The 72,089-nt window shown below is 42.9% G+C and overlaps 3 protein-coding genes and 1 non-coding gene across 4 annotated transcripts; 2 read left to right on the forward strand and 2 right to left on the reverse strand.

The window, feature by feature from the left end:
• Positions 1–6,607: 6,607 nt before the first annotated feature.
• On the reverse strand, positions 6,608–39,604 carry banp (BTG3 associated nuclear protein). Its single transcript, XM_071528482.1, has 13 exons — positions 39,518–39,604; positions 37,558–37,636; positions 36,969–37,081; positions 36,643–36,842; positions 36,274–36,363; positions 35,266–35,438; positions 33,571–33,810; positions 31,810–31,968; positions 29,022–29,143; positions 27,111–27,182; positions 24,245–24,289; positions 11,424–11,564; positions 6,608–7,656 (listed from the first exon to the last, which is right to left on the reverse strand). Exons 2-13 carry the CDS (start codon positions 37,628–37,630, stop codon positions 7,567–7,569), a joined length of 1,518 nt encoding a protein of 505 aa, XP_071384583.1. The 5' UTR covers positions 37,631–37,636; positions 39,518–39,604; the 3' UTR covers positions 6,608–7,566.
• A 974-nt stretch (positions 39,605–40,578) lies between these two features.
• trnar-acg (transfer RNA arginine (anticodon ACG)) lies at positions 40,579–40,651 on the reverse strand. The gene has a single exon. It is a non-coding gene; the product is annotated as a tRNA-Arg (tRNA).
• A 6,461-nt stretch (positions 40,652–47,112) lies between these two features.
• Positions 47,113–53,908, forward strand: LOC139651601 (cocaine esterase-like). The gene is made up of 13 exons (XM_071528587.1): positions 47,113–47,234; positions 47,902–48,091; positions 48,182–48,323; positions 48,849–48,982; positions 49,740–49,893; positions 50,033–50,137; positions 50,273–50,371; positions 50,563–50,706; positions 50,900–50,977; positions 51,080–51,227; positions 51,335–51,484; positions 51,615–51,687; positions 51,766–53,908. Exons 1-13 carry the CDS (start codon positions 47,156–47,158, stop codon positions 51,947–51,949), a joined length of 1,680 nt encoding a protein of 559 aa, XP_071384688.1. The 5' UTR covers positions 47,113–47,155; the 3' UTR covers positions 51,950–53,908.
• Positions 53,909–67,339: 13,431 nt separating this feature from the next.
• On the forward strand, positions 67,340–71,839 carry LOC139651432 (fatty acyl-CoA hydrolase precursor, medium chain-like). The gene is made up of 7 exons (XM_071528341.1): positions 67,340–67,418; positions 68,093–68,282; positions 68,398–68,536; positions 69,128–69,261; positions 69,346–69,499; positions 71,513–71,617; positions 71,711–71,839. The coding sequence occupies exons 1-7, from the start codon at positions 67,340–67,342 to the stop codon at positions 71,837–71,839; spliced, it is 930 nt and encodes a 309-aa protein (XP_071384442.1).
• The last annotated feature ends 250 nt before the right edge of the window (positions 71,840–72,089 follow it).

Below are 72,089 nucleotides of genomic sequence, written 5' to 3' on the forward strand. Positions count from 1 at the left end.
TCTCTCTCTTCCCCATCTGTCCTTTCTCTCTCCACTCTATATGGTAAAAAAACTTTTGAAAAAAACAGAAGAAATATAAGCTATTCCAAAGGTACGACCAAAGATGCAGAAATTGACTACATCTTATCTGCAAAAGTTGACTATAATGCCAATTAATCAAATACTGTCATAAAAATACACACTTGTTTATCACAAACCAAGTATAATGAAATCTTTTTAATGTATTTAGTTAAGACTTTCCAGCTATTATTTCATCAATTTAATAAAGAGAACTTTAATAGTCGATTGGCTATTACAAAGGCCTAAGAGCCAAATCATGTTAAACATCTGTCAATTGTTAAACAAACAGCTGCCATTGCTAAAGTATACTTCCAGGTTTTAAATGGTTCTTTGGCCTTAGAGTACTCTTTAACCCAGGTGAAACTGGAGACCATGCTTTGGTGCCTTAACTGTCCTCCTTCTCCTCTCTGTCTGCTTGTGTCTGCTCCTATCACCCCATTAAAATCTGTCTCAATCCCCCTCTTTTCTTTTTCCATCCCACAACCTCTCGCCGTTCCTCCACCACTCCACTGCTGTGTCAGACGGAGGTCTTGAACGTCTCCTGCAAACCCTTTGTTTGAGGCATGCCTGCTGACTCAATCCAACCCTGCTGATCTCTCCACATCTTGCCCTTTCTCTGAACGAGCAAACTCGCTATCTCTCTGCGTTGCTATCATTCATCCAGTCTGCCAAGCCAGGGACTCGACTGAAGACTCATTACAAGGCTGACTAGCTCTTGCTCTCTAGTCATTCTGGCTGCAGGCTTGCTCGTGCAAACTGGGGTTAAGTGAGTCACTAAATGGTTTGGCCTGTGATTGTGTGCTTATTGTAAAGGGCACAACCCCCAAGTCAGTCTGGGAGTCTCTCTGGTGCACCGCCAACAGCCCATAGGAGGCAAGTCGCTCTCAGTCATTTTAAGCTCTATAAACGCTCACACATACTAAAAAACACAAACCCTTTCTGCAGTCGTTCCCAGTCTCTTCATATCTGACCCATATAAAAACTTTGTAAGCACTCCTCCTTCTGAGAATTTGAGAGTCTTGATAGGTTAATGTCTGAATATAACCAGAGATGGTGTGATGCCGTGTCAGACACTGGTCTTTAACAGCTCCAGAAATCTCTGAGTCCCTGTTTTCCTGGGCTGACCTCTTGGTACGGTCGGACCGGAGGAAAACATGCTCCGAGATATCGACAATTTTTGGCTCCGGGCAAGGCCTTGTACTGCATGCCACATCTGGCATAATCATATTTGTAACCATAACAAAGATAGGAGGAGGTAAATCGAACACAGCCCCTCTCAGAGCACTTAGACTTTTGCTCAATGAAAAGCAAATTTGAGTTTCCTTTCATCACGTGAGAGCTTTCTGGCGTTAACAAACAAGCTCTCGTTCTCCCATGGAATCAGAGCCGGGCTCGTTCCAAGCTGGATGACCTCTCCGAGTCCCGCACTGCTCAGAAAACAAAGGACCATTCTATATTAGGCATCTTAAAACTCACAGTGTGAACAAAAATACACAGCAAGATGCAGTCATTCCGGTCTCTGACCTATATGGTAGGAACAATACATGTAAATCTAGATCTGTCAGAGAGTCGTCATCTGCCAGCTGCCAAAGAGCATCCCATGATGAGCAGAGATAAACAGCAGAGGCAAAAGATGCACAGTAACCAAGCAGGGTTGCAGGTATTTACAGCCAGGTCGATGTACAGACTGTGAAATGTACATAGCCTACAACTATTGATCATCAACCAGCAGAAATCCTGTATGAGTGCATGGATCAGAATGTACAGACAGGCTGAGAACCAGTGTTGATCTTATTGAGTTTCCTGCAGTTTACAGTAAACAGTAGGGTCTCAATAAAACTAGTAATTAATTTGCTCATAAGATGCTAATAAAACGTATTACAGTTAGTTGCTCAAAAAGACCACAGAGTTCATTCAATGCATGCCTCTGGTTCAGACACTTCATATCTGGGAATACAATAACATTGTTTACCAGTTGTTGACTACAACACTGTGACTCATAAAATAGGCATGGCCTCATAGTCTTCCAAGACATAATTTCTTTCGCCCTCCATCCCTAAACACTGATAACATTCCGTTCAAATGATGTTCACATGTATCTAGTTTGTAAGCAATTATAACAAGCAAAGGCAGTGGTTCCCAAAGTTGGGTTCAGGAGCCCCCAGGGGTCCTGGAGGGGTGTTGCACGGGGCAGCAAACCAAAATTAAATTTTCCACGATTATTTCATCCACAAGTTAACACTAGGAGACAATGTATAGGAATTTTTAATCAAATAGGGGTCCATGGTGCAATGCACATCTACTCATTCTTGCCATTAAAAAGTTTGGGAACATGTGCGGTAAGGCAGAAGTATGTGCCTTAAAATAGACTTGGGTTGAGAGACGACAGCAGCCAAATGCTAGCAAGGACTGTAAAACCAAAGCGTCGGGCTGCAGAGAAACAGATTTGAATGCATCGCACGAGCCTGTCAAAAGTAGTTACAGCCTCACGTCATCACGTCTGAAGTTCACCTTCAGGACATCGGCGTCATCGGCGTTTCAATGACACCGTGAACACGGTGCCGTCAAAAAAGATTCAACTTACCTTCGACGCTGTAATAAGAAAACATTCAAGCGAAGATCCGCGCTGTCATCTCACAGAACTTTTTTTTTTTTTTTTTTTGCAAAAGCGGTGACCAGGAAGCATTTTGCAGCCGCTGTCTAGATGAGATGTATCCCTCCTCTCTCCCATCTGCATGGTCCCTTCACGGAAGGAGTACCTCCCATCAACGCATCAGCTGTCGCCTTTACGCACCGAGTGACCACAGTTTTTTGTGAATTTCTTTATTTCTAAATTATTCCTTGCGGCTTCTGATTGATTTCTCATTTATCATATTTAATGCTATAACGAGTTACACTATAAATGGCAATATTCATCCTTCGAAACCGCTGTTTCTACAAAAAAGAAAGCACAGATGCTGGTCCGAGTAATCACCAAATTCATTTATCAATTATACAGCACTTAATAAAGCGTTTTGTCTCGTCCTTAGTAGCGCAAGGCTAATAACTTGGCAGTGCTAAGGCTGCTATTAAAATGACAGGCGTAGCAATATGCTCACTGATCAAATTAAGACTAGAGACCTGCTGCATTTCCAAAAAACAAATCTTTTTTTTTTTTTTTTTTTTTTTTTTTTTAAGATTAGATTAGAGTTTAGTGGTTGCCGTGGAGGAACTGTCATTGCAGCAGCAGAGATCAGAATATAGATAAGAATAAGACAAATTGAGAGTAGCCTATGGAAGATAATACAATAAGAAATTACAACAGTTGAAAAGATTGATAATAATACAGCAGTTAAAGTTATTGATATTGAAGTTTGAAGCAAGCGTGCATCAGTGGCTACTCAGTGGCTACTCAGTGGCAGGTGTATGATGGGAAAACGTGCCCTGCATAGAAATGTGTCCAGGCATAATTACCATATATGGAGGTAACATGCTTTAGCCTAAATGGTAAAGTTTAAGTGGATTTAGTATTGAAGCAGAGATTAAGGTATAAATAACATTTTATTAACATTTTGACCCTAATTATGCTCTGTGCATGAATAACTAGTAGAACCTAAAAAAGAGCAAATCAACATGTTTCAAGTTCCATGTTAACACATGCTGTGTAAATGGATAACTAATACATTTTAAATACTTAAGAACAAATCAGCAGTTAACACATTAAAGCAAAAACAAATTCAAATCTATTATTCTTGTTGTCCTGTTAACTGTGACAAGGTATATAGTATACATTTTCCGGTTCAGAAATCTAAGCACTACTAGGAGGAGAGTCAAACAAACATGAATTCACAAAATCAACGTCCTATCCATTGTCAATGGATCTCCAAAAAGTGTGTCTTAATGGCACATCACTAATAAGATTAAAGACTTGGTTGCCTGGTTTCTAGCTTTGGGATAAAGGTATAGGTGCTATCTGTGCTTGAGTTGTCTTGAAATAATATACAAATCCTGTTTTGGACGGATTTTCCTATGAAGTAGCATTGAAAGATTTAAAGATGTCTGCAGCTTTCAGATTAATAGAATTCTTCTTCCTCCATGCATTAAAAAATACTTGAATATTTCCATTCTGGAAGGAGTTTATTGCTGGACCCTCCTTGATCCTCCTCCCTCCTTGTCCATCATCAACAGATGTTCATTTGTCATGCTGCACTAACTATCTTAAACCCCAAAACGGTTTCTTTATGACTGTTCTGTGCAGGGGGACATCAAGAGTAATATTGTGAAACAAAAGCAAAGCAAAGCAAAACAAAAAAACAACTTATGATGGGGGATGATCTGATAGGCCTCAGGAAAGTAATTTTAACAGCTTGTCATTTTATTGAGCAGCCTTAGGGCCGTTAAATGAACGTCTACAGCTAGGATCTTTGGCGCTATAACATCCCAAAAACCAAGATCCAGCAGCCCTCACCATTTAATGATGCGTGTAACAACCAGCCATGCTGCTCAGCTTCCCTGACTCTGGTTCAAGACTCGCTGCTGTCCCTAGCCAATTTAAGACTACAGCAACATATACACCCAGGGTCCCATGACACAATGATTATGATACAAAACCTGTTGTTTACATGCAGCAGGAAACACAATCAAAGGCTGGAGATGTCTCTAAAGGCAAACATGGCATGTCTTGCTCGTGACCTCTGGAATATTCAGCATGTGAGAGATATGAAACAAGTGTTGAGGAAATGTGTATACACTGTAAACTGTGACCCCTCTGCTCTGGTGTAATCTGTCCGCTGGCCGGAGAAAGACACACGGCTCTGCGGAGCTTTGTTTCCCCAAGATTAACAATTGCTGATTTATGATCCTGGAGGCACATTGCGTTTGGACATTTTTGATCCAAAAAATATGTTCGCTCATCTTTACACACCCCGAGATAACTCTTCCAGCCTTGTAAAAATTCAAGCAGGGGGAAGCTCAGCAACAAACCATCCATAGCATGTGAACCCCAGCCAATGTGAAAGACAGCCGAGCAGAGTGGAGCGGTGCGGAGCGGAGGTTGGTACTCGCGTCCTGCGGTGGGTGCCAGCAGACCTGCCGTCACTGTAGGAGGAACACAAGGCTGTTGAAAGAAGGAAGGGAAAGATTCACTCTCTGGTCTCTGTCCATCACTCTACTCCTTCTCCCCACACATACATTCTCCTTCCAAACAATCTCATCGCTCCATCTATCATTCGTTGCTGTTTTCAGCGGGCTATCTCAGAGGCAGTCTGAGAGAGGGCCCGTCGCTATGGTAACCACTCCAGGCTCTGGACAGCACCCAGGGTTGTAAAAGTGAAGGGCCCGGGCCGTTACGACAGGGTCTGTTTCCTTCAGTTAAAGAGAGCAGGAGAAGATGTGTAAGCCCAGGATTTAGTGGAGGGGTCAGTGGGGGGAGACAGACGTCATCCAAGCCAACATTTGCATTCAGCTACAATGTCAAAAGAGTGTGGGACAGGGATGCAAACACTAACCCACTAGTCCATGGCCACTACATTTTAGACCAGGCTAGTGTCAAATTTGAAAGGGGGGTAAATGGAATTTAACATGGCTTCCAATTGAACCAACACAGCAGTCTGGTGTCTAAAATCCTTCCATCTCTAGTAGGGGATGAGGGGATGAGGAAGGGGGGGGGGGGGGAGTGGGAGACAAAGGAAAGGGTCAGTAGAGAGAGGCAAATGAGGAGAAGAGGCAATGTAAAGTCAGAGAGAGCAACAGACTGAAAGGAAACAAAAGGAAGCAGCCAAGATCATGGATGTTGTTTTATCAAGTTCAATTTGTCGACCGGTTCTTTCCTCCAAAATACACTATTACATCACACTGTGCGTGGGAAACGTCCCCAAACTAACACAGAGCTCCAAAGAGTCTCACTTATCTCTAACTGCCGCCTCCGAAGAAATTCATCATTACTGCAGCATCACTCCTACATCACTTGAATAGAGACGCTCTCTGTCTCATTACTGGAAGAAAAACAGAAACATACAATGGGCATTGCACTGCTTTTGATGGAAGATAAGTGCAAGGGGACAAGTGGTTTTGAACAAAAACTATGGAAACAGACCTCAGGTGCTGCCTTCCATCACACATTCATTACTTAGAAGAACTGCACCTTCTTAATGAACAAAATCTTCTCAAGCAGTTACGCTTCATAAATTGTTTTGATTGGATCAACATATTGATTACTGTCTTTTGACAGATTCTCATGAAGTCCAAATAAATCTAATCTATTTTGTTCTCAGATTCTCAGGGTTGAATAGTAATAGATGTCTATACAGTAGCAAGGTCCTATGGTTATGGAAGGACAGGCAAAATATGTTCATGTCTACAATTGGAAATCATCAGCTCAACATGAAGCAAGACCTCAAAAGCAAACTGTCTCATTTCAAGCTATTTCTAAAATATCTCCTCAAGAGCCTACTTCTAGTGAATGAAAGCAATACTTGTCTTGAAGCCTTTGAAGCCGTTTTGCTGACCACTGTTTATGGCAAAAAAGAGAATACAGTAACAAACCAAAAAACCCCACACTTTTATGGCAACCACAAAATATTTTATTCACATGAATGTATCTTTCACAGAGACACAGCAGGGGGGAATAGAACAACTTAAAGGTTTTCTTGGTATTCTACAAGTAACTTGTACTGTCTACCACTGGCACCATTTCATCTATTTCATGGTCTTCTACCTCCAAAATTAAAGCGCCCCAAAGATTTCAGCATGTTACAATGAGATAAATCAAACAAACAAACAAACAAACAAACAAAGCAATGTGGCTAAACCAATATGAAAACAGGCTGAATAAAGTGAAGGAAGGTGGGGTTCGTAGTTCGTACCCTGGAGACACTGTACGGAGTGAATCAAGGAGAGTGACAGGAAACCAAATTAATCACAACCAAGAGTAGCTGTCCTCAGCTAAATCTACTTTCCACTGCAGTCCGACATGACAAGAAATGACGAGAAAGGGAGCACAGTACTGGCTGTTTGAGGTGGGATTCAGGGGTTTTACAAAACCCGCAGGGGGGTTTCAGGGTTAGCCAAGCAGCTTAACTCCAAATAGCTCTACTATTTTCCAACGTTGATGTAAACAAGCGTGTGTGCTGATGAAGTGGCGGGGTGATGGTCTGCCTAAGCAGCATCCTCTATTGATGGAGTATAATCCCACTGTGTATTCTGTGGTGGGCCAGGTCCTTCTGGCGATGAAAACACCAGAAGAACCACAGTTGATTTTGGAGCATCATGGTCTTTTCAAGTTCTCTGTGAACATTTCCACATTGCGACATTTGGTTGGCAATGAGTGGAGTAGTTGCAGGAAAAAAACCAATAGAAAGAATTGCCTCTCCACTCTATTGATGAAAGACCTTCTGTATTTGTTTAAAAAGGCTTTTTGATTTGATTGTAAGAACTGTATTCATTTGTTGACCTCTGGCGTTCCATTCTCACTTGTTTAGCCATGCTGTAGGGCAGAGTTCGGGGCTGAGCTGAACACAGACGGGGCTCTCAGGTAGCGACAGAGGTGACGATCTGCACCACCTCCCCGTTCTCTCCCTGGATGGTACCCTGGATGGCCTCTTTTACCTCCATGTCCGCCTGCAGGTCCGGGGACACAGAAGACAGAGGAGGGGAGGGAGGAGGAGAGAGGAGAAAGACACAGGGAGATAAGAGGGAAGAGAGTTAAGTAAAACAAGGCAAAAGTAAACATGCTGTTGCCCACAAATAACGCAGTCCCCATCTGGGCTGATGGGTAACTAATACCGTTTGTCACCTTGTTTTGACCTGTACAGTCAAAGTACAGTCTCCTTACTGCTAGGGCAACCAGTGTCATTTTTGAAAAGTTGCACCATTCACCCAAAGTTTAAAAAAACCCGATCAGTGGTGTCTGAGATATTACACGTGAGGAAGGGATGCATGAATGAACAAACAGATGGAGGCTAATTCATAGTCTCCGCCCCAATTTCATCATGGGGGACAACAACAGTGAATGGAACAAATATGGAAGGAGCAGTGAAAGAAGGGGGAGAACAGGGAAGAAATAATAGGGAATAGATCGGAGAGCAGAGGATGAGAAGAGTGACAGGCGTAGAGAGACATGACAACCGATAAGCTATTTGTGTTTTAGGGCACTCAGACTGTCTCTGTGCTGTTTGTTAGACAGAGGGAGGTACTGTGCGGGTAAACCCCCTAAAAAGATGAGAGGTTCATGACTCAGTCCTGGAGGATGACCATGAAGAGTGACTCACTCCTTCCTCAAATGCACGCCAAAGGTTCCCTCAAACACACCTGCAGCTTTTAATCCTCCCTCCAGCCCAGTGTGCTGTCACTAGACAACAGCATTGACTGGAGCACAGCTGCACCACAGCAGCACACACAATGCAACAACACAAAGTTGGGCTGACATACTGTAACCATTGGTGGTAAAGGAGCCCAAGTAAATCTCATATGGATTAATGTTTTTAAGTGAGCATTTGAAACATCAGCTGTGTTGAACCACACCATCATAGCGCAGGCCTCATTCTCCATTTGGGAATGCTGATGGATAATGGATCCCTTGCCTTGGCTTTTCAAAGATTGCTATGGCATCTTGGAAGTGCTGTGCCCAGACCAGGGTATCAGTGCAACCTCGTCCCAGATTTAGACCTGACTTGGGGGTGAACACTCTTAAGTCAAAACTCTTTCGTAAGTTACAGCCAACCGAGGAAAAGCAGCCCTTGCTGTACAGAAATATCATTGTGTCTGTTGTGCACTATTTGATCTAGTTTGTGTAATGGAAACTATTAAATAAAGAGAAAGGAAAAATGCAGAGATAAATAAATACAAAAGCCTAAGTAATTTTTCAAGAACTTGTATAAATGCTACCATATGTTTGGAAACAGATGAGAGTGATTATCTCAATTCAACACTTTTCAGAAAGGGGGGAAAAATCAGAACTAAACTTCCTCTGACCTTTGAACTAAAAGTCATAGAAACATTTGCACACTATGAGAGCATAAACCCGATAGTGATAATAGCACACTGTGCCAGGCAGGCCAAGTCAGGTTTCTAAGCTCCCACATAGGACACTTCAATGTCCAATGTTTCTTTGCTACAGTACCGATGGGTCAATACTACATATGTATCTTAGTACCTTCCCAACCTATTTCATTGGTGTATCAAAGCCTTACACCATTTTGGACTGAAGCCTAATGCAATTCTGCTGTTTAAAGTTCAAGTAAGGTTTGATCAGTAGAAATCAAGTTGTTCACAAGCAGTTTCACTCTGTCCTTGTGCATGTCCATATGTCCTTACTGAACCCGAGCTCCGATGAACAGCAAACTGATGAATGATCAGACCTGGTAAACTTTGTTGATTTCTGTCAAGATCTGTGTACAATCAAACATTAGGAAAAAAATGAGTTCTTTATAGATCTAAAACCCATTCAAACGAAATCAGTCGAGTAAACACAGTTTGATTGCTTGCTGCGCCAAGCAAGATGGAGCACAGACTTCAGAATACAGTGCATGGGGTGGAAATCATTGTGAATGCTCATGAATTCACAAATAAATAGCGTATCAGGGTTCTGGGTGTATGACCTGCACCAAAGGAATTAATCTATATAGGATGCCTTAACTACATCCATGCTGTCAGGGGCAAGGAGCCCGTTACCTAGACAACAAACAACAACAAAGGGACAACAAGTGTTATCGACAGGGCAACATTTTAAATAGAAAATCCCAAAACCTGATGCGTGGCTGGTCTGGACATTTGCTCTCCGCATGTCTTGCAGGGAAGCGAATATGATCAATCACACTACAAACTGCAAGGAGATCCAAATCAGGATGGAACTGGTGTTTTACACAGCCACAAATCATTTGAAGGGCCAAGCTGTTTAAGGTCCTCTCTGTTTACACTGCCACAGCACGAGAATGCCTTTACTCACATCAGAAATAGAAGGTACCCATAACAGAATGTGACTTGGGGGAAAGTGAGCAGTAAGAAGAAAATGTGACATTTAACATGGTTGGGGAAAACAAAAGAAGAGAGAACAATGGAAAAGTGCTGTTCTTTTATATTCCTGGCAGAGCTCAGCTGACCACTTCAAAGGCCCCCGCAGTGGGTGCCTGTGCACCATTCTTTATTCAACACATGGCTTTTGCTCAACGAGCTCAACCATCAAGGGATTTAAAGCTAATCTACTAATTATTACTTTGCTTTTTGTAACACTCCATCCATGCATTTTATCACATTAAATTACTGTTTACACAAAACACCATAGGGACTGGGAGTTAGGTGCATTTGATTTAAGTGAAATCATGACAACAGGGCAAAAAGCAGACAGCATTGTACCTGCAAGTAGTTATGCTAAATTAGAGAAATTACATTCATATTTCAGTTTCAACATGACACTAATTATCAGCGAAATATTACAGAACACAGCCTCATTATGAAGTTGATTAAACCATTATAGTACAAAAGTAGGTAGGTGTCGGCTCCAGCAACCAGAATGCTTTGGCTGCTTGTCGGGGAAAAATAGAGAGATTCTGATCTCCCAAAGAGCTGTTATTAATACAGCTGGACCAGGACTAAGGAATTATACTCTCAGGTTCTTTCTTACGTCTCTTTGTCAATCTGTCACAGGCATCTCCTCTCTCAAAAAAATAAAATAATATAATAAAACAAATGCACATACCCACCTACCTGTATAACATAAAGAACACTACATCCAAGTTAAAATTTAAAATGATAATCAAATCAGAAGCCTGTTACATAGTTTAGTTAGTTTAGAACTACTAAATGTAATGAGTTAACAGATTTTACATAATTTGGCACCCAAAAACACAAATGTACAATGCAGGCACTATTATACAATATACAAAGAATTTGCTACTTGGGTTGGTAGAGTATGTATTTTTCACTACAGCGGAATCACATTGACTAAACCCCCCCCCCCCCTTTTGTTACCATATCCATTTAGCTGAGCAGTGAGAATGCCTCCCCAGCTCACTCCATCGTTAACCAGGACTTGTATCTGCTTGTTCAGCCCTTCTGCATGAGCACTCAGTATATATATGTAGTATATATATATATATATTAATGGCATCTCAGAGGGAACGATTACTGATCTCCTTCAGATAGAGGAGAAGAGGAGAGCAGGTGGGGAGCTCAGTTATTTATTATGGTTAGTTTCAAAAACAAACGCATGTGAAGTGTGATTGGTGTAGATTAGTACTAGGGTCTGTTTCACCTCAAACAGAGGGGATAGTTACAGGCCCTTGGAACGCTCCCCGGTTACAAACTATTTACATGTGTCTGTGTACACACACGTGTATGGCAGCTTGTTAAGAGTGTGGTTGTGTGTTTGTGTGCGTGTGTGTCTTTACCTGTACGGCAGCAGTGTGATCTGCGACGGGGGCTAGTTGGACGTACTGCACTTGGATGTCGGGGGGAAGCGGGGAGCCTTCTACTGCTGTGGCCCCCCCATCAGCTGATGCCACCGCTATCAGCTGAGCTCCACGTAAAACCTGGGACAGAGAGGGAGGGAGGAAAGGAGAGAGAGAGAGGGGGAAAGAGAGAGCAGGAAAAAGAACACCAACCATCAGCAACATATTCAGTGCATTATCAACACTAACATCCTCATTTCCCCTTCCTATAGCTTCGTTTCCCCTGTGTAAATGACAATAGATCTGAATGAAAACGTCCGCCTCGACCTCAACTAGCCTGCTAGTAGTTTAAAGAGCAACGATCTGGCCAGCGCTGAAATGAACTACACTCCACTGGAAATAAGAACCAATTTAAAAACAAACAGCAGAAAGCCTCATTTATGTTCTATCTGATGTGTTTATGTTCTTTTATTGATTACAGCCATCAGTGTGTACAAGCGCAGTGCCACACACACACACAAACCGAGTAACTTTGTGGCAAGGAAAGAGTCACGCGGTTGTATCCGAGTGACGTAAATAAACAGTTCACTCCCGCTTCTCTCACTCCCTTCTCCATCCCTCTCTCTGTTTATACATCAAGTTGGACAGGAACTTTATGGTCCATTCAATTCAATTATATTTTTACGAGTTTTGTTTTCCTGAGCTGCATAACATGATATGCTAGTTAGGCTTGGTTTTATTTGGTTTCAATTCATTCAAGTCACATTGAGAAAAAAAAATAATTTGGCACAGGATGGAGAGAGGGATCGAAGGGGGATCCTAATCTCCCACAATGTTGAACGTCAGCCAGGCGACATGAGAACGCGATGGTTTCAATGCAATAATTACAGAGCAGCGCAGTGCAGCTGGAGTGCTGTTGCGTATTCCTATAGCTTGTTGAGGTTATTCCTGTAGATAGGCCACAGCCACAAACGCACAGAGGACTGCATGTATGTAGCATACATACACTTGTACGAGGACACACACACACACACACGCATACGCAGATGCTCTGGGATTTGCAGAGCATTGCTGTCTAATTGGATAGCATAACTCGCATGTGACAACAGAGTAGGATTGTCACGATACTAGAATATATTATATTCTAGTATCGAATATATTGATATTCGATACCATTTTCGATGCCACAGGGGGAAAAAATGACAACACATTAAGAGGCATGCTAATTTATTTTTAATATATTAAAAATCAATTTTCAATCTTTTTTTAATATTGTTTTCATGTTAAAATATATTTTAACATGAAAACAATATTAAAAAAAGACAATATTTTAAAGTTGTCTGAGATCAAACAACTAATTTTTGATTGACAGGTGTCGATCGCCGTCAAGATTTGCTTTTTTTTTTATTGAGGGGAGTGAGCTCATACTGTACAAGCATGTTAAACATCATATTGCCTCCTGGCCTCTGCAGCATAGACTGTTAGCAACTACGCAAAAAACACAGAGACACAAACTAGTCCCTTAATATCTGACAACGCAGGGGGAAGTCGCAAATGGCGCAAATGAGAGAGACAGACGGACAGACACACGCACGCTTCTCCATAACGTAGGTCCAATATAACTCATTCAAAACTTTGACGGCAGATTACCCTGCTCTAGTCATCAGCCTATCAGAACACTTTTAGCTTGTTGAAGCAACAGATACCCACCAATGATAGGGACAAATCAGCAGGGCTAGAGTTAGTGGATTATTATTGACAGAATTATTTTAATCGGACATTTCAGTGTCCGGTCGAGCCTTCTGACCAGACCCGAACAATGCATCTGAAAACCGGACAGTCCGGTCGAAAACCGGGCATCTGGCAAACCTACGTGATAACGTTCGCTAGCTCTATGTAGCTTGGTTAGCTAGCTAAACTAAAACGGCTTATGTGCAGGGTACGTTAACGTTTATGATAAATGTTTAATGCTTCAGTGATGTTGAAACGGGATCTTTGGCTAACCTCTCAAAAATTTTTATAAAGACTGGGGTGTCGGTCCTTAAGGTGCTTCGCCAAGTGTGACGTGTTACCCCCCTTCGTCGGCACCACTCTGTAGCATTGTTTGCTGACTGAGGCAACAACCCAGCTGACTGCTAGTGAGAAGAGGGGCTGTGTGTGTGTGTCCGTGTGTGTGTGTGTGTGTGTGTGTGTGTGTGTGTGTGTGTGTGGCTAGTAGAGGCGGAGAAATGTTTGATTTTTCATTAAGAGAAAGCAATGCTGGTATCAATACTGTTGCAAATGAGTATTGTATCCGTTTCAAATTTTTAGTATCGAGTAAGTATCGAAGTATCGATATTTTTTGTCAACCCTACAACATAGATACAAATCTAACATACAATCATGCTGTCGACACAGACACACAGAAAGACAAATGGAGGGAAATGTTCACTCAGCTGTGTGCCTGTGCCGGCTCATTTTATTCACACAGAGGTCAGAGACCACTCTGGTAAGTGTGGCTCAAGGCTTTCCAGAAATAAGTTTAAGTTTCTCACAGGAGTTAGGCATTGCTGGTTTGAAATGAAGCCATGCCAACATTTAATGACAGCATGTTCCCATTTATGATTCTCTCTCAGTTTCGTGGCTCTGTCTCTGAACACAGGCCTCTCCTCTTCCTCTTCCAATGTCTCCTGTCTAGCGGGTTTCATGTGTGTCCTGTCTCTGTGTGCGTCAATGTATTTTGCGCGCTTCTTCTGCCTTGTGATGTGAGGTCTCCGTCTACAGCTCCGGTACAGGCTGAGACCGGCTGGGGACATGCCCAACAGACACTCAGAATTTGAGGGAGAATATGCAAGCCTGCAGAAAAACCCAAACCTCACAAACCTCAATTACAGATGATGTTTGTTGCCCCCTAACCCTTCCAATTCCTGAGTCCCAAACTCCCTCCCAACCCCCAGTCCGGCCTTGGCTTTGAAGTTCTGAGTCAGTGACGAGCCCCAAGAGTTCAGTTAACCCCCCAGTACCCACCGGCTTGCCTTGTCATCTACGAGACTTTGCCAATTTCACCACAGAATGTGCCACCTCAGCACCATAATGCACCAGGCCGAGCCGGCCCGATGGAAGACATTAGTACAGGCTGTCTCCCTGACTCACCCGATCAGACAACAAGCAGATGTCAAGCTCAGACATGGATAATAGTTGGGTGAGCTACAGTCTCAATGTGCAGGAGGACTGCAGGACCTGGGACAAATGAATCATAGCGTTGATGACCCATGAACACATTCACTGATCAATGGGAACATTAGCCTGGATGATTACAACGGTCATCAGACAGCGAAGGCGCACACACATACTTGAAATACACGCTCCTTGCCTCAAAAACAAACAACCCATGCCAACAGCGCCCAGTCGGAGGTCAGCTCATTGAGAACAGTGAGAACCCAGATGGATGCACAACCAGCTGTGTAAGTGTTTCTTCATAGGAAGCATCCATAGAGATACATCCTCTTCTCCTCTCTCGATCACACTATTCTCTTAATAGGGATGATAAATAGCTTGTGCCAAGTGTGTGTGTATGTGTGTGTGTGTGTGTGTGTGTGTAAACTTGCAGGCATAACAGTTTGTCTGTACGGTCCAACTGCCAACTGGTGTATCTAAATGAGTGATTAGTGAGGTTCGAAGGATGCTATGGTTGATACTCGAGACAGTAAACTTGTCTCATTCAATTAGATTCTGAACCTCCATTTGAGAGCAGTTTGCATTCTCAGCTGTGTGGAGCAGCACACAGAGGCACACGGAGGCATTTACAGAGTTGGAACGGTGTGTGAGATCTCTGCAGCGATTACACAGGAACTTCCCTGGTCTACATCCTGTCCCACGCCTCGCTTTTTCAGAGCAACTCATCTTCACTATCTGGGCCTGATACTGTTACACTTGGCCTGAAAGTGAGTCCATCAAAAACATTCAGAACCCAAATCTACACTCAAGAGAAACGTCCACTAAACACAAACTAAATAGTTTGCTTGGAGGATACAAGTTGCCATTTTATTTTTTTGTATATTTTATTATTTCCTTCTAAAATAAATCATTGATCAACACTGTATGATCACGTTAAGAATGCATTGATATGTTTGGCCACCAAATTATAGCAGGGAAAAATGAGTTACAGATTCTAATTAGTAATGATAATTAATTCAAACAATGGGACTTGACAACTTTGTATCATTATGAAACTGGATGGCAACAATGCAACAAAGGGAATCACAAAAATGGAACTAGGAAAGGTTATATGAGATAATTTATGTATCTTGTAGATTAGGTGGTATCAATACATGTTGTCTATTTTGGTTAAAATATAAACAAATCAAGGCATACCTATGGAGAATTTGGGACTTCTCAGTATATGTTTAATAGGAAATAATGCATTATACAACAAGAGAAGCCACTAAGAGGGCCTTCTTTGAGCAGATGAATCCTCCCACACTGGGCAAACTTTACAATTTCGCCTTGATTGCTTAACTGCATCAGCTTTCAACTAAGAGCTGAGATGACCGACTTTAAAATGCAGCCTAATATATTAGATTTGACATAGTGAGCTCAATTTGTCAGAACAGGGCCAGTGAGTGGATCTTTACTGCATTAGTTACTGTTGACCTCCAGGTTTTAGGGATCGGAGCCCTTAAATAATCAGCGTTGGCTGGCTGGCCACCCCCATGCTGGAGGGCCACAGAGCAGAGAAGACAAGCAGGATTAAAGGTCTATGTTACAAAAGAGCAGTACTCGCCCCTGACAGACAGAGCTGGAGCGAAGAACGCTGAACAATCAAGAGCATCTTAAATTCTCTGCAGGCTTTGCTAGTTGCTATGGCCTTCTGAAAAAAGAAAGAAAAAAAATAAATCTTTTGCTGATGCCGTAATGCTTTCAGCAGTAATGGATCCAGGATACTAAAGAAATACAGCAACGAGAGAGGGAAGACACAAACCCGAAAAACAACAGCAGCCTAATGCAGAAAACATTCATGATTCCCAGATTGAAAGACAATAACCAACTGCATACACAAGGATTTTTACCCAGCCCTCAACTCTGTCTGAGCACTTTAAAATGAACTTGTTCTCCTTTCACTTCATATGTAACTAGTTAAAATTGAATGATGAGGGATAGAACAAAATAAGGGTTGTTCAGAAACAAGAGTGGCTTTGGATTCCTATCTCATGCAATCCCTATTAGCTATAATCTGTCAGTAATGTGTACAACTGCATCAGAATCTCCTTCAATCAAAAGCAACTTTTTCCCCCCACCATGCACACACTTGGTACAGCCTGGCATCGTTTCTCAGCTTCAGAGGAGGTCTCAAACTCAGCTGTGCATCGGCTGATGCTATGAGTCACCCGCTCAATGTGCGTGTGTGTGTTAAAGAATTTGCTTCACCCTTGTCTTCACTGAAGTCCATTGGGATCCCCCATAATACACCCCCCACTTCTAGACAAAAAAAATCCATATATACAAGCCGTTTTTCTGTGCTTTAATAAAAAGAAAAAAGAGGCACACAAATCTGGTTCCTATCATTCCCAATGGAATACCTCCTCTCCTTTCAGATCTTAAAAAAAAAAAAAAAAAAAGCAGGGAAATGAAAAAAGAAACATTTGGACTTTGGAGTAGCTGGAACTTCCTCCCTGCTTCACAGCCGTCAACAACATCTGCAACTGCAGCCCTCCTGAGCCTGGACAGATGTCCAGGCTGAACCACTAGCACAGAGGGTGGGGACTAAGAGCTGGCTGCAACTTGGCTGTAAAGATGCCCATTGACATACTGGTGTTTTGAGTCCTTGATTTGCCTTCAGTAGACTGGGAAATGATGAACACACTGGCCTAATATCAATGTCTCACTACAGCCATCAACCAGTTATGTCTTACATTTTACCTCTAAGGTCTATTCTCTTTTCAGCTGGGCCTCAGTTCACAACATGATTTAATGTACAATAGTGACTTTGTGATACGGATTACAGAATGTCATAAATTAAGCTGGACTAGAAGCCAAACAGTCTTTGGCTGAACAAGTTTAAGGTAGGATACTTGATTCCTCCTTAATATGAGGAATAGTGTTTTGTTACTCTGGCATATGACTGTGATATTGATTTGTGAATTCTGTCACTCATTTGCAGTTGTATGTCTACGATAATGATAACTGATATTACCATACATTAGTCATATAACCATCTGCTCTCTACCTGATACTGCTTCAACTGCAAACACCACATTGTTATAAATCTGCATCAGTCCTGCAGGAACCCTGACCTTCCTAATCCAGCCCGCTGCTTCCCATCTCCACCCACACCATGACACTGTTTCTACACCAGAGCTCAACACCTGCATTCAATCAAACCCTCCCTTGCATCTTTGCACTGCAACTCCCACCAGCAGACTGGGAGTCAGATTCAGACAGAGCTGAGAGAGGTTTTATGACAAAACCAGCATGACTTCAATTCTGATCCAGAACCAGCAAATCAAAAGAGGACTGATGACAAAAATAACAGCCGTAATTAAGAGTTAGGCCCCGAAAACGAAAAGGAAGAAAACTCCAGCAAACACTTTTCTGTTCTCTAGCACAAATCCAAACTTGGCCTGCCCGATCAACAGAGGCATTTTTACAATGTCGGTAAATTTCACTATTTCAGACGATGACTTGATCATGTTTCTAATTATCTTTTTCAATTTGATGGAGCCAGATGATATGATATACACAGGTTGTAAAACTAACTAGCAAAATATCACACCGCAAAAAATATCCATCTTAACGGGTCATTTAATCTAGTGTTGAGCCAGTCAAAAAAATAAAAAATAAAACAGTGAAAAAAATCTGACAATGGGGTGAGAGAAGTTCACTTTTCTTGAATCAAGCATAATTTTCCTAAAACTAGTGGAGTGATCCATCTTATTTTTTGTTTTGTTTCCAGCTAGTGAAACGACTCAAACTGCAAGAAAATGCTGCAGTACACCCAAACCTCCAAATGACCCCTCATGAAGAGAAGTCAAGGGGTCCCAGCCACACATGCACCCGGCGCGTTTGATGCACAGCAGTCAAGAACGCAACAGTCCAAGCTCAATTCTCATATCTGCCATGAAAGACATGTGTCATCTGACATCACCATATAACCCGCTAGTCTGTAAGTCATTGAGGCATCACATCTGTCAGATCCAATCATCTTTACTGTTGCTTATACGACTGCTAGCATCAGTAAAAGAGGACACAAATGAGAATATTCAGAGGACTCTCCTCGTCACGCTTGTTTGCGTCAACATCCATATCTGTCTCGTCTCGTCTCCTCTCTGGCCCTGTTCCTGTAAAATTATGTCAATGGATGTCTAGATGGTTACTTCTGTAGCTGACCCTGGACTGGGAGGGGAGGGGAGGGAGGAGGGTGAATTTCTCTGCGGGGGATGAATAAACTATCACAGTATAGACGGCCCATGTCTGAATCCTGCTGGAGGTGAAACTGATGGAGCGATAGAGTGCTGTGGGTCTGGAACTGATGAGGTAGAGCTGCGCTGATGGTGAGTCACAGTGAAATACATCTGAGACATCTGGTCCTTCTTACTCACACAGCCAATGACCCTGAGCTCTGCCCACAAAGACAAAAGAACACACCACTGGGGGTGCCCTCCTCTGTACTGCTCTGAAACGACACACACACACACACACACACACACACACACACACACACACACATTCAGACCTAAGGATTCCCCGATCTATGACCCTTTATCTCCAGGCCATGATGTCACAAGGACACAAAGCAGACCACTGCTCTCTTGAAACAGGATCCACCGCTGCTAGACCTCTAAATCCTACACTGCTTACGTACATTCCACATACACTAAACATTGGTCATAAAACATCTTGTTTGTATCTCTCTTTCATGCCCTCTCCCACTCCCTCATTTTTATCCTCCCTTTTTCGCTCTGGATCACAGGATTCTCAACAACCCCTCGCACACTAGAAACAACATTCTTGAGCAGAGAGAGAAATAGGACAATTGAATAACTCGGGCTACAGGCCAGCAGTTTGGTTCCAGAGCAAATCACACCCTAATTCTGTGAAGTTAACCCTACAGACTGTTCAAGCATCTGCTTTGTGTGTAGAACATGACAAATCAAGAGACACTGACCTAAGGCGCCAGACCTTACCGAAGCTAACTCACCACAGGCATAAAAGGAACTGATGTCTCTGGCAGCAGTCACACATACACACACACACAACATTGTGAGTTCACACAGACTGCCAGTACAGCATGAGTTCAGACAAGTTCAGATCAAAACACCTAAAAGATCCACACTGTGCATCAAAGCTGTCTTTTCCTTTGCCTCTAATTAATTTGTTCCCCCTTCATCTCTTCTTCTCCCTCAAGCACTTCTCTGCTTTAGTTTCATATTCATCCTTAATTTCTCCCTTTTTGGCTCCCTTTTTCTCATCCTCTCCCTCACCGACCCACCTCCCTCTCCCTCTCCCTCCCTCCACTCCTCCGCCAACTCCTGCATACCCCCTCTACTTCCCCTGGTTCTGGTCTGGTTCTGTGTTTACAGGTCTTGGCAGCGTGGCCGGAGGGACCAGTGCTGAGCTGGACCCTGTGTTCTGTGACCCAGTTCCCACACTGACCCTGAACAAAGCAGCTCAGGATGCTCCAACAGATGCGACGCAACATGTGCTGACAGGAAGGGAATGCAGAGGCTCAGCTGGGGGAGCCAAAAGAAAAGTGGATCAGAACTTTTTTGGATCAGAACCGTTTACTCTTGACAGTCACTTCTGAAGCCCCCAATGGGCGGCAGGCTGGTCCAGCATCAGTCAGTGACGCAGGCTTGGATGACAGGGTCAGTAAATTTGGTAGAGATGTTTATGACTGTCCCTTGAGAAGAGATGTGTTGGATTTCAGACTGAGACAGCAGGGTTTTAGAGTTGTCTGACAGGGAAGGAACAGTATGAACTCTGCAAGAACTAAATGACACTGTGAACAGTGCATGTGCTGCCCTTCTATCATTTTTTAAGATAATTAAATAATTGTATGCATTTTTTTGATTGTACAGATATATAGTAGCCCGTTGCAGTTACATTGTATTCGCCTTAGCCAGCTAAACTACCAGGATGCACCCACTTCTATGGTTTTATGTGGCACATGGTACCATGCGTTTGTTATTTATCAGTAACAGAGTGTGTATGTGTGCCCGCACGCAGGAGTGAGAAATTGCTGTCTGATTCACATTTGACTCGTCTCAGTTTTCAAGAACGGCATAAAAACTTCTCTTCCGGACAGACTCTCCTTTTGGCCCTCCTCTCTCCATCTTTTCCTCTTTCTCCCCTCCTCATCAGTCACTCCTTTCATCTCCCAATCCTCCATTTGGTCTGCATCAGTGCAGGGTTAGATCACAGCAGAGAGGCAGAGAGAAGGGCACTAGATAAGAGGCTATGACAGACGGGGAGTGCAGTAAAAGACTCGTTATTTTATAGTTTCACAGGCCTGCCTTCTCTTTCGTCAGCATGAAAGGGTTTTTATGGGATAGCAGAGATCTTTGGATCCAGCTTTGCCCAGACTTTCAGCTGGCACAGTGGCACAAACTTCTGGGCTAAGCTGGCATAGAATAACATAGAAGCGGATACACAAACATCTGCAGCTAAACTAAACACATCTGATCTGTACACAGGCGCACAGACACACAAAGTGAGTAGTGAGTAGAGCACTGTGCTGCTCATAGCAAGCAGTAAATCTCCAGTGGCAATACAGAGCAGGATGGGTGGAGAGAGGGCAGATAGAGGGGTCAGTCTGCAGCCTTCACAACATTTTAACACTGCCTGTCTCCCCAACTACAGAGAAACCTCCATTCCTGCTGCCAATAAACCTGGAGAAGGGTTCTGACCCCTTATCCTTTAACTAGCCCCCAAATCCTTTGACTGGAGGTCACTTCTTTCCCACTGAAGAACGTTCTCGTCCCTTGCGGAGCATTATGCAACAATAAGCAGTTAGCCTACCCACCGGACGCCAAGATACACTCAAAACACACACAACAGACGGACACGTGCACATGCAAACGCCTGCCCCACCATCCTAACCCCACACCGCCAGGGGGCCACCCAGCAGCTGTGAGCGGAGGAGGGAAGAGGAAGTGAGATGAGCTGAGGGAAGCACCCAGCTGCTGCCAGAGCGGAGCGTCTATCTATAGCACAGGGAGATGAAAAGAAGACAGAAGGGAGAGGGAGAGGGAGGAGAAAGGGAGATGACCCCAGAGAGAGAGAGAGAGAGCTGTGAAGGGAGGAGATATGGCAGTGTTCCACTATGATGTATAGTGTAGGCTAGGTTACACCAACATAGCCTCAGCACTATCCCGCCAGATTAGAACAACAATGACATCACACATAGTCATCTTGGATGTAGGCCTCTCTGTAAACAGACAAATTAGACATGTAGGAAAACACATATCGGGATTAAGGCTGATCTCTACTTTGCCTGATGGTTTTAACAAATGCTGGCCCATGATACAGTATATAACTATGTAACAGTATATGACTAATCAGCACACGATAAAAACACAATATGTGTCATTAATATGCAACCATATCTGGTCAAACTGATACTTCTCCTTCAATAACTGCTATTACTAATATCATACTTGGTTGGGTCCCATTTCCCTTGAGTGTCTCTGATCTTTCTGGGATTCATCAGTTTTAAGACTTGGCCTAATCCCTCTCATATGAACAATGCTGACAGTCCGCTAGAGCCACTCCTAACTCCCTCCATGGGAATATGCAAGCGAAGAGATGCTGCCATTGAGAGGTAAGAGTGTGTGTGTGTGAGAAAGTGGGTGTGAGAGAGTGTGTGCGTGTGTATGTGTGTGTGTGAAAAGCTAGACCTGGAACATGAGGTTAGAAGAATAAGTCATTGTGTGTTTGTTTTGGCACTGGACTTGTATCATTTTACAGACACAATCAAACTATGAGCTAAAAAGAAAGAGAAAATAAAGGGGCTTTTTATTGGACAAGGCTCCCAGACACTGCCAAGGGAATAGAGGCCTTTGAGCAGTTCCTGGTTCTTACATACTGGGACACTGTGGTGCTCTGAGAGGAACTAAAGCCTACACACATCCCACACTGCAGTAGGAAAAATTGACTTAGTGTACACTGTCATTTGTGAGTGCATGTGGTACGGTATGACATCAACACCGTACAGCATGGTTAACCCGGATAGAAATGATCTAAAACTACATAATATATACAAAAAAACGTTTATGCACTCTATGAACCAAGTTGTACAACTGCTGCATATCTTGTGTTGTGGCACAAAATCTGAACCAGAATTTGGCCAAAACCTGTGCCAAGATCCTAGAGAGAGACAGAAAGGAATGCTGCCGTCAGGCTCTGTGAGCAGGTCATCTGAGGACACAAGTATGCGTGCGTGTGTGTGTGTGTGTGTGTGTGTGTGTATGTGTGTGTATGTGTGTGTGTGTGTGTGTGTGTGTGTGTGTATGCGAGAAGAGGAGAACGAGGATGTGGGGTGACTACCTCATAATCAATTGAAAACACATATCCAACCAAACAGCAATAAAACAATACAAACAACAAAACAACTCATATAAAGCAGATGCATTCACACACCGCAAATACACACACGCACACAGCTTATGGCGCCTAGAACATATGAGCGAATTGGATTATTGAGATCTTAATCATGATTATAAAAAGAACAATAGAGCAGCCGACTGCACATGGGAGCCACTGTGGTTCCAGGGTTTGATTGGAGTAGACAGTGGGTTGGCTACTAACTCTTTCTTCATCCCACATTTTGAAGCATTAAGTAGAGAGGGTGCTGATTATCTGAGTTGTCAAGAATAGCCTCCATTGGCAGTTCAGGAGTAAAACAATCCCTCTATTGGCCCTTACATAAAAACACCTGTCCTAATAGCATAACGCAAAACAGTTTAACCACCAGACAGGGGAGCGTGAGAAAGAGCTTCCTCCCCTAAAGCTTTGCTTCTAGACGAACATGATGAAATCATGAATATGAAATAATGTGCCGGTCTTTGTGTGCCCATATGTGACCTACAATGGTCACACACAGGCCTGCTCTGCTTTGATCGAGACTCCCTTGGATCCCAGAGGCAAGAACAGAGAAACAGGAAGAGCCCTGGGTCCAAAACATCCAACAAAGACAGAGACAGAGGAGGGGAGAGGAATGAAGAAAGACATAGACACTGGGAAGACACAAAGAATTGGAAAAGTCTATGTGTGTCTGTGCATGTGGTTGTGTGGATGCGTGCACGCGAGTGTGTTTGACTGTGTGTGTGAGACCGTGTTTGTGAGTGTGCATGCATGTGTGCATGAGAATGAATGAAAGGGAGACGGCTTTGCATAGAGAGGGATTTTTTCCCTTGGAGGACGGAAACAGGAATGGATGAGGGGACAGGGCTGATGGAGCGCTGCCTGTCCATATCCCTGCATGTCTGTCGGATCAGCAGAACAAACAGCCAGCTCAGACAGTCCAGAGGCTATGGGGTGCTGATGGAGCTCCATCAGACAAGAGTCAGCTGTGGAAGATCTGACGAGGACGACTGTATAAAGCTGACAAAGGCCTGATGACCGGCTATTTTTATACCGCAAAACCACACATATTTACCACTAATGTTATCCAGTCTGTATTTGTTAAGTGAGTATTTGCAATTTATGCACAAAATCATGAAAAGTGCTGAAAAGACAGGACCACGGTTTATCATGTGGAACATGGTGCAATTAGTGTATTATTTGTAACTCATGTTTAGTGTGCGTGTGCGTGTGTGTGTGTGTGTGTGTGTGTGTGTTCTTACCTGTCCGTCCTGTCCAACATGAACCTGGTGGATCTGGAGGTTTCCCTGCAAGATAGAGGAGACCAAAGTCATGACAGCCTGATGACATATCATACACACAGAGACATTTCAATCATCTGTCTATTTAATGAAGGGGTTGGAAACACCTTACTTGTGCAACGTCAAGCATGTATTAAAGCTTCAAACGCGCCTACATAAACATCACAGCATAATGAGCAGGTAAACATATATAGACTGTAAACATGCAGAATATGCAAGGCGTTTTGAGTTCAGTGCAAAGCATTTTTACATTGCACAAGTAAGCTGCTTCCAATCCCTTTATTTTGATTATATTGTAAATTATATTATTATACTGTTTTTTGATGTGGATATTTTAACATCACAACAGAAAACAGGAGGCATATAAAAGACACTTTCTTGCCCACTGCCTTTCCTTCCTTCTGGGCATACCTGTGTAGGCTACTGAGTATGAAGAGCATTTTGCACATCTAACCTAGCAACAAGGTGAATTAAAAAACTTCAGCCCATCCTTAACCCTCCCAGACCTCATCAGCAATATGTGGCATGACAGTGGCAATATCCGAACAACATGCCAGTGTTGTAGTTGGAGAATTCTGAGTATGCATGGTTTGACAGAAGAGTGTTTACACATCATTACAAAGGAGTGGAAAGTAGATGCAATGTCCTTGGATATACGTCAACTATTCTGTCATTTCTGGCTATATTTAGACCCCTGTAAACAAAAACAGAAACACACTCGCACAGACACACGCACATCCCAGCAGTCCCATCAAGCACAATGACCACCGTAAATACTCTGCACACCCACATCGACAATTACAAGACCACATGAGAGAGGACATCATATAAGCCCTATTTAGCCTACCCCAACTTTCAGCTGTTTTCTCTTCCTAATTGTATTTCATGTATATATCCAGTGCTGTCTGAGCTGCCATATGGACAGGGAGCAGTGTAATCTCTCAAATAGCTCATTTCCTTTTCAGGCACGCTAAAACCAATGTCTTTGATGAGAGGGGCCCGTTCCTAATGAAAACACACTCTGTGAGTGGCAGTTGGGAGAAATGGGATTTTGTTGCTAAGCTTTGAACTCCAAAAAACAAACAATATCATGGAGTAGGAAGGAGAGAAGAGAAGAAAAAAAAACTTTTCTGGGCTCAGCCACAAAGAGCAGGAAAGGCTTTAGAGCTTTTCTGCCTCCAATTCACTCTGTCTCTCTCACTCAATCGTGCATTTCTCCCTCTCAGTGTGCTTTTACTACATCTGAATAGGAAATGAGAAAAACACTTGGTCAAGGTGTCAATTGCTTTTGCATAAATGTCATGCTCTTGTGCATGCGTGGCACACGTCATGTGCAGTGTGTACTACAGTATGTGATCGCATGTGTATGTGTGCACATACTGGCGCCTTGAAATAAATCTCTCTCTCCCCCACATCCTTTTAAAATCATTAACAATGATGCTGATGCAGAAATTCCTCTCAGGCACTTGGTGTGGTTTTCAGTTCGATTCTGATTTCAGCGAGCAGGCCGGCTGATGTGTGTGCATGCGATCTAGTGGGGGGACATGAGACATCTGGGCATTATGTGGAAACAAAAGTCATAACCCATGCATAAGCAGGCAGATATATAAACAGTGAGGCGCTTTAATATGCAACATCTGCTTGTGCTAAAATTCCCTAATGACTTAAATGCTGTCAGCTATTACTCGGGTGTATTTTGCTTCACTGGGATGGCCGTCCAGACAGGCTGATAGAAACATATAGGGCCAAAAAGACAGATGAAGGCAGATTAATGCTTCCCAACAAAATTATTGGTCAAACCAAAAATAACAGTTTGCTCGATTCAATTGTTCTTTTCTTTTTTTCTTTGTGGGGTAAGTTAGCTCGTAGTCTACGGGATGTGCAGCTGGTGCAATCAATCACTGGGAAATGGGTGTAGTTAAAGAAGAAAATGACCCTTCTTCCACACAGCTGAATGGGGGTCCACCCCAGTTTTCTGAGGAAACACTCAGCAGGATTTCAAGGCAATAGAGAACCCCGTCACGGAATAGTTTGGTAGAACTGTACTCTGGATGACGGTCATTCTTGTTGTGCACTGGGCTTTGCAATGAGAGTTTCTGTCTGCATGAAATTGTGTCCCTTTGCTGTTGTTTTATGTTGAAATGTTTAAGTCATATTCAAAGGTTTTTTTGAATCCACAGAGAAAGTAGCAGAAGGGTGAGAGACAATATCTTTATTGAATTCATTCATTTACAACTATCCATATATTTGTCAGATAAAAAAAATAATTACTTATCTTGGCAGGAAGGACAAGCCATGGTGTTCCAGGTCGTAACGTTGCGTATTTCATGAATTCTTTTGAATTCCTTAGTGGGATGTGTGAAGTCAAATAAAGCATTAAAAAATATCATTAAAGGTTTGAACTGAATGTGCTTTATTTCAGATGGCAACCAACTAGAGTGCACTGACTGAATGGACAGGCTCAAAGAGATGTGAATGAGACGTGCGAAGTGGCTGGCCAGTCACCAAGAATAATGGTCGTCATTCGCCAGGAGGAAGGTGAAAAAGTTACACAAAAATGTGTGTTGAGCAGACGTCCAAAACGACATACTGAACTCCCCAGACAAACTAGCTAATGTTCGTTTCCCCCCCCAACGACCCACTTCTCTCTGAAGTGAGTTCCCTGTAACAGTCTGACTTATTTTGGAGAAAAATACTTCTGAGTTGTTTGCTAAGAAAGGGAATTTAAAATACCAAGAAGCATGACTCAAGTAAAGGAGTGGTTGTTGGTTTTTTCCTCTTTTCTTTTCTCTCTCTCAACCTCTCTCTCACACACACACACACTTGCCTCACTGTCCTGTGTGATCTGCACCTCCTCTCCTTGTGGCACCTGGGCAATGTGCAGCTGACCCTGTGGAATCTGAGAGACAGACATGAAGAATGAGAGAGAGATGAAGAGAGAAAGATTAAACAAACATGATCAATAACTGAAGAAATTCAAAAATGCTGCGAAGGCATCTTTTCCCAATGCAGCTCAACGCAACATAATTCTGCCATACTGTGTGCATGCTTTTGCTTTCTAATTCTGTGTGTGTGTGTGTGTGTGTAGATTTTTGTGCTATAGTGCTCCATCACTAAAATTATAATTTTGCTAGATCATATCGTGATTATGATTATTTATCGTTATTATAAAATGAGATTATTTGAAGAACACCATTTTTTTTTCTACACTTTTGCAGTTATCTTATATAATCATCATGACTATTTTCAACTACAGTGGACATTCTAAATCAAATGTTTCAATACTATAAATATACAAATCCAATGAGAAAATGTGGGTAACGTAGCTGTGATACACGATTATAAATAATTAATTGAGCAGCCCTAGTGTGTTACATGCAATCTGGCAACAACACCACACAAATTGAGTTTAGTAGTCTCCGACTCAATCATTAGACGCTGGTCCCAGCCCTATGGAGCGCCGCCAGAGAGTGTGCTTGATTTCCACTGCTGTATTTGCAGAGCTCATAAATTTCAGGCTCAGCTGCACCCTTTAATACTCTGCAGAATATCAGGAGGGTAATAACTGCACAGTGAGCTCCTGACAATGATTCACTCCCACTCTTCCACCTTCTCCCTAACTTTTCTTCCTGTCTGCACGCCTTCCATCTTTTAAGCCTGTTCCTTCCTTTTTCAGACGAGTCACCCATCATCAGTCACCGGCCTTGACACCCATGCATCACGCAGCGAGCTAATGACAGCAGAAATAATTCAACACTGTTATGTACAAGATAGCTTAGTAGCATTGTCAGCACTCATCACATGTGGTGCGGGGCCTGAAGGCACCAATCAGCAGAGGGAAAACCTCACAGCAGTGAGTCATAAAGACTGTTCTGTTCTGCACACAGTACAATCAGATAAGTGTAATAATCACAATTACTTATTTCAGTTGATAACACTGATTATGCAAATCAAAACATGCAATTGTAGCACTATGACAAGATAATCAAAATGTATTTCCTTGTGAATCCCCCCTCATGACGTATTCTCTGCCTCACAGCCTGTGTGTATCTGTCGTTGGCTGTTTGAATATACAGCAAAACTGAGAAGGAATCAAGCTGCTTTCACTCAATTAGCAGCAGTAAGCTCCGTGGTGAACTTTGCACTGAGATCTGACATTTTAAAAACTGATTTGAACAATTCCTGCAAACACAGTGCAGCTTTATAATACTTTGATACAGAGGCCGTCAACGGGCTGCAAAGATGAGTCCAGCGATAGGCTCCTCTTATCAGTGTTGGGGCCAAAAGCAAGTCTTTTGTGTGACTTCTGGGTGCAGGAAAGACAAGCCCTGATAGACCCAGTCACTTCCTGTTGTACAGCCCACCCATAATGCTGTAGTGGGCCTGGTTGTGACCTCTGACCCTAGCAGCTGTACGATGTCGTCCAATCCCTGAGCATGGGCCACTCCTTCATTGACATAGGCTGCACTATCATTCTGCGGAATGCTGTATGTGTCTCTGTGGTGGGTGGCGTGATTGACCCCCATGCACTATAAACCCCGCTCTACGGGACCCTCACATGACAACAGCATAAAAACAAGAGGACAATTAACAGTGAAAGAACAAAAAAATCATAGAGAGAGCGTGGTGCCCTTACAACACCAGGATACTGTATTGCGCGTTTGCCTGGAAATTAAAAGTGTTTTCTTATGGATAGGTCATCAGAGAAACATCGAGGGATGAAGGGGTAGCCACTCACCACCTGGACCTGTCCATCCTCGCCAATACGGTGGATCTGGACCTGCTGATTGGCTAGGGCGTAGTGCAAGGTCTGTTGGGTAGCAGTCTCGATGTGAGCCGTTTCTCCTCCGATGCCTCCCTCTGGTTAGGAGGACAAACAATACAGTCAGAAGTGTGTTCATGTGTACGGTGCAACTAGGTCAGGAATACACTGCAACTAATTCCAGTGCACATACATAAGAAATATGATTTATGAGATACTGTACAGACAGACACACATGCCTACACACACACACACACACGCATCATCATGCAAGGAGCCATAGCAACCTCCTGTAAAAACTTGGCTAATTCCCAGGCCATCTGCTAGACGATGGCGTGTTTATACTTTATCAAATGCGCCTAAATACACAACAAGGACTCTCCAGCTAGCCATCCAAACACACTCATGGCAGCCAAACACAAACTCCTGGCCTCAGTCTAAACACCAAATATCACACCAGCGGCCTGAAACCTGGGCCAATCACCCACCGCAGTTCCACACCACCCCAGAGACGTCAAGACACCCTGTCAGCAGTCAAAGATGATACTGACAGGCACTTCACCGAGTCTACACCACACCCCGCAAAATAAACAATATCACACCTTCTCTTGTTAGATGTCAAAATGCATGGCAATAAAAAGACCATTTGGGAGAGATGTGGATTGAAAGGATTCAAGGTCACTTCTTGTAACAGAGCTTCCCACAGCTACGATACTGAGAAAGGCTGTCTGACTGCCATTTGAGAGCTTGAAAAAGACAAGCAATGTGGCCTACACTGACATAAAACACACAGCACACATGTATGCCTCAAACGTCTTGCTGTGTTATGTTGCTTTGAAAGTAAGGCCCTGTCTCCCATCTTTCACCATTGCTGCTATGTACTGTATTATGTAAATAATCCTCAATACTTTTTCCCAGAGAGGGAAGCAAGAGCCAGGTGGCTCATGGAGTTTTGATCTGAGCTCTCTTTGCTGGTTCACTGATAAATAATGGGTTTAAAAGCACAAGAGTTGCCTCTTTCCGGTCCATTATCATGTAATCTGATTAAGAGGGGAATGATTGTTTTGGTGCGTGTGTGTGCGTGTGTGTGTATTGCGTCTGTGTGTGTGTGTGCACACCATCTGAACTAGAGTTTGTGTTGTACACTCTGTGGTGTGTGTGGCCTGAGAGAGAAGGGCCTGACAGTCCACCCCTGGTGTGTGCTCACAGGATATTTGGGTTTCCCCTGCAGTCTTATTCTCCCTGGTCAGAGGTGAGGGGTGATGGCTCTCAGGGAGGGAAGGACAGCAGGCATTGTTGTGTGCAGATTACAACCATCTGCAGCAATAAGCACTGCATCTGCACTTGGGCTCAGGTCGTGACATAGCTTTTGAATAGCTGCAGAAGTGAGTGAAGACCTGTGTAATTGCATTGTGCGTGTTTGTCTGTTGACTCCTTCCATAAAGGCTTTTTCCTCCATAGTGCGACTTTTGGCGGCTGCCAAAGCCAAAGCCAAAGCCAAAACCAAAGCCAAAGCCAAAGCCAAAGCCTTTAACACCAAAGTTGAACAAATTTGAACTCTGCACCAACTGAACGAAGCAAAGAAGCTTCATAACCGGAAGCGAACTCTGGTCACACGCTGCTTCATCGAAATGGACAAAAGACAAACTAAATTTCACAGTGCTATAACCGGCCTTTGAGCAGAAGAAATAGTTGCTGGTATTTATGACTGTTCTGCTTGCTTGGCTAAAAAACACAACCGTTGCCAACTTGCCGACACTGTTAGTAGATTTAGACTTTTCAGACCACCTTAGCGACTTTATTTCCCAAAAGCTGCTTTTTTAGACCATGAGGATAAATGTTACTGTACTGACTGCCAAAGCATTTGGTAACAACTTCAAGGTGTCTGCAGGTCCCAAAAAGGTCTTAAAATGTTTTGAATTTGATTACCAAAATTCAAGAAGTCCTTGAATACTGTTAAATACAGCCATTATGGCTTGAACTCTGTTTTAGAGGTCTAAAAAAGTGTTGCAATATTTTCCTAGCGAGAAATCAGCCCAGTCATGCAGACCAGTACTCTGATAGGAAACCATCTTTTTTTATTTCTTGTTCATTTCAGTGACAAAATTGGTCTTATATCTCATTCTAACTTTAAACAAGAGGTCCTTGAGCTGCTTAATGTCCGCCATAATCACCATTATATATCAAACATAACCAGTTATGCTAATGAGAACATTAATTAAGCCAATTAACAGAATAATTAGCAAAATGTGAAGACTTCACATAATAAATGGGTGCTATTAATATGAAATCCATATTGTAAAAGCATTAAGGAGTTATAGTAGTTCAAAGAAAAACAGTCTTCTTCATTAATATGCAAATGTAAGCAGTAACGTGCACCAAAATCTAATTGGATAATCTCCTCTATAGCGGGAACCTGTGGTGTATGTATGAAGTTTCTATCATGTATTGTTCTTGAGCTACTGTGTTCATAAGAATGTGTCTATACACAGACAGCCACACAGACAGACAGACAGACAGACAGACAGACAGACAGACACACAGACGCCACCATGACAACATAATATCCTGCATATGCAACATAAAACGTTAAAAAGATCTGGAGATGCCTTATATTTAACTTGATGAAACTTGCAGACAACTTTAATTTGATACAGCTGATGCCACTAATATGCTAATTAGCATATGGCGTCATCTGGCCCTCACAACAGGGACACCGACAAAGACCCGTTTTAAGGCAGAAAAAGCCCTGATATATCTCTACCTGAGCCTGAAGAGCGAGGTGTGCGTTTGGAGAAGCTCTTGACAGCCAGACTCTGGCCACGCTGCTTGCGCCTCCAGGCGGTGCGACACTTCGAGTCAATGCTCTGCTTGATGCGGTACCAGTCTGACTCAGTGATGCCGAATTTGTAGAACAAGTGGCCTGTGTGGACACAGAAAGGTGAAAGGTCATCACATAGATCAAATCTTAGCGGCTTGGTCATGAATGAGTCTCCAAAATGACTTTCCTGCATTACAGCTACAGTAGGCCCCTGGGCTAATCTTCTTTTCAGTCTTTGACATGCAGCATTAATGGCATGCAAGACCCGATCACTCCCTCGGTGGAGCTGTGTGCACTTGAGACTGGACCCCACTGTAGTAGTGGCATCTACTTGAGTGTTATTAGCTGTTTAGAGGGTGTGACCAGTTTGACAGCTCATTTCTACATCAATTAATGAGGCAGCTAAAGCCTCAGGGTAGGAACTGAGACAGAGGGAGAGCTGTGGGGCGTGTGCGGACGGTCGGGCGGCAGTGTACAGCAGCCCATTCACACCTGATGGGTCCTGTACAGGCAGGCAGGGCAGGTGCTCCCTCACTCCTTCTCCCCCTCTCTTTAGACAGATAGAATGAGTCACCTGGCCCCGCTCCAGCCTCTACATACCTCCATGTCAGGCCAAATCTGCCTGTAACCACACACATCCACACTGCTGAGAGGAAACACAGGTAACCAAGTATACACACCCTTATGTACGCAACGGGGAACATACGCTAAAATTCAATATCCATGCATTTAACTGAGCTAAGTTACAACCACATACCGAAACACAACTTTGTAACTTTGTGCCTAACTCCTGCAGGAGGCCTAAGCTGAACTCCCCAGGATAGCAAAAGAAATAGGATAACAGAACTCTACACTGCAATGTGCACCTCACACATATATAGCCACGGGACTTTCATAAATATCCATCTGCCCGCCACCATATCCCCGTGTCTCCTTAATCTGGAATCAAAGAGTTCACTGAGTTATCGGTGGCTCTGTTAGGATCACTGTACCCTACATATGCTTGTCATTTAGAGTCTGGTATGTTATAAAATGTGTTCTACATTAATGCATGTGTGCAATGATGAATGTGTGTTGTTGTAACTCGCCTTGGGAATACAGATTGCAGTCCATTTGTGTTCATTTCTATAATGCTTCGTTATGGGGATGGAGATGAAATGTGCGAAGGGTCTCAGGAGGTTCAGTGCTGTAAGAGTTTCACGTGCTGTAAGGGGGAGGTTTTAAACCCTGGATCCATTAAATCCTAAAATATTAGGATAATTTATTAGGATAATAATAACCGCCTCAGCAATTATTAGCTGGTAATTTTGTCAATCAAGTTTTTTAAACAGCTCAGAGACACGTGACAACAAAATGCGTTGGAAAGGCACGACAATAAAATGTCAACTGTCATGCTTAGTATAAGGACACTTTTTCCTGGACTCAATGCTAGGGCATGAAGGTGTTTGTCAATACTGGCAATTGATACATAAAAACATGCTGTGTTTATGTAAGATGGCTTGTCATGGAATTATTTTTCTCCCCAGATCAGCCTCAAGATTATCCAAAGTCTATTACAAGGTGATCCAGGGACCAAACTTAAAATCGTATGGTGTTTTTCAGTCCAGATGAATACGGTTAGTTGTCAAGTGGCAACAGATAAAACTGATACACTTGTCAATGGTAGAGTCAACTCTTTTAAGTTGTCAGCTTAAGGAGACTCACAGCGAATGCCATAGATCATGAGTGGGTCCAGCTGCTTCTTGCCATGTTTGCCCTGTCCAGAGAGGTTTGACATGGCCTGGACCTCCCGATGGAACAGGTAGTCCAGCAGTGTCAGCGCCATCTTCTCTGCCGTGCGGCAGTTTGTGGCGATATGGAGCATGTCAGCCGCCGACACGGGGCACCGAACGCGCATTTCTGGGTTGCTTTCATCCCCCAGCCAGGTGCCTGATGGGTAGTCGTCTAGAGAAAGGAGGAGGAACAGCAATTTATGAACAGGTAGCTACACAAACACCTTTCATAAAAGCATCAGTCTGCGTCAGATGTTGAGCTTGTGGATAACACTATGAAAATTCTGCCTAGCACTCCTGCAATACAGAAAAAATGCAACATAATTCCAGTTTCTAAACTGCGCAACTATTGGTCCACAAGACAATATACTACACTGGTATAGGACTATTTAGTGTTAATTCATATACCACAGCACACCCATGTGGCAGCAAAAGAGAATTAAATTACTTACAGGTAAAACATTGTGTTATTATTCACAATATTATTGACCAAGACATGTGGCAGCCTCCCACAGGCTATACATTTTACATTTGCTCTCAGTGTATGTTAGTTTCAGGCCCCACATACACACACACACACACACACACACACACACACAGAAAGCGAGAGACACTCTTCTGAGTACCACATGGTACCTTCTGGCTAATGCTGACCAAGACACAATTTTGTCACGGTGACTCACAGCTGCAAATAAATGAATAATAGTTGCCTTTGAAGCTAACCAAGAACTGTCCGAGTCCACTCAAAACATCTCAACCAACAATTACAGCAACAATAGAAACAGTATGAGCTTAGTTGTGATTTGCTCAATTAGACATGAACTATGCCCCTCAGGCTTGTTTGCAACCACTGAGCAAAGCTACTGAATCAATGAGTGAACCATCAGAGCAAACATCAACACAGTCTGAGACACGACCACAAGGACATGAACACGCCATGCATGCCATCGCTGTTAGTCAGTGGAGTGTGCTTTCTATTCAATACGCACACCATCTGAAAAAGTCACGTTAGCTCTTAAGGGAGCAAGACTGTGTGTACATATACGGAAAATTCTCTTCTAAAACCGGATACTCAAGAAACCAGATTTTGGGTTGGCGCATGAAAATGTCATAACTAAACCGGTTAAGCACACGCGATTAAGAGAAACCCAGTTAAGATGCCTGGCTTACTCTGATATTAAGTATGTTACTGTGGTAGGTAAACCTAAAATCCTGCTCTTTTCACTTTTGGTTTTTGCCATCTGCACAAACTCAGACTCACACAGGGTTAAGGGTATCTTATGATGGCAACAAAAAAACATGTCTTACTATTACTATTCCTATTGGGATCATCATTTCCTTCCTCTGTATCAGAAGGAACCTTCTATTGCTCAGTCAAAAGGGATGGGCTAGCTGTCGGGCGCACATTTTCATACAGACAATTCTATCTGAGCGGGACCCTGGAGGTGGACATGAATACTAACATGGATACTCGATTTTAGGGTATCAGACCCAAAAAGACTTTGACCGGAATATAGCCAATAGCCGAGTTATTCTGCACATATAAACTCAGCCACCGAAGAGTAAGAGGGAATGAGAGAAGTAGTGTATGTGTGTGTGTGTCTATATCAGCAGAGTGAAGCCATACCCTCTGAGTTGAGGGTGATGAGCGTGACATTTTGGCCGTTTTGTGCGTTGCTGGCATGGCCACCATTGGAAACAGAGTCACTGGCCTCTGAGCCACTCTCCTGGTCGTCCTGACTCTCCTCAGGCCCCGGCACCTTCACCAGGATGGTGTTCTGCCGTCGGCCGGTCACTGTGCTGAAAAGAGACATACACTAGTCGGTAATGCAGCATGACTAACACACACATGAAGCCCAAAAACAAGTTCAGGTTATGTACAGTCCAACATTAGATGTATATGGAGGGGAAGGGTGCAACCGTTAAGAAGGACAGAGCTGACATTATGAGGAGAGGCCAATGTAAAAAAAAATCATGTTTTCTCTCTCTTGCTACTGTCATTAAATTTCCTGCATTCTTTAAATAAAGATATCAGACTGCCAGGGTATAATACGTGTGCATGTAATAACATATAGAGCAAGTGCATCTGCACTGCACTAACCCCTATTCTGAAACGTGGCATTGGAGAGCTGCATTAGTATGTTTCAATGACTCATCCCCAAACTGAAACTGAATCTCTACCCATCATGTCTTATCAAAGGTCTGATTCAACAAACTAAACCTTAATTCATCTAAACAATGACCTAATGCAACAAAAGGTGCAGTGGAGTGGCTACAATCAGTGGCTCGTCTTCTGAAACTCACTGAATAAGCTAAATCAAGCATATGCCTTAAAATACATACAGACATTTTATTAACTTGTTCACAGAAATTATGAAATTGAGAACAAGTGTACAGAGTAACAAAAACGGGAAAACTGTATGTATCTTGGGCACTAAAATGAATTTGTACGAACACAAACACAGTGTAATACGCTGATATGCTGACAGGGACCAGCATTGTCCTGTTCCAGGTTTTAAGGTTTTAATCTGAGCTATAAAGCACCAGACCTTTATGAGCCACTGTGTTAGGATGGATTTGCACATTTCTGACCTCAGTCCATACGAAACAGATACACTGAATGTGAGCCACTCACTTGCTGAGCAGGTTCTCCAGTGGAGTGTCCTCCGGACTCGACCCCTTTGGGCGGTCACTGCTCACTATCACATTTGTTTGTGGAACAACACTGAAGGAGAAATCCAAAATATAGTGGTAAACTGATAAATAAAACAACAAATTCCTGTGTATGTACAAATTGTATTGCAACGCATAAAACAGGCTTGGAAAGTAACACCTTCCTTCTGCTAGCATATGTTATTACAGTATTACAAAAGAACACAATAAAAAGACTACAATTACTTCAGCCCAAGAATTAGTTTCAACTAATCTTCATTTGACAGCATTCTCAGCTTGAAACAATTCATAGGTGCAAAATGTGCCGGTGTGCCAACGCCTTGCAGCTCACCAGCGCACTTTGTTCCAGGTCTGAGTGGCCCCCTGAGGTGATCCTGCAACCATAGGGACCTGGATGGGACTCTTGGCATTGGGAACCATGCTGTCTAATTTACGTCCAAGGGCCTTGCAGGTGGCCTCCACTGCCTGTAACTTTGACTCGATGCCCTCCAGTCTCTGGCAGATTGACGAGTTGAGTGAGAGCAACAGGTTCTGGAGAGATAGAGAATAAGACCTAGTATGTGTAATTTATCACCACCATCGTTTCCGTAAATTTTAAGTATAGAAACATGTGGGCTACGTTCTGTGGACAAACTCCATTACGCAGAGCCAAAGTACCTTAATAAAAGATATATCCTGATTGTTGTTGTTGTTATTCTCCTGGTTGTTGCTCAATTTCCTCCGTTTCTTCTGAGGCTTGTCTTCGCCATCTTCATGATTGTCCAGCATGTCTAATACAAATCAAACATGTAGACACCCTTGTTATAGAACAGGACAACCTTGTTTTTACACAGTACTATTACAATTACTATATTATTAATAAAAGATGAACCCTGTACAGTTCCCAGGAACCATGTCACCACATAATGAATCAGCCTGTTTAAGTGGTCAACAGTCACAATATTTTTTGTGTAATCTTCCCAATCTTTGCTTATATAATGATGCTGTGATAATTGTGCAAGTCTGTGGTCTGTTTATGTCAACCTCAGTTCTCTCCAAGACAAAGAATACAGGGACTTTGTAGATAGGTTGGTAAAGTATCTCCAGGAGTGAAATGATTAAAACGACTAAAATGTCAAAGTCCTATACTACTGCACTTGCCTACAATAAAACCTAAAGATAATTGGTCAATGAGAATGACTGGTTATGCCTGTTTAAAATTGATTGATACAATATTAGTATTCATATTATTTGAAAGAAATCTTACCTGTCTGCTCATCCTGGCCAAAGTCTTCCACTGTTATTTGCACAATTTCATCCAACTCTTGCTCAGACATCATTCACAGCTGAAATAATATAACAGGAACAGAACAATATATTATTACTTGAGGCTTTCCGTCCCCAGTATTGTTCAACTTAAGAAGTTAGCAAAACATTTGCTTGTTAACATACTGTTAGCCAGGTTTTTCCTCAAAAAACATATATAGCCAATAACAACATCTTCCTGTTTTTGTATTTCTGCTGTGTCTGTTACCGCCTCTCCATTTTTTTGAGATAATGCACTGAAAATCTGAATAATTTCATCAAACATACGGTGGAATTAATCTCAAACCAACTAGTTCCACCAGATTGAACTTGATGTATTGAATTTCACTTGTTTCGTAAGGTCCAATGAAGGTTTATAAAGTTTACTGATTGGTTGTTTCCATGAAAATGGTGGCTTCTGGACCACAATAGAAGTTGAAAATGCAGTGTTTTACACATTGTATAGAAGGATACATCTGGTTTAGAAAACTTTATTTGTCAAACTCATTAACAATTCTTTAGCTCAACAGTTAGTCTGAAATGTGGACAATTGTTTTGCAGATATATACGTATTATATTTTTTTTTTATGAGGTGAAAAAGATGAGAATATACAGGGTGGCATTGATAAAGAACTGTAATGTCATTCAAAATAACTTTTATGTGGTTGAAATCATATGTCTTGTCACTATTTTTGCTAACATAGCTGAACTGACAACATTACAAACAAACATTAAATATGAATTGGGATATGGCAAAATTCATGTGGCATGCTGAAAACGTGCACCTTTTTGAAATAGATTGTTTAATGTAATACCATTAATATTCACAAGCAGTCTGAGGGACACAAAGGCAGTCATTTCATGGAATAATCAATCACAAATACTTACAGGACAGTTTACAGGACAGCATGGTTTCTAGAACATTTAGTTGCTTCTATTAAATCTATTCAAATTGTGGTAGCATTCCTATAGTCTAAGGATGAATATGATCAACTCTGCACCAGGTAGAACCAGCAGTGAGGAATATTTCATGTTTCCTGAAGCTCGGGAAACTAGCTACCCTCGACCACAAGGGGACACCCCTCTCCTGGCTCAATCCCTCTTGTTTTAGGTTGATTGATTACCGTCAACAAGATACCATAAGCAATTTTATGAACCATAATCATGAAAAGCATTTTGTATCATCGCTAGCAATCAGTCATTAGCGCAAGGGGCTTTTAAGCCTGATGGAACATGGGCGTAGGTCCATTTGTAATTTTAATAATTGCATGAAATGACAATATAATTATCAACCGCCAGACGTAATATTATCTTTGGTATAGTCTGTATAAACGGGGTTTAGTTGTTGTGGTCAAACACTGCTTTTCTAGCCAAATTAGCTCCAAAGCTAGTAATACCAGCAAAAGCGTAACTACGCCGTGTTCTGGTAATTATCTTCGTAGCCTAGCTAGCTAATGTTACATATTGCTAATAGCAGAATAATTACGGCTAGCTAACTAGGCGGATATCTCAGAGTAATATGAAGTGACCAAAATAATACGAATGGATGTACTGTTACACTTGACGTGCTAAGTATGTATGTAAATTCAATGAAAACACCCCAACTGTGAAAATATATTTGGACAATATTGATACTCTGGCGTTAGCCATAGCCAACTAGCATGCAACTTGCTAGCTTGCACTTCAAGATCGGATTTGCAAGCTCGGTTGCTAACGTCAAAGCTGAAGCCAGGCAAAGACATCATGGTGTACGCTAGCTTGGTAGTTAGCTTGCTAGTTAGGCCGCGTGGCCGCGGAAATGTTGTAATACAAGTAATGTGAGTTGTTGGAAAAAATATCAATAAAAACATGATTTCGACACTGCTCCCTTTCTCCGCTGCTGGCACACGACACATGTACCGTGTAAGATTGGGTTATATTACCGTGTGAATGATGAATTCTCGTGTTGTTTGTAGAGATTCCGATAACGGCGTCGTTCCTCGCGAGAGATGAGCTTGTGTTTCTTGTGTTCCTCCGAGTCCCACAGGGAGGTCAAACCTGCTACTGCAAGTAACCGCAATGGGAGATGCTGCTCACACAAACACCATACAAAATGTACATCTCATCTTCCTGTAATATGTAATGCAACAAGGAAATGAGTGAGATTACAGTAGATAAAGCTATTTAATTGTTTCATGGAGGTTTGCACCTCAGAATCGTTACCGTTTCATTTTATAATAGAGTGTGTCGTGTTAATTGACTGTGGATGTGCCCTTTTCCTGCAGTTAAAGCCCTGTCGTGATTAATGGGATCGTTATCTGGCATCTAACAACATAAAAGCCATAAACGTGTATTTTATGACATCCAAAAGTCTGTGTGAAATGTTTTGGAAGTCAATCGATTGACGTAATTTTGGCTGTACAGGCGCAGGCTTATCTCCCCGATGGTCTTAAAATTCTACTGCAGAAGATGACCCCAAAACATTTCTGAACCTCTCGTCGTTTGAGTGGTCGGTGTTCCACACCTTGGAGGTAAGAAACAGCATGGGAAATTGTAGCTACAACGATTATGTGTGGAGAACAAGCACTTGATGTCTTTAAAAAACAAACAAAAAAATAACATCACATTCGCACGACGCAAGAAAGGGTAGGACAAAATATGTTTTTACGTCTTTCTACTCCTGTCGAACATTTAATATTGACTGCTTTCTGTTCGTCAAGAATTACCCTATGATTTCATGTTTGTTGCTGTTGTTTCTTTTTTTGCTCATTTGATGACGTTTCTTGTTTTGTCCCTATTTATTTTGTTGTTGTTACATGTTCAAAATTCATAAACATAAACATAATAAGCATAAACTATAAAACTTCCTTGGTTGGGTCACCAACCAGGCCAGCCAGGAGTCGGATCTTACACATATTGAAAGATGAGCAAGTCGTGACTCTTTTCATCGCCAGATTGTTTTGGTTTTGATGTTTCAGAAAACTTATGAAAAAAAAAAAAAAATCGAGCCAGCCAGGAGTCGAACCTAGAATCTTCTGATCCGTAGTCAGACGCGTTATCCATTGCGCCACTGGCCCACTGCGTGCGCAAGGCATGTCGGGAGTTTTTTATTTGAATCCCAACTGATTTTTTCCAGATACTTTATACATACATTTTTTTAGCCCGCGATCGGTCGGCCAGTCGTCAGTCGGTCGCTCTGTTCACAACTTTATGGGTCACGTGGCCCGCAGGGACTTGGACTGCAGGCTGCAAAACCGGGAGACCGGGGTTCGATTCCCGACAGAGACGCTGCGGGTTATTAGAGTGTAGTTTATTTAGGGCCACTGTAGTGTATCTCTACCGTTTCTGTTTCTACTTTATAATCGCAGCCTTGGATGCATTCCCCGAGAACAACCCAACCAAGTATAATAGCAAAATGCTACATTGCTAACCAAGGCTAACGGTAATTTCTGGGGCTGTTAGCATTTGCAATTTGTGCCACTCGACCACATCACTTTTTATAGGCGTGCAGTTGTCTGACAGCAGACACAGAAATATATGTCAATGACAACACCTATCGTGTTATAAGCTATATTGAAACACAAAATAAGTGAGTTGGAGGCGACGGAAAAGACGTTTTCTTTGAGCTCTTCATATTGAGCGAAATTGCAGTTATCCCAGCCAGTTCAACTTCTTGTGAATGTTTCTGTACTCTAAATTAAAACTGGTGAAGACTCATCTAAGGTCTACCATTGTAGATGAAAGGTTGAGCAACTTTGCTGTATTTGTAGTATTCTGTTGCATCACCACACAGGCTATTTTGGCAGTAATACATTAACTGGTGATTATAATCAAATGACAGCCACAGCCAATGAGTATATGTGTATATTGTGTATATTATAAATCACCATATTGGTTGACAATGCATGTGACATCATGGGAATACTATGAATAGAGTGTACAGAAGGGCAATGGCCCCTAATATAGATGAATTTGTGAATCACCTCGCAAGAAGAATTTTTTTTCATTCCTTCATGGTCAGTCAGAAATAAAATGTAGCCTATAGTGTGATATGTGTAATTTCTCTTAAAAATCAAAAACATTTTGGGCAAATGTGCGTAACATTTGGTACCCCCAAAGTACCAGCCTGGCCCCATTCTTTGAAAAAAAGTGTTGAACCGCCACTGGTTCGTCCATATTCCCAACACAACATCACGTGTGGGGGCTAAGGAGCCCCTGTTGTTTACTACAGGCTGGTTTACTGCAGGCACAGATTACTCCATTACCTTGGTTAAAGGTAGAAAGCAAAACACCAAGTTTGTCGCTTCCTAGTCTTCAGTCAGCACTTCGTCGTTGTCGCAGTCAGGTTGCTGCATTATGTTTAGCTTTGCAATCACCTTTAGTTAAGAACATTTAGGTAACTTCCAACATGTAAAATAAAACATTAAAATGCTCGAGAGAGAACTCAGTCTGCACTTTGTATTCATATGGCACCAACAAGTTTGCTTGTAATCATAAACCTTGTAAAAGCTTATTTAATTTATATTAAATAGACAAACCAGATCATTGCTGTCAAAAGGTCTGAATTTTCAGTTCAAGGTAAGGAGGTGGAGGAGAAAGGAAAGGAGGAGGTAGAGGAGGAAATAGACCAACCAGACCATTGCTGTCAAAAGGTCTGACTTTTCAGTTCAAGGAACAAACAGTTGGAGCATGGAAAATAACACATGCAAGGAATGAAAAAAGTATTTTAAAGTGCTGGCTACACACATAGGCGGATTATGAGGCACAGATAGTTACTAAAGCATCATCATGTATCAGGCTCTGGCCCAGGGGCCCCCTGAGCTCTTGGGCCCCTGGGCCTGTGCCCGGTTGGCCCGTTCAGTAATCCATCCATGGCTACACACTGTTAACTGCTTCAGTCTGCACAAATGCAGATCATCTACACGGACAGATTGTTTTTTAATGATTGCAACTTTGGTGTAAGGGTTTTGGGGCCCAGACTAAGCAGCACTCTGTATGAAATCAAAGGTGTTTTTCATTCCCTTTGGGTAGTTGAGGTGGAGCGCATAGATGAGGCCAAAGAGGGTATACATAGCCTCCGGTAGGCTTTGAAGATTGTCCATCACAATCATTCCCTCAACGATTATGGCAACCATAGAGGGCGTCAGGAGCAGGGAGTTTGGTTGTTGCTCAACAGGCCCGGCAAAGAGGACACCCACTGGAATGTGGCGGAAGGAGTCAGCAGCATCAGGGTCCTGCAAACAAAGGCATCTTCATCACCCTTACAGCATTACCATACCCCACACTGATTCTATACGCATGCATGCATGCATGCACATAGCCCATATTGGCCCAAATAAGGCAATTACCCTGATTATAAGAACCCCTTTCCCCCTTTTCAACATGTGAGTTTGGAAAGAAATTCAAAGGCATTAACTTCACTATATTTGTCTAAAACTAATTTAAGTAAGCCTTTCAATAAAAAATTGCTTTAAGATAATGAAAAACATTCAATCAGTCCCGAGAATGGAATTCTCCAATACAAAGCACCTTCCAGCTGTGCTACTCAAACATATTACAGAAACGTATCACACTAGGCTTGTACTGCACTACCTTTTTGGAGAGATGTCATGGCAATTTTTTCCCATTTGTAAAGTAATTGGACCATGTTCACTTCGAAGTTGTGGAAAATGCTTTTCAATGGAACTCTAGCCATGAAACAATAATACTCCTGAAAGTGAAAGTACATGTCTACTTTGTGATTTAGGAGAAAATGAGATTAATTTTATGTTCTATTGACCAGCAGATGTTGATCTAAGAAATGTGTTCTATTGCAAACCTGCACATGTGAATTAATTTTTGATAAATGAACTTTCCGTGAATTGATTAATTTGAATGTACACAAGCAGTCATGGTGCAGGCAAGGAATTGGAACAGTTCTTGTGTAGCTCCTGTGTTTTAACTGGTAGTGTTTGAAAAGTTGCGCTCTTTTTTCAGTACTAAAAGTGCAGTAACGTTACTTACATTTCCACAGCATTATTTCATTATTTTAACCAGAACCTGAGAGAGAGAGAGAGAGAGAGAGAGAGATTAGTTATCCTAGTTACTGCAAAACACGTTATTATTAGACTTAGCTAAAATCATAAGTTCACTTGACAATTCAGTTAAGTTTGCACAACAACATTAATTAAAACTGGCTAATGTCTACACGTGTTAATTAACGTTGCCTAATTTAGTCTTGCAAATGTAGGCTAACGACAGTGTTTTGGCTAGCATAAACATCAGCAATTAAGTTTGTAGCTAGCCATCAAGTCACATTAAAGGCAAAACTTTGAAAATTCCTCCAATAGATGAATATATGAACTATTGTGGATAAGGTTTAGTAGCCGTCTGACTTAGGTTAACGTTAACTTGATGTATCCACCGAATTGAAGCTGCTGACACCATAGAGATATAAAACAAATGATACTTTAAAATAATGTAATTCAGAGTGATGTTCAATCTATCAGAAGACATTGTGTTTAACATCTTTGGGTACCAACACTTTAATCCCTTCTCTCCCAGGATCATGCACGGAAGAAGACGAACAGCTCAGCAGAACCATGATGGCATATTGGGGCAACTTTGCTCGTACAAGGTAGGAGTCTACTCCTACCTTGAGCAGAAGATCTGGGTGAACAAACAAAAAAATAGAACCTTGAAATTGCTTTTAAGACTGTAAAATAAATGATAGCTGTGTTGTGTGCCCTCTGCGTATATTTCATTGTGTCACAGACTCTTACACCTTAATAAATCACTGGTAGTAAGGCTTGGCAAAGTAATCAAAGAACTCAACCAGCTCACATAATGAATACAAACAGTACTCAGTCTGTTATGCACACTCTGCCTGTAGCAGAGTGCCTTACAACTGCAGTATTGTTGCTTTTTTAATTGGAAATCAAGATATTTCATAATTACCCTCAAAATATTTATCAATACACAGGATATGATGTTAATATCCTTTGTGCCATAATCCAAGGTGAGCATTCATATAAATCCAATTCAGAGTTTAACAGAATGATATACTACCATACCAATGAGTACCATAGAAAACATCAGGCTACACTGTCCTAACTCTACAGCACCATAAGACAGGCAGCAACATTCACCAGCTACCTACTTTAGTTACAAGGTGAGTGAGTGTAGGCAAATCATTGGGGTTATGGGCACCCTCCTTCACCGATGTTTCATTGAATTAGGCCCACGACACCTCAAGAAGGCTCAACAGTGTATTCCAGCGTCCCAGAAACACCCCCCTCTTTGCCCAGACTCAGCAGACCCAAGTCCACTACACTACTGTCGCTGTCACGTGCACCTAGTTATCAACAACACTAGTTTACATCACATACTACCATCAATATCCCTTTCTATTCAGAACATTAAGTTACACGCTACATCGGAACCCTACCAAGTCACACATATATACAAAGCATTTAAACCTAATGTTGTTTCTGTAATAATGTGAGAATGAAGAGCTGTCTACAGCTTATTTTCAATAAATGTTACTAGCCTTTGAATGCAGTAAGCTACAAGTCTGAAACAGATGTTTTTTTGACACCCCCCTCTGGTATGCAGCAACTTCTTTGCACGGTTTTATTTGATCATAGGATTTTGTTAAAAAAAAAAGGTCCTAAACTATATTTAAAACTCAATAGCATTCCAGTGCAAAAACAGAGGTCCAAAAACAAATGAACAAATAGAAACTGGTGGGATCCCCTTTCCAATCTTCTATGGTGTGTGTGCATGTAGGTCTCCTAATGGGGACAGCCTGGTCCAGTGGCCACAGTATGGAGCAGAAGGAGACTACCTGGAGCAAGTACCTGGTCAGCACCTAAAGAAGAACCGCTTCACCTTCTTCACTCAAACCCTCCCTGAGAAGATCAGACAACATCAAGAAAAGATGGAGCATGGCGAGCTGTAGGATGGGCAGTGCTCTTCTCTCTGTTCCATGGGAATATTAACTACAATCATGTCAATCAGAAAAGATCATCTTACGCTGTACCTGTGTCATCAAGAAGACATCAAGACAGGAAAATGCTGCAATTCATGTCTGTGTTCACTTGTGTGTCAAGTGTTCAGATTACAAAGGGCTGTTAAATTTGTATGCATAACACTCCATGAGACTTGGAATACAAGAACATTCATTCATTCAAAACTGTATTCAATCCTCTGGGACACATTGAGAGAAAGACTCATTTGCAATGGTGCAGTCAAAACATTTACATTCAAAATTCATGACAACTACTAAACTCTTCTCAAGTTCAAGTTTGTTTATTTATACAGTATATAGCCCTTTATCACAAGCATGTCTCTAAGGACTTTACAGAGAATGAGCCTAGCTAAATCTGGGGCTGAACTTGAACTTTAAAAAAAATCTTCTCAGATGAAGTTCCTTGGGACAAAATCATATCAAACAACAATGAACTATTGCAATAGAGGGAATTCCAAAGTGACAGCCAAACCTTAGCTCTGAACTTGCTCAACATTGTGTTTTCACCACAGTACGTGAGCCAAGGTTTGAGTCACACAGACACAGGTTTTGAACAGCCATTTTCTAGATGTCTTAGATAAGAAGTTAAACTTGGCTTGGCAGACAGTTCTCTAGAGAAACTATAATGACCATCCAGGCCATAAATCCCACAAGTGACTCTCTCAAAGAGGATGCTCTGTTTTATTTGCTAAGATGTATGAATCAAACATTGATGTGTTTAAGTATGAGCATGAGGTACATCAATTCAAAATAATTAAAAAAAGATGTTTTCTTTGAGCTCTTCAAAATTGCAGTTGTTATCCCAGACACTAAATCTTCTTCTGAATGTTTTCTGCTCTAAAACTGTTGAAGACTCATCCAAGGTCTACCATTGTAGATGAAAGACTAAGCAACTCAGGTGTTATGAATACACCTGAGTTGCTCAATCTTTCATCTACAATTCTTTCATCTAGTATTCTGCTACATCAACACACAGCCATCTTGGTAGGAAAATAACAGGTGATAATAAATTAACAAGTGATTGTAATCAAATGACAGCCACAACCAAAGAACTGTGTATATGGTAAAGCACCATATTGGTAGGAAATGCATGTGACATCATGGGGATACTATGGATAGAGTGTAGAAGGGCAAAGGCCTCAAATATGGATGAATTTGTGAATTACTGTGTGAAAAGCTGTAAAAAACTGCAGAATATAAGGATTCTTTTTTTTTCATGCACGTCAGTCATAAATAAAATGTACAGTGTGAAAAAATAAATAAATATATATATATAATGGGTACCAACATATATATATATATATATATATATATATATATATATATATATATAAATAGATACATATAGAGAGAGAGATATAGATATAGATATAGATATAGATATAGATATACACACACACACTTGTTGACTGTAACTACTGGCTGTATCTAGCCCAACCTCCAGCAGGCACCGATTACCCCACTACCTCGGTCGAAGGTATAAAGCGAACACACCAGGTTTGCCACTTCCTATTCTTCAGTCGTAGTCAGGTTGCCCCAAAGCCAAAGGAGTGTCGCAACCAATCCGTCCGTCATGAAGCCCCCTGCACACCAAACTCCGGTCTTCCTGACGCTATCTATATTGTTTCTGTGTGTTGCTGCAGACCTACATGGTAAGTACGAAACATTTACCTCAGGACAGTGACACCGACAATTACATAGTTTTACGTGTACCGATTTTAGATCTAGCAAATCATGTCAGTATCCTGATATTAGCATACTTATGGGGTTGTGTCTGGTATAAATGCATCTGTTGTTAATCAGTCGTTGACTTTAAGTAGTTCACGCCTGCTAGCTCACCCACTCACGTTTTATTACGCTTTACCCCATATTACTTTTTACCTACATACTGGTAAAACAGGCTAGATGCCTTAACCACTGAATAGATGGGGTGTGTCACTCAGCCTTAAAAAGCTAACCCCTAAATACTTTTATGAGTATGGGTTTCATTGGAGAGTTTTAGTGTCCCATGGGTTAAATGCCGTTTCAGAACACTGGCATACCCATGTGAAAATAGGCTTGACTTTTAACACAATATACAGTTATGGTTTACAGCCCTAGTAGGCTACAACACTAAACCATGATGGAACTGATTAGTGTTTGAATAACTTCATGTAAATGAAAAGAAGCAAACATTTCAAAAAGGCAAATAATTTGTGTCACACTGACTCTATTGTGTTGATAAAATGTAAAAAATACAGCTGCAAAAGTCTTGTTCAGAGTCACTTCCTGTTCTTCCAGTTGCACCATGACTCTGACTCAATCCTAACGTCCCAACAGGGCCTGTAGTCCATACAAAGCTTGGAGGTGTGAGAGGTCAGTATGTGAGTGTCAAGGGGAAGGAGACGGGGGTCCATGCCTACGTGGGTGTGCCGTTTGCCAAGCCACCTGCCGGCTCCCTGAGACTGGCCCCACCCCAGCCTGCAGAGGGATGGGAAGGAGTGAGGGATGCCACACAGCAGCCACCCATGTAAGGCATTTATGCACCTGAGTGGTTGCATATATTTGGAAGAGTTGCATCCCCTACAGACGTTATAACACATAATCTTTTCTTTCACAGATGTGTTCAGAATAAACAGCTACTTGTGAATCTGTTAAAATTACTCGGCGGCATGATTGCAGAAGTCCCTGACGTTTCAGAAGACTGCCTTTACCTCAACATTTACACTCCTGCAAACGCAGCTCCAGATGCCAATCTCCCAGTAAGAGCCCTTTGCTGCAGATTTGGTGATCTTGCTCAGTTATTGAGAATCAACTTTAGATAAGTTTGTTCTTTAAGTGTTCCAGGTCTAGTTGGTTGCACACCATTTTGTGGCTTTAACACTTTGACAGAGTGCCTAAATGACGAATCAATGTTAACTCCATAGGTCTGAGGTGATCTTAGCAAGGTGAAGAGCGTAAGAACTGAGGTGTGACCATGGTGACGGGGTGTATGTATGTAAGGCAGGGCCTCACATATATCACCACAGGTCATCTGCCTTACAGGCGTAAATAAAGGTGTCTTCAGTCAGACAACACAAAGGCATAATATCCCATACTATATGTGTTGTACCGAGTTAATCAACTGAAAAGGAACTACAATCCATTTTATATTTGAATCAGATTGGAGTCTGTCAGTTTAGTCTAGTTTGCTTGAGATTCTTATGAGGTGAGCTCCTTCAGAATAATAGTAAATTTGTCCCGTAAATATGCTTCATTGAAAAAACTCAAGGTCTTTCTTTCCCTAGGTCATGGTCTGGATCCATGGTGGGGGGCTAACAAGTGGGTCAGCCTCAATTTATGATGGTTCTGCCCTTGCTGCTTATCAGGATATGGTTGTGGTTCTGATCCAATACCGCTTGGGACTACTGGGGTTCCTCAGGTAAAAAGGCTCAAGTCACTATTGCTGTTCTATTAGTTTTGAGACAATTCATGTCTCTGTTGGCTAGGGATGGGTATCGAGAACCAGTTCCAATTTAGAAATAAAGTAGCCTATGTCCATTTAACACATAGCAAGTTGGCTAGTGCAGCTCTGTAGCAGCCTTCTTCAAAACAACAGAAGTTGCTGGAGACCGTTTCTTTAGAGTTCCAAAAATGGCAAATAAAAAACCCATAAAATTACTCCATACAGCTCATGCAGCATAAACCAAATGTTCTAAAGCCAAACAATTACACTGTGGGTCCAAAAGTCCAATATTTACCTCATTAACTTGTTCTGCACCACGGCAACCGTCACTACAGTAGCCACCAGATACTGCCTTCAAGTGCTGTCGGAAATAGTGTAATTACAGGTAGAGCGCACTTGAACAACCCAATAAAATGGTAAATACAGTCAGGGCAAATAAGTAAGGCATTGTGCCAAATGTGCCTTAGCTGCTTTGGAAAGTAATTCTGAGACAAAAGTAACTCTACACAGCAATGTCTGTCTTTAGTAATAAATCAAAGTTAGCGGCACTTAAACTGTATTCCCCTGAAAATGTGTATAGTGGGAATCGATTAGGGAATCGACGAAGAATTGGATCAGTAAGAAGAATTGAAAATGGCACCGGAATCAGTATAATTATAAAGCCAGCCCTACTATTGGCTGTCTGCTCTGCCTCTGTCTGGCTTGTTTCACTCCAATTGTGTGTTCTCTCCAGCACTGGAGATGAGCACATGTCAGGAAACTTTGGCCTGCTGGACCAGGTGGAAGCCCTGCGCTGGATCCAGGAGCACATTCACAACTTTGGAGGAGACCCAGGTTCAGTCACCATATTTGGGGAGTCTGCTGGTGGAACGAGTGTATCCCTCCTGGTAAGAATCGATTTTCAGATAAACCATCTTTTTTTGACTGAAACAACTCAAAAACTAGTTCAGGCCAGTAATACATAGTAAAGTCAATGTTAATTTACTACATGGAATATTTCATATTTTCTGTTGCTTGATTTTCCAGCTTCTCTCACTATTGTCTGATGGCCTGTTTCACCATGCAATTGCTGAGAGCGGTACTGCTGCAATGGATCAACTTGTGACAAATGATCCACTGCCGGTTGCTCAGGTTATTTATGAATATGCTTAAGTTTTTTATGTAAATGTCTGTAAATGCAGAATATGTAGAACATACAGTAGCACCACCACATCCTCTGTTGTTTTCCTCTTTAAATTGAGATGAATCCCTGATATCTATCCTCAGATGATAGCCAATGTGTCTGGCTGTGGCATCACAAGCACAGAGAAGATCGCTGATTGCATGAGACACATGGATAATGATGCCATGGTGACTCTTGGGCAGGTGAGATGTGCAAAACTGATATTAGAAGACTATATACTGACGAGATTAGAACACATGCCATGTCTTCCATAAGATCCTAGTGAAATATTCACTTATGTAGGTTTATTCACAGAATACTATTGTCATGCAAAATATTTTGGTCACGATTTGTCAGTAAACCATCTGCCCTCAACACCTTTTTTCCTCACAAGGACCAAATGATGAGATTTCCTGTCAGTGTTGATGGACACTTCCTGACAAAACCTGTGGCTGAATTGTTCCAAAACCATGAACTTCTCAAAATACCTTTCATAACCGGCATTAATAATGATGAAGTGGGCTGGCTACTTCCTGGTGTAAGTATGAATGCAAAATTATCACTGATGTTTGTTAAAACAGATAAAACAGTAAATGCATTTTCCAGAGTTCAGTGGAGACTGTTTTCCAGTTTTCCATCTTAACCCGTGATACAATTGTATTATTTGACTTCTGTAGTTGTCTTAAATTTTAAACAAAACAAAACTGGTGAATCAGCTAATCTTCCCTTAGTTCTTTGCTCCTCCAAACTGGACAGAGGGAATGGATCGGGAAGACGTCACATCCACTCTAGCCATGTTCTTCCCTGATGTAAGAGAAACAATGTCCAACATACAGTATACAGTATTTCACTGCTTGATTCTACTCGAGCTTCTCTGTTGTTAGACTTAATGTTTATTTTATTTTCTCAAGCCCAAAGATGAATTGATCAGAGAGCTGATAGCAGATGAATATCTAGGAACCTCTGAAGATCGTGTGAAGAATAGAGATGGGTTCACTGAGCTGCTTGGAGACCTGATGTTCACCTTTCCAGCCATCAAGGTTGCCAATGCCCACAGAGGTATTTTTAGAAGGAAATGATGCAATCCAACAAAGGACTATTGTTGATTCTTTAGTGTCACATACTTGCATAACTGAGACACTCCACACCCATTTGTTTACAACTAGATGCCGGTGCCCCTGTATACCTGTATGAGTACCAGTATGCTCCCAAATACCTGCAGGAGAAAAGGCCGAGCTTTGTTGGGTCTGACCACGGAGACGAACTCCTTACAGTATTAGGATTCTGCTTCACCACTACCCATGTCAAAATAGAGGGTAAGTCCAATTTTTTTTTTTTAAATATTCAAAAAGATCACCAGAGGTCTGGATTTGTCTCTGGCTTTCCTAGAATGCTAAATTTTAGCAGGTCTGCAGCTGAAGCTTGACCAAACTTCCACCATTTTAGATGTGTGCACAGAAGAGGAGGAACAGCTAAGCAGAACCATGATGAACTACTGGGGGAGCTTTGCCCGCACAGGGTAGGAATTTAATATTATTATTATTATAATTCACATTGAAAACATTATAAACTTGTTTAAAAAAAACTGTGTGTGTAGGTCTCCTAATGGGGACGGCCTGGTCCATTGGCCACAGTATGGAGCAGAAGGAGACTACCTGGCCATTGGGATGGAGCAAGTACCCGGTCAGCACCTAAAGAAGGACCGCTTCACCTTCATCACTCAAACCCTCCCAGAGAAGATCAGACAACATCAAGAGAAGATGGAGCATGGCGAGCTGTAGGATGTCCTCAGGGACACATTGAGAGAAAGACTCATTTGCAGTGGTGCCAAAGTATCAAAAATCGAATTAAAATTGGGTCAATAAATAAATATAAACAATGTGAAAATATTAGTCAAAACATTTACATTCAAAATTCATGAGACTACAAAAATCTTCTCAAGTTCAAGTTGGCTTATTTATATATAGCCCTTTATCACAAGCATGTCTCTAAGGACTTCACAGAGAATGAGCCTAGCCAAATCTGGGGCTGAACTTGAACTTGAAAAATCTTCTCAGTTGAAGTTCCTTAGGACAAAATTATACCAAACAACAATGAACAATGTGGCATTGCAATAGAGGGAATTCCAAAGTGACAGCCAAACCTTAGCTGTCGACTTGCTGAAATTGCAGTATAATGACTATCCAGGCCATAAATCCCACAAGTGACTCTCTCAAAAAGGATGCTGTTTTATTTGCTAAGATGTATGAATCAAACATTGAAGTGTTTAAGTATGAGCATGAAGTACATCAATTCAAAAGAATTTTCCAAAGACATTTTCTTTGAGCTCTTCAAATTGTGCAAAATTGCAGTTGTTATCCCAGACACTACAGCTTGTGAATGTTTTCTACTCTAAAACTGGTGAAGACTCATCCAAGGTAGTAATAAATTAAGTGATTATAATCAAATGACAGCCACAGCCAATGAGCTGTGTATATTAGTTTAATTGAGTTTATTTTATTGCACATGTTAAAAAAAACAAAAACAAAACAATAAACCACCAAAAAAACACAAAAAAAGATGTGCAGGAGCAGCCAAAAAAACCCATAAGGCACATTTCATACACAAGGCAAATACAATGTGCTTCACATAAAACAGAAAAAAATACATAAAATGACATTAAAAATGAAAAGAAAGAAAGATGTTGAGCAGTCACTCTCACACTAGTGACACCTCTGGTCAGCCAGTACAACTTCTCTGAGAGTGACTCCCTCAATTTTTCCTCTCAAAAAGGAAATCAATTTATATGAGATCTTGAAGGATTCTTCGAAGGAGCCTAGAGTCTTTCCAGTGGTCTTATCCCACCCTATAGGCAGGCCCCACAGCCCCTATAGGACTTGCAAATGTTTCTGTAGAACAATACACAGATCATCTAAACAATTACAATTATAAACTTCAAGAAATCCTTCAATTCTCAATACAGGTTTGAGGATCCCATCAGAGCGGATAAACTACTCACCAGAGTTCCTCTAGACTCCTGTTGGGATCCTGTTTGTGACGCCAATTTATGAATAATTTTGCATAAAATAGGGCTTGTCAAGTGGCCCTCTGATTGTAAATCAACCATAAAAACTGTAATGCAGACCAATACATAAAGGGACAAAAGGAGAAAGTTACAGAAACATCAACATACAGAGCCAAATATCAAGGAGCTCAGAGTGGTGAATATTTAGGAAGGTGAATATAAAAAAAGAAATTTGAAAGAAGTGGTGGGTGTGTACAAGGTTAACATATATATCACGGCGGAGAGTAATTTTGATATTGCATTGCTTAATTGGACCAAAAACAGCTGAAAAATTTGCTTAAGCTGTAGCAGATTCTGATGTGTTCAGGTAAATTGTTCCAAAAAAGTGGACCTCTGAATCTAATTCTAATTCCCAAAAAATTGGGAAACGGTTGTCCTGAAGAAAATGGAATGAAGGTTATTAGCTGATCTTGTATGATAATGATGGATTTGAGAATTGTGCTTAAATACTTTTCTAAAACAGACCGGGTGTAAGTTGTGAATAGAATGAAAAACAAAAAGACAAATTTGAGAACGGTTTACATCAAAGTCAGATAGGATTCTTAGAGATTGGAACAAAGGAGTGGAACATGATATGATTTTATCATATAACATATATGAACTTATCATCTATAATAATGCAGAGACATTTAGTGACTCGAACCCTTTCTAAAATATTACTTGATATTCGTACCTCAGGGAAGTTGGTTTTGGGGCAAAAACAACATTTCTTTATGTTGAGTGGTAATTTATTTGCCTTAAACCATGTGTCAACTTTACTTGATTCTGAGTTCATTTCTGATACTAATTTTTGTCCATCTTTGCCAGATAGAAAAATATTGGAGTCATCAGCAAACAAGATTTAAAAAATGCATTTGATGAGGTAGTGTATAGATCATTCACATAAATAAGAAATAATAAAAGGACCCAGGATTGATCCTTGTGGAACACCGCAGGAGATCAACCTGTAATCTGAGGAAGTATTCTTCCATAACACAAAATGCTTTCTTGCCGATAAGTAGCTTTTGAACTATAGAAGATCTGTTCCACTTAAACCATAAAGAGAATTTTTCTGTAATAAAATGTCATGATTGACAGTGTCAAATGCCTTAGATAAATAAACAAACACTCCAAGTGTGATTTCCTTATTGTCAAGGGCTTTAGTGATGCTGTCAAGAAGTTGGATAAGGGCCATGGAAGTGGAATGTTTCTCTCTAATTCCATAATGATGGGTGTAAAGAATGTTATTGTCATAAAAAAAATTTCAACAGACGATTACAGACTAGCTTTTCTAATACTTTGGAAAAACATGGGAGGATGGATACCAGCCTATAGTTGGAAAACAGATGGATCGTCTGCTTTGAAGAGGGGAATGACTTTAGCCCATTTCAATTGATCCAGAGATACACCTGTTTCAAGAGAGAGGTTAACAAGACTAGGTCAAAACCTAGTATATGGCTGGACCGTGTATGGATGTGCCGCATGCCACAGCCGACCAATGGTGTAACTAACTCCGCTGTAGACTGCTAATACAGAATAATAGTCCATACATCCATACTGATCTCCGTTCCAGCGCGTCCCGTCTCCTCTCTCCGCCGCTGTCGTCTCCACCGCGCCCACGGGCATCCAGCCTCCCGATCCAAGCCAGGCGCTCTAGTACCCATCGGTGCCGAAAACGCTGTTCGGCGGACACCCGATGACGTATCATCGTCGGGACCCCCGCCGAAATCTCGGCTGGATCACCGGGAACAAGTCGGCGCCCAGCTAGTGGCACCAGGAAACTTCGGGAAGGTCGGCAATAAGCCCTCGGCGTGATGAAACCTCCATGCTTGTTTGTGTCGCTCTCAGAACAGAGGGGCTTCAGGTGGACTGAACTTGCGCATATGCATCGAAATAAACGGTGATATGATATAATTGTATAGATTCTACTTTAGCTTCAGCTTACATGCATGATATTGGTCAGCCTGCTTACTGTGTGGGAGAAACGGGCTCCTGATCTCAGCGGAGAAACTAGACGGCGGAGAAAACGAAACTTAAATTTCTAGGTCTGTGATCCTATGATGTGCCACGTGCCACGGCCGACCAATGGTGTAACTTGATCACTCAGTTAGTCAGTCAGTCAGTCAGTGAGTGACAGACATTCGCGTTTGTAGGCTGGCCCCGCTGAAGGAGTGGTTTGGAGATGTATGGAAGGCATTTTTTGAAATGTATTGAAGCAAGTTGAGCTCCCAGACAAATCTGAAGATTGCCTTTATCTCAAAATTTACACACCTGTCAAACCCTCTGAGAATCGAAAACTGCCTGTAAGTCTTTGAGCAGACAAATCAGATCAAGCAATACCAAGGCTCATTTGTGTTTAATTTGCACTAGTCTGTTCATTTGTCAAGCAAGTGTGATAAATATAGTAGATAGATAGATGGATGGATGATTGGATAGATCATAGGTGTCATTTACACTGGGGACGCTGGGGACATGTTCCCACCACTTTTTGAAGTGGCAGATTTTGTCCCCATCAATTTTTAAAAGCATAATTTATTAAAAATGTTCTGAAGAATAGCTTGCACCAAGAAATGTTAACTAACAAATGAGAACGCATTGAGAAAGGTTTATTTGCACAAGAAAATATACAATGCAATGTAAATATAGAAGAAACAAGTGTGCATTGTCCAAAAAAAAGCTAAACATGAGCTAAAAAAAAAAAAATCCCCCCTAGCCCACTGATTCTAAAATGACGATCAGTAACTTTAACAAATTCTTGACTTGTGTTGCAGCTGTGGATGTGACGCAGATGGATGACTGTACTTGTGCGGTCGACGTTGTTGTGCGTTTTATGCTGAGTATTTTCGTATTGTCGACTCTGTAGTAGCCTAGGCTATGCCCTTTTGATGCGCCGTTATGCAATTTTTTTCTCGCCGTAATTATCTACTCTGACCTCATACCGATCCCCCCCCCATTACAATGCCTAAAATCGCATATGTTGAAGTATCTATCTATCTATCTATCTATCTATCTATCTGTAATGAACCAGCCCGGAAAGGGCTCTGTCGGAGACCAAGCAAACACAGGACAACTCAGGAGTATGGAAAAATAGATACGTCTTTATTTTATTTAGAAGGTCTAAAATTCATAGGAGGGAATAACAGGTGAGCCACAAAGGTCCCCAACTACACCTAACATGGGTGTGTCTATATACTGCCTTCAGGTAAACCACTACAAACTGAATCAACACAGCACTCAGGATTCCACACACGTGAAAGACCGCACACAATGCATGAGAATACATCGCAACCCTGAACTCCACGCTAAAGGGCTACCCACAGCGTCCCGGTTACGCACTCCAAATAAGGGCAGTGAAATGAATCCCCAATCCCAGGGTAGTTTGGCAACCCACAATAACCCTCCCAGTTTTCCTCTCCAATTGTTGCAACCTAACAAAAGACAAACACGGGTAGGGAAGGGATACACAAATTACACATAGACTAAACACAAATGAAATAAGGGTTAAAACTTAAAACCCTCCCCCGGGGTCTAAACTTGTAGCACCGTCCGACTCCCCGGGGAAACAGTGGCTTTGGTCGGGCAGTGCTGACAGCGCACGGCGGCAGGCCGAACGCCGGAACACAGAGCTGGAGAACGGAGGCGAGCGCACACCCTCCTAAAGTCCCCGGCCCTCTCTAACTAAAGGAGGCAACCAGCCTCCCCTCCTGACTGTTATAGGAGCAGCATAGCCCCTTTATGAGAATAGGGCGGTGCGGAGTGTTTTTACGTAGCGAGTGTGTGGTGGAGCGAGAGAGAGAGAGAGAGAGCGCTGTGTGTGACGTGAATGAATGGGAGCGGAAGGGAAAAGTGCAGCAGAGAAGTTAGCAAGCTGTAGCAGGTAGCAAATAAATGTATGGCGAAAGTTACGGTTGTCATAAAATAAATACTGCAGTGTCTCAAGGCTAAGGTGGTGACCCTGTGTGCTGTCTTTTGCAACTGCTGTGAGAGTGAAGCAAGGTAGACTTCGGCCCTGGAGGACAAAAGAGATTCCCCTGTGCTTCCCGACTACGGTCTGGAGCTGAACAGGAAAGTTACTGTTTTCAAGACTGTGTGGCCAACATACAAAGCAAAGACCCATGCTACCATGTGCATAACCACCAAACTCATGCCCAGCCATTAAAGATGCACAACACAGCTATGCCACCAGCTGCTACTATTGCAAACCCCTTTTCCCCTGCCCATCCGGGGAGTTTCATCCAGAGCACACCGGTATCCTGTTATCCCCCATGCTCCACATGCCCAGGGCTGCACACCTCTTGCTGTAACCCACCAGAAGACACTAACTATAGACATTCACCAGAGCAAGGACATAGTCAGACTGTACAGTTAAAGGGCTCTTTCCCCAAATGTGAGCGCCCCAAATCACGTGCACGCCAGATTCACCATGCACACCAGCTTTCGTCTGAGAGTGAGGAAGACTACGATCACAGAGAAAGAGTCCCCACCTTACGTCCTGGTCAGTATGATGGCACCACCCCATGGAAAGAGTTCCTGCACAGGTTTGAGAGCTGCGCTAAAGCTAATTATTGGTCAGAAAAGACTATGGCTGTCCACTTAAAGTTCTGCCTGGTGGGTGCAGCAGGGGCGATCATCCACAGAAATCCCCGGTCTTCACAGTGGGATTACAGCCGCCTGGTGGAGGAAATGGAGACTGCATACGGCCCTTCTTCGGAGCATGCCACTGCAGTGGCTATTGAACTGAGACAGCGTGTCCGCAAACTGGGTGAGGCTCTTCATGTTTTAAGAGACGACATATATGGGAAAGTGTCAGTAGCCTACAACAACAGGACTGAGACTGAGCAGGACGCCATAGGCGTTGAAGTTTTCACTAACGCTGTAGGGGATGCAGAAATAGTACAGAAACTGTTAGAACAGCGGCCCCACACACTAGCCCAAGCCTATGACATTGCCCGCCGCCATGAAACCACCAAGCGGGCAGCGTCATATGTCACCAGCCTCATGCACTCAGGGGCACGTAGCATGACTGAACGGAGGCCCCGTGCTGCTGTGATCAGGGAAGGAACCGGGGAGGAGGAAGCAGAGACACCTGCAGCATCCCCAGTCGCCAGCTGGAAGCCTAAGCCTCCTGACCCCAACCCACACCTCCAACACGCTTTTCCTGAATCCAACCACACACCACATAAATGGAGAGGCCGTAAAGACATTAAATGGGAGGAGATTCGCTGTCATAACTGCTCAGGCCTGGGTCACATGAGGAGAAATTGTCCCTCACCAAAGAAGACTATCAGAGCCCAAGCTTTCACAGCCTCCCCTGAAACCCCAGAACCTACTGTGCTTCACCTTAAAGCTCAAGTTCAAGAAATGAGCATTCACATGCTCATGCATGAACTGGAAGTGTGCGCTGTTTTGGACAGTGGGGCACGGAAAAGTGTGTTGCCTCTGCGCCACTACAACGCTATTCACCCAGATGTCCGGCCTCCACTCCAGCCATCAATTGTAGAGACTCTGCTTGGTGTCGGGCCTGGTGATGTACCTGTGCTTGGTGAAGCTCATGTCCCTGTTCAGATCAACAACCGCCAGGTGAGCGTGCATTTCCTGGTTGCTGACATAGCTGGTGATGAGGCTCTGCTAGGCCACCCATTCCTGACTCAAGCCCAAGCACGCCTTGATTTTGGAAACCACCGCATTGTGCTGTTCGGTGAGGAAGTGCCGTATTTCCACTCACAAAGCAAGCCAAAGGCACATGCAGTGAGAGTAGCCCGGACTGTGGTGCTGGAGGCCGGACAGGAGTATCTGGTACGAGGCCACACCCACTTCAGGGAACCAGTTAAAGGGGAGGTGATGCTGAGCCCCACCAAAGGCTTCGTCGAGAAACACAGAGTGCTGGTCGCCCGTGTCCTGGTGGAAGCTCAGCCCTTTAAAGCTGTGCCCCTCCGCATCTTCAATCCTGGAAACACTGCTGTAACCATCAAAAAGGGGGCCATTGCAGGGTTTCTCCACCCTGCCAAAGCCCTGCAGCCTGCAGACACCACAGACCAACCAGGACAGACTGTCACTAGCTCCCCCACTGTTCCCCAGCACCTGCAGGAGCTCTATGCCCAGAGTTCTACTGAGCTTAAAACAGAGGAGCAGCTCCAGCTGGCACAGCTGCTGCGCACCTATGGCAGTGTGTTCTCTACTGGTCCCAATGACCTCGGCCGCACCAGCTTGGTGCAGCATGACATTATAACCCGGCCAGGCATCCCAGTTAAACAACCACCACGCCGGATGGCGTGGGAGAAACAGCAGAATGCTGACCAACAGATACAACAGAGCTTGGAAGCGGGACTGGCCTGCCGCAGCCACAGCAGCTGGGCATTGCCTATAGTGATGGTGCGTAAAAAGGACGGGACGTACCGCCTCTGCATAGATTATAGAGCCTTGAACGACGGCACCATTAAAGACGCGTACCCGTTGCCCCGCATCCAAGACACACTGGACACCCTCTCCACTGCCAAATGGTTCAGCACACTGGACCTCACCTCCCGCTACTGGCAAGTCGAACTGACCCCCAGAGCACGCAAAGCAGCGGCCTTCTGCACCAGAAATGGACTGTTCGAGTGGAATGTCATGCCGTTCGGGCTGTGCAATGCTCCGGCGACATTCCAGCGACTGATGGACCGCGTCTTGGCTGGCATGCAGTGGGAGACCTGCCTGGTCTACTTGGACGACATAATTGTGCTGGGCAGGGACGTGTCAGAGATGCTGGAGCGGCTGGGCCAGGTTTTCAATCGACTCCACCAGGCCAACCTGAAACTGAAGCCTGCTAAGTGCTGCCTCTTCCGCCGCCAGGTAGCCTACCTGGGCCACATTGTCTCGGAGGACGGTGTGGCCACCGACCCCAGCAAAGTCCAGAAGGTGCAGGAGTGGCCGACGCCAACATCGCTCCAGGAGGTCCGCAGATTCATCGGTCTTGCATCATACTATCGGCGGTTTGTAAGAGACTTTGCTTCCATAGCAGAGCCCCTCCATGCCCTGACAAAGAAGCACGCACGGTTTCAGTGGACTGAGGAATGCCAGGCGGCATTCAATGAACTCAAGCGCCTGCTAACTACCGCACCAGTCTTGGGTTATCCACTCGACCATGGCAACATGATACTGGACACCGACGCAAGCGATGTTGGCATCGGCGCCGTCCTCTCACAAGTTCAGCAGGGCACGGAGCGTGTGCTGGCCTATGGGAGTCGCAAATTGTCCAAAACTGAACAGAATTACTGCACCACACGGAGAGAACTGCTGGCCGTGGTGGAGTTCACATCACATTTTCGGCAGTATCTCCTGGGGCGGCCCTCTATCGTGCGCACCGACCACAGCAGCCTTCGGTGGCTAACAAAAATGAAGGAGCCTGAGGGACAGCTCGCCAGGTGGCTTGAGAGACTCGGCGAATACGACTTTGAGATCATCCATCGCCCCGGCCGGTTGCACAGCAACGCAGACAGCCTCTCCAGGAGACCCTGCCGCCAGTCCTGTCCATGTAAGCTGCCAGGCCCCTCCCTTCATCCAGTGAACGTCCGTCACCAGGCTGTGCAGTGCGAGTTGGACTCTGACATCAACCCGATGATGCTGAGTCCAGTGGGGGTGGAGGGACACTCAGCTTCCACAGCAGTGAGTCCAGTGGGGGTAGACGAAACTTCGCCTGCTGACACGGACAACTTAAAGCCCCCTGAGAGAATCTACCTGACTAAGACCAACAACGCTGAGCTGTTTTGTGGCTGGTCCCCAGAGGAGCTGCAACAGGCTCAGGAAGCTGATCCAGATATTGCACCTATCAGGACATGGATGGAGGCCAGCGGAGAGCGCCCCCCATGGGTAACAGTCTCCCCATGCAGCCCAGCCACAAAGACATATTGGAGCCAGTGGAAGCGGCTCTACATCCGAGATGGAATACTGGTTAGGCGGTTCTACTGCCTGGACGACACCCAGTTCTACCCACAAGTTGTGCTGCCTCATGTCTTCCGGCCTGGCGTCATGAGACAAATGCATGATGGGCAAGTAGGTGGACATTTTGGTGTGGAGCGCACTGTAGCCCGGCTGCAAACCCGATACTTCTGGTACCGAATGAGAGAGGACGTCGCCCTCTGGTGCAGCACCTGTACCAGCTGCGCGTCCAAAGCCAGGCCCCGTAAGAGACCACAAGCCCCCATGGGTACTGTTCGAGTGGGAGCCCCAATGGAGCGCATCGCCTTGGACATCATGGGGCCACTGAACGAGACAGAGCGCAACAACTGCTATGTGCTCGTGATACAAGACTATTTCACAAAATGGGTGGAAGCTTTCCCCCTACCCAATGAGCAGGCTATAACTGTGGCTGAAGTGCTGGCCTCAGAGTGGGTGTGCCGTTTTGGAGCACCACAGACACTGCACAGCGACCAAGGCCAGAACTTTGAGTCCGAAGTGTTCCAGAACATGTGCACGCTGTTCAGTATTGAGAAAACGCACACCACACCCTTCCGACCTCAGTCTGATGGCCAGGTCGAAAGATTCAATGCCACCCTGCAAAAGATTCTGGCCACAACAGCCGAGCGTTGTCACTGGGATTGGGACCTCATGATCCCCTATGCTGTAATGGCCTACAGAGCGACAAAGCACACTGCAACTGGTTTCACTCCCAATTTCATGATGTTTGGCCGAGAAGTGAGTGAGCCAGTGGACCTGGTAGCTGGCCTACCTCTGGACCCTGACACAGCCCCTTCAGCCCCTGAGTATGTCCAACACACCCGAGAGCGCCTGGAGCTGGCGCATCAAATTGCCAGAGATGCTCTCGGTGAGTCTGTGAAACGTGCAAAGAGACAATATGATAAAAACTGCTGCCGCACACAGTACCAGGTTGGTGATGCTGTGTGGTACCTAATCAAAGGCAAACAGAAAGTCAAGAACAAGGTCAGAAAGTTTCTCCCATCATACGAAGGACCATACTTCGTCCTGGGACATTTGGATGATCTGGTGTATCGCATCCAGAAAGGCCCAAAGACCAAGGTGAAAGTGGTTCACCATGATCAACTGAAGCCCTATCGCTGTCGCGACCCACTGGACAACGCCTGGGCCATGGAGCAGGCTCGGAGCTGGACACCTATGGAGGTGTCACCCCCAGCCATGGACGTGGATCCTGCAGACCCTATCCTGGGTCTATCCCAACTGTTCTCCAACACTGACGCTGAGGAAGTCTCCAGCTGCGCCTCATCAGATCCAGCAGTGGACCTTCCTGCAGCTGCCGCTTCACTCCCTTCCACCTCTCCTCATCTGGACACTGCTGCTCCTGGGGACTCTCAGGTTAGTGGGGGTGGTGTGGCGGAGCAACATCATCCGAGCCATCGTTCTCAAAGACCGAGCCGCCAGCGAAGACTACCCGCCAGGTATGGTGAGTGGGTGGTTCACTGAGTTCCACAGTTCATGGACAGTTTCCAGAGTTTAAAGGACCATTTTCAGGGTTAAAAAAAAATGAGGTCAACGGTTTTGTACTGTTTTGCTACTGTTCAAGCTAATTGTTAATTTTATATGTTTATCTATACAGGGGGAAAAAAAACAAAACTTGAGTAGTGGTTTAATTACCATATGCACTGTGACCAAAAGCTGTATTTGTGATATTTTTCTGTTAAAGGTAACATTTTGAGTAATACAGATAAGTTTAGTTTATAATGCTCCTGATTGCCAATTTAGAGCTCAGAATAAGTCATAGCCTGTACAATGGGTGTTATTAATGCCTTTTTCAGGGTTTGTTATGCTCCACTGTAATATGTGCACACTGAAAAAAAAATGGACTGCTACATGATTGCATCTGCACTGAGAAGCTGTACCTTTTGCTATTGCCCCACTTGCAAAGGACTTGAAGTCTAGTGGTTATACTTAATCCTCTCAAATGGACTGAATGCAAATGAGGACTGTATACCCTTATGCATGTAAAAAAAAAAAAAAAAAGGGAAAAAGAAGACACATGTTGATGTATGTTACTTTGCTGGAGTGGAATTGTGTTAAACTTGCCATCCAGAGTGGGGGTAGTGTTATAGGAGCAGCGTAGCCCCTTTATGAGAATAGGGCGGTGCGGAGTGTTTTTACGTAGCGAGTGTGTGGTGGAGCGAGAGAGAGAGAGAGCGCTGTGTGTGACGTGAATGAATGGGAGCGGAAGGGAAAAGTGCAGCAGAGAAGTTAGCAAGCTGTAGCAGGTAGCAAATAAATGTATGGCGAAAGTTACGGTTGTCATAAAATAAATACTGCAGTGTCTCAAGGCTAAGGTGGTGACCCTGTGTGCTGTCTTTTGCAACTGCTGTGAGAGTGAAGGGGAGTTGGTCCCGAAGCAAGGTAGACTTCGGCCCTGGAGGACAAAAGAGATTCCCCTGTGCTTCCCGACTACGGTCTGGAGGCTGAACAGGAAAGACCAACATGACTCTGGAACAGCTCCCCTACCTGACTGTCTTCGCCGCCGGCAGCACTACCAGCTGCGAACGGCACCCTCCCCTCCAGGATGTGCGAGCTCGCAGGAACAAACACGGCCCTCCAGCAACAACGAAAACTCCTGGGCCCTCATTTATCAACAGTGCGTACGCACAGATGTGTGCGTAATGGGTGCGTACGATAATTTCTACGCAAAGTGTGGAATTTATCAACTTGTACTTGTACTTAGGAATGGGTGTAAATATAAGCACAGCTCTGACCATGCTTACGCACAGCATCCAGTGGTAGAATAGGGAAACTGCAAATAGAAAGCATTGCGAGTGAACAGTCCCGGCATGCATTAAACAATCTCAACATCCACATGTGTTCTGTATTTTCTTTTATTAATAATCAGAAACAGACATGTAGCCTAATTGGTGTCAAAATCTATAAAAGACATCTGTGACAGGTATTTGAAAATGTAACATGGCTCATCTTGCATTACTGGAAGATTTAGGACACCATGCGCTCCGCAGGGAGCGCGTTTTCAGAGAGCGCGCTGATCTGTTTGGTGAGAGCACAGAGTGGCTTCTGAGTAGGTACCGCTTCCCAAAACAGATATTGCTGGATTTATGCCATGATTTGGGACCTATGTTGGAGCGAGAAACGAAACGCACGAAAGCCATTCCTGTGCATATCCAAGTCCTGTCCACCCTGGGGTTTTTGGCCACCGGCACGTTCCAGCGTGAGGTTGGAGATAGATCGGGCATTTCCCAGCCCTCAATGAGCAAGATTATGCCAGCAGTGTTGGATGCCATAATTTCCCTGGGCCCGAACTACATCCAGTTCCCTTACACGGCTCCACAACAAGCCGAGATCAAACGGGGATTTCACGCTATCGCTGGATTTCCGAATATAATAGGAGCAATAGACTGCACTCACATAGCAATAAAAGCACCATCACACAACGAATTTAATTATGTCAACAGAAAGGGGTTTCATTCCATCAATGTACAGATAATCTGCGATGCGCATTTGGCCCTGTTAAACGTTGTTGCCCGGTGGCCTGGAGGAACGCACGACTCCTTCATTGTGCAGAACAGCTCTGTGGGTGTTCGTCTCCAGGGAGGAGCTGTTGAAGATGGATGGCTCATTGGTGAGTGTTGCAACATGTTTAAAATGCTATTGCTTAATTAAAGTTATTAAAACGTATCTCATCTGTAGGTGATCAGGGTTATCCACTGAAGCCATGGCTCATGACTCCCTTAACCAACCCGAGGACCCAACAGGAGCAGAATTATAACCGGGCCCATGCGCGCTCTAGATCCACCGTTGAGCGCGCAATAGGCCTGCTGAAAGGTCGATGGCTGTGCCTGTCTAGAACGGGGGGAACACTGCAATATCGGCCTGAAAAAGTCTGCCACATCGTCATGGCTTGCTGTGTGCTCCACAACCTGGCCATCAGACAAGGCGTCCCGCTGCAGGAACCCCCAAGACCAGACGACCCCATACCTGACGCAGAGCCTCTACCACCTCCTAATGCCGCTGCCATTCAGACAAGAGCTGGGATCATACAGAGATTTTAGGTAAGTCTGCCCATTAGCCGAGCTTAGAAAAATTAGAGAAAAACATTTTTCAGCATGGTGACAAAATGACTGACATCACAATATTAGTTAACAGTCTAAGGTTTATTAACAATTTGGGTTGCACAGGAAGCAATTTGTTTTAGTGATGCATTTATTTCCATCAATACATTGGAAATGTTTGTGAGTTGGTCCTTTATTTCAGTTATTGCTTTGGTCGTGTCCTCTTGATTTTGTAGAACCGCGTCAGTCAAGACCCTTGGCTCCCGACGCACCGAAGGAGGTATGGACGGCCCCTGCCCCTGCTCCTCGACCACGGGACTGGCCAAAGTTTCTGAGTTATTTAGGAAAATATATTTTCACATTAATGTCAAATTTGGTTTAACATAAATAACATTTATTTCATGGTTAGTCTGTCACTTACAATAATTTTCTCTTACACATCGAAATAAAGGTTTGCAAACACAGTGGTTTGTTTCTCTTACCGTCAATATGGATGTTCGATGGTCCAGGTTGTTCTGTGGGTACAGAGTCACTGTCTCCATGTTCAATGATGCCAGAGAGAGCTGTATCGCCAATGATGCTGGCAATGCGTGTGTCTAAAGGTGAGAGTTCTGCTGTGCTCTGTCCTCCTCCAGTTGAACAAATATCACGCTTATGTGCAGTGACACGTTTCTTTGCACTGAGTTTAATATCAAACCATTTTTTTTTAAATTTCTGACAAAGATCTCTCCTCAGATCCTACAGAATTAACTGCACTCATTACCATCTCCCACGCAGTATTTTTTCTTTTGTTAGTTACACCTGCACTAAGTGAACTAAACAACAGCTTTTGGTTGGTTTCTACTTCAGCAACAAGCACCTCAATTTCGGTTGCAGAAAAGTTTCTTTTCTTTGTTCTCTTCGCCATAATTGCGGTGAGGAAAAAAAGCAATTTTCACGTGGTTTTTAAAGGGATGTTTTGTTACCATATATGGTTAATTGGGGGCGTTTCTGAATGCAAATGACCTCGAACGTGCACGAGCATGGTGGTTTAGAACGTGTGGGATTTATCAACGCTGATTACTTACTGGTGTGCGTACGACCGGCGTGCGCATGTTTGATAAATACCGATTTTTTTGTACTTAGGCACATTCTAAATTGTATTCGTAAGAGAGAATTTAGAACCTTTTCTACGCAATGTTGATAAATGAGGGCCCTGGGCCCTCATTTATCAAGAGTACGTAAGTACAAATATGTGTGTAAACCATGCGTACGACCATTTCTAAGCAAAGAGTCGGATTTATCAATTTGTACTTATGCTTGAGAACGTGCGTAAATTTAAGCACAGCTCTGACCATGCTTACGCACAGCACCAAGCGGTTGAAAATGAAAGACCACCAAGAAAGACAGGAACAGACAATCAAATGAATAGGCATTTTCATAATTATTAATATAAAATTCCATAGGCTTCAATAGTTGAGACTAAAAGTGCATGTTATACCATTCATATACAATTTCGACAGTGCATATTGTTCAACTATATTATCTAGTCCCCCCCCCCCGAACGTTTCCTCCCACACCAGGTTTACCACATATCTATCTATCTATCTATCTATCTATCTATGCATAGGATATGTGAGTAGCTATTACTATCTAGGTGTAACCACACAAACTGCAAAATACAGTGCAACAATAAGAATAAAGGCATAATCGATAATAGAATATATTTAATAGACAAAGGATTATGATTTCCGACATTTATTCGGCTAACAAAAGTGTTGCAAACACGGCCAGAGGAGGAGAGAGAAGGGAGAAGGTGGATTAGGACCACAAACACCACTCCAGACCACTCACTGACTGATCCGGACCACAACCCCTAACCATTGGTCCGTGTTAGCGACCATGGTCCGTGGACAGACCACTGAATTGGCTACAACCCCCCTTGTTGTTGACTATAACTACTGGCTTTATCTAGTCGCACCTTGTCCTTTGTACACTAATCCAGAAGGTACAGATTAGCCTACTCTACTACCTCGGTCGAAGGTATAAAGCGAACACACCAAGTTTGCCACTTCCTAGTCTTCAATCGGTTCTTCGTCGTGGTCGCAGTCAGGTTGCTCCAAAGCCAAAGGAGTGTCGCAACCAATCCGTCCGCCATGAAGCCCCCTGCACACCAAACTCCGGTCTTCCTGACACTATCTATATTGTTTCTGTGTGTTGCTGCAGACTTACTTGGTAAGTACGAAAAATTTACCTCAGGACACAATCACACTGGCAATTACATAAGAATATGTGTATCGATTGTAGATAGAACAAATATGTCAATAACCTGATATTAGCATACTTCTGATTTTCTGTCTGGTATTAAAATGCATCTTTTGTAGATAGGGTTTAATCAGTCGTTGATTTTAGTTCACGCCTGCTAGCTCACCCATTCACGTTTAAGCTTTACCCCATATGACCTTTTACCTACATATTGGTAATGCATTACAGTATGTCCAGAGGTTAGATGCATTTACCACTGAATAGATGGGGGTTGTCCTGCCTTAAAAAGCTATCCTCAAAACAAATTCACTAGTATGTTTTTGATGAGTTTTTGTGTCCCATGGTGTTTCAGAAGCTTTTCCACCCTGCCAAAAATGGATTTCTGGGGGTAAACACTGGCACACCCATGTGAAAATAGGCTTGACTTGTAACACAATATGTACAGTTATGGTTTAGTAGGCTACAGCACTAAACCGTGATGGTTTGGTAAAAATAAGCAAAAATAAAATAAGGAAAATAGTTTCTGTCACACTGACTCTATTGTGTTGACAAAATGTAAAAATACAGTTGCTAAAGTCTTGTTGAGAGTCACTTCCTGTTCTTCCAGTTGCACCATGACTGACTCAATCCTAACGTCCCAACAGGGCCTGTAGTCCATACAAAGCTGGGGCTTCTGAAAGGGAAGAATGTGAGTGTAAAGGGGAAGGAGACACAGGTCCATGCCTACCTGGGTGTGCCGTTTGCCAAGCCACCTGTCGGCCCTCTGAGACTGGCCCCACCCCAGCCTGCAGAGGGATGGGAAGGAGTGAGGGATGCCACCCAGCAGCCACCCATGTAAGACACAGAAGAGCAGAGACGAAGACACATGCATTTCAACAGAGATGATAATGATGACAAAAAACCCCAAACTTCTTCAATGACTCATGGAAATAAAATAAATATTTTTCAGATGTGTCCAAGACCAAGAGTATCTCGTAGAATTAACAAGAAATGTATCGATGGAAATTGAGTTCCCGGACAAATCTGAAGATTGCCTTTATCTCAACATTTACACACCTGTCAAACCCTCTGAGAATCGAAAACTGCCTGTAAGTCTTTGAGCAGACAAATCAGATCAAGCAATACCAAGGCTCTTTTATTTTTCATTTGGATCAGTCTGTTCATTTGTCAAACAAACATTGTAGAAACATAGACAACCAGTCAAACGTTTGGACACACCTCACTGAATGTACTATGTTGTTTCTTTTTCTTGAAGTAATTTTGATCTAAAGGCTTATGCTTAAATGCTTGAAATTTGTTTCTTAGACAAATACAAATAGTGAAGTTTATGCCTACGTATGAATTTCTTTCCAGAGCCTTTGCCTTTCCATCAACTTTAAAGAATATAAAATATAAGATAGTTTTGATTTGTTTAACACTTTTTTGGTCACTGCATAATTCCATTTGTGTTATTTCATAGTTTTGATGTCTTTACCATTATTCTAAAATGTGGAAAATAGTAAAAGTAAAGAAAAATGTGGTGAGTCCAAACTTTTGACTGGTAGTGTACATAGGTGGATAGATAGATGATTTGATAGATGGACATATCTATGGTTAGATACATATTGTCTTAGAGAGATTAAATGCTGCATGTATGCAAAGTCCCAATAATGTGATATGTCATTGATTTTGCCAACAAGGTGATGGTCTGGATCCATGGAGGAGGACTGACCATCGGCTCTGCATCCTCATATGATGGTTCTGCTCTGGCTGCTTACCAGGACGTGGTCGTGGTTCTGATCCAGTATCGCCTCGGAATGTTGGGGTTCTTTAGGTAAGACTGTCCCGCCCCGCACCGGACCGACTGTGTGTCTAACTGGGTACTTTAATCATCTCCAACCCCATGTGTTCTACACAGCACAGGAGACAAGAACATGCCGGGGAACTTTGGCCTGCTGGACCAGGTGGAAGCCCTGCGGTGGGTCCAGGAGCACATTCACAACTTTGGAGGAGACCCAGGTTCAGTCACCATATTTGGGGAGTCTGCTGGTGGAGTGAGCGTATCCCTATTGGTGAGGACACACACACACACACACACACACACACATTATGGTGTAATGATTTACGGGTGACTAAATGCCAATCCACCACAGTGGCCAACAGCGGTTTAGCACATGTTTTCTGCCTGCAGCTATCAAATTCTAGGCAGGTGGTGCAGAACTACAAACTGCATCAACTGTATTTTAAGAAGTGTCTTAGCAGGATCCCACTGCAGTGAGAGAGAATGAACATGAGGTTATGTACCCTAGTCTACATGAGAATCAGCAAGCTTTCTTATCATGGCTGTCTTCACATTCCTATCCCTGGCAGGATTTGCCCCTCCTAAGGTTTACAATCAGTCATAACTCTGCAGTTACTCTGCTATGCCCAAGTCATAACTTCACCTGACTGGAGACCTATCCTGTACTGTAGGCCTTGAGTACTAGAGTGTATATAGTGTATATATAAAAATTGTTATTGCAAGCTGGTGTTTTTCCAAATACATTAAAAACTGCTGTTATTAAACCACTTTTAAAAAAAAAAACATCTAGATGCACCAGTTATCAGTAATTTTAGACCCATATCCAATCTTCCTTTTCTCAGCAAAATCCTGGAAAAAATAATATATAATCAACTGAAGAGCTATTTAATTGTAAACTGCCACTTCAACGACCAGTTCCACTCTGGATTTAGACCTCACCACAACACAGAGACAGCTCTTGTTAAAGTGGTAAACGATCTCCGTATGAACATGGACTAAATAAGGTCTCTATCCTTGTCCTTCTCGATATTAGCTCTGTGTTTGACACTATCGATCACTACATACTACTGAATAGACTAAACAAATGGGGTGGACTCTGGTCCGGTCCTTAACTGGATCAGAACCTACGTGAAGGACAGAAACTTTTTTTGTCTACATTGAAAACTTCAGCTCTCAAAATGTTAACATCTCATGTGTTAACATGAGATATTTGTATTTCACACCGTATTTAAAAGTGTGATATACAAATAAAATGTGTTATTATTATTATTACTATTATTATTATTACTATTAGCTATTTAGCTATGTATTCATGTGACAGGGATCATGTAGGCCCACTAGTTCTATTTTAACGTTTGGCATGTTGGCTAATGGCTATACAAATGAATTGTATTATTATTGTTAGGAGTTTAGAAGCAAATTTAGAAACCAGAGAAGCCAAACAATGAAGACCCATTCAATCAATCAAAACTGAAGTATTTACATGTTATATATTCGTTACAAACAGGGATGTAACTGAAAATAACTTCAAGTTACTTTCAGTTACTTTTCAGCTGGCAATAGGTCATTCTGGTATGTTGCTAAACACAAGTTAATTGAAAACCTTAAATACCTATTTAAGGACCAAGTTTAGGTTGATGACTAACCTGTGGGGCTCCTAATCTCTCCTCTTACGGGGGCAGGGGGCGCGTGTCATCGTCGTGTGTTTTAGCACCGCTGCACCGTGATCTCACCTCCAAACGCTATGCGCGCTATACGTGCCCACAAGTTCGAGTGGGACAGGACTAAACCATTTCACAGAAATAGGATCGGGTGCTGTCTGGGTGGATACTTCTTGTTTTTTTACATAAGCAGTTTGGAACTGACAGCTATGCCAGTGTTTTTGTGTAAGGGGTTGGCTGAGGGTACAAACTTAAAATTTAGACCTGGCCAAAAAGGGAACTTTTTGCAATGGAAACCAAAAGGGCAGGTGCCCAAGCCCCTGAACCCCCAGAGGCCATAGAAAAATGTTATTTTGTGATGGCTACTTTCCATGATTGCTGTTGTTGTTGTCCCTACTGTTTCTTGTTTTGGCTATTTGTGCATTGGTGTTGTATGTTTCTTTGCTGTGGTATGATACTTGAATTTCCCTACATGATTGACATGATTTATCTCAACTCCTCATTTCGTCAACACATAGGATTTATACATTCAATTCCACGCAAATATTACTGCTGCAGTTTTTTATGAGCACAACATCACAGCACCAACATCTTGACATTCTTGCTTTCCATTTCATGGGCAGCTTCTCTCTCCATTGTCTGCTGGCTTGTTTCATGGTGCGATAGCTGAGAGTGGCTCTGCAGCAATGGACATAATCATGAACCCCAACCCTTTGCCTAAAGCCCAGGTGAGTTAAGGAATTACAATAGATACACAAATTACATATTTTTAAAAATGCCCCTAAAAATGCACATGATGACTTATTTTTTTTGTATTCTAGATAATAGCAAACCTCTCAGGCTGTGACAGTTCCACCACAGAGAAGATTGCCGAATGTGTGATGAAGTTGTCATTTGACGACATTGTGAAGATTCACAAAGAGGTGAAATTTACAGAATCTTGGTTATAAAAAGTGACCATAGCAACATTTTATTGTGTCGTAGACATAAACAAGTTGCTCAGGGTGTTGCCATGATCTAATTGAGAATTTTTGCGAATAGCACTCCTTGTACTTGAGAAGGTGGCTTGCCTCAGCTTAGGCATATTCCAATTGACAGATTTTCATACTGAGAAAAATTCAACAGGATTTTTTCCAAGTGTCAGTCAGTTGCAACAATCACAATTTCAGTAATTATTGGTTTTGCATCATGCCTACATGT

Source organism: Centroberyx affinis, unplaced genomic scaffold (genome assembly GCF_046629955.1).
Source record: "Centroberyx affinis isolate AG114_WGS23_722 - 3 ecotype Tasmania unplaced genomic scaffold, CSIRO-AGI_Caff_v1 ptg000121l_1, whole genome shotgun sequence".
NCBI classification, from domain to species: domain Eukaryota; kingdom Metazoa; phylum Chordata; class Actinopteri; order Beryciformes; family Berycidae; genus Centroberyx; species Centroberyx affinis.

Excerpts from the sequence above, each read along its gene's own strand:
- banp (XM_071528482.1), bottom strand. The coding sequence starts at position 37,630 with ATGATGTCTGAGCAAGAGTTGGATGAAATTGTGCAAATAACAGTGGAA. Across the intron at positions 37,082-37,557 it reads TGGCCAGGATGAGCAGACAG|ACATGCTGGACAATCATGAA; the intron begins GTAAGATTTCTT and ends GATTTGTATTAG. Across the intron at positions 35,439-36,273 it reads CTGGAGAACCTGCTCAGCAA|CACAGTGACCGGCCGACGGC; the intron begins GTGAGTGGCTCA and ends GTCTCTTTTCAG.
- LOC139651601 (XM_071528587.1), top strand. The coding sequence starts at position 47,156 with ATGAAGCCCCCTGCACACCAAACTCCGGTCTTCCTGACGCTATCTATA. Across the intron at positions 47,235-47,901 it reads TGTTGCTGCAGACCTACATG|GGCCTGTAGTCCATACAAAG; the intron begins GTAAGTACGAAA and ends ACGTCCCAACAG. Across the intron at positions 48,092-48,181 it reads GCCACACAGCAGCCACCCAT|ATGTGTTCAGAATAAACAGC; the intron begins GTAAGGCATTTA and ends TTTCTTTCACAG.
- LOC139651432 (XM_071528341.1), top strand. The coding sequence starts at position 67,340 with ATGAAGCCCCCTGCACACCAAACTCCGGTCTTCCTGACACTATCTATA. Across the intron at positions 68,537-69,127 it reads CTGAGAATCGAAAACTGCCT|GTGATGGTCTGGATCCATGG; the intron begins GTAAGTCTTTGA and ends TTTGCCAACAAG. Across the intron at positions 69,262-69,345 it reads GGAATGTTGGGGTTCTTTAG|CACAGGAGACAAGAACATGC; the intron begins GTAAGACTGTCC and ends TGTTCTACACAG.